This window comes from Misgurnus anguillicaudatus, chromosome 15 (genome assembly GCF_027580225.2).
Source record: "Misgurnus anguillicaudatus chromosome 15, ASM2758022v2, whole genome shotgun sequence".
In the NCBI taxonomy this organism is placed as follows: Eukaryota; Metazoa; Chordata; class Actinopteri; order Cypriniformes; family Cobitidae; genus Misgurnus; species Misgurnus anguillicaudatus.
The window spans coordinates 10,910,076-10,971,023 of NC_073351.2; the positions used below are offsets into that span (position 1 = coordinate 10,910,076).

The 60,948-nt window shown below is 37.3% G+C and overlaps 1 protein-coding gene and 1 long non-coding RNA gene across 2 annotated transcripts; one reads left to right on the forward strand and one right to left on the reverse strand.

Moving 5' to 3' along the window:
- Positions 1-14,449: 14,449 nt before the first annotated feature.
- On the forward strand, positions 14,450-60,397 carry LOC141349777 (uncharacterized). The gene is made up of 3 exons (XR_012357806.1): positions 14,450-14,504; positions 60,036-60,156; positions 60,251-60,397. It is a non-coding gene; the product is annotated as an uncharacterized lncRNA (long non-coding RNA).
- On the reverse strand, positions 24,499-28,963 carry LOC129439891 (uncharacterized). Its single transcript, XM_073853954.1, has 9 exons — positions 28,745-28,963; positions 28,579-28,626; positions 26,937-27,023; positions 26,714-26,854; positions 26,206-26,327; positions 25,983-26,119; positions 25,814-25,907; positions 25,555-25,732; positions 24,499-25,463 (listed from the first exon to the last, which is right to left on the reverse strand). Exons 3-9 carry the CDS (start codon positions 26,944-26,946, stop codon positions 25,276-25,278), a joined length of 870 nt encoding a protein of 289 aa, XP_073710055.1. The 5' UTR covers positions 26,947-27,023; positions 28,579-28,626; positions 28,745-28,963; the 3' UTR covers positions 24,499-25,275.
- Positions 60,398-60,948: the final 551 nt, after the last annotated feature.

Genomic DNA, 60,948 nt, shown 5'->3' on the forward strand with positions numbered 1-60,948 from the left:
ATAAAGGGAAGATTTTGAAGGTAAGTAAATATCCTAAATCGGCACCGCCCGGTTCAGGTAACTAACAACTATATTACAGTTTTATGACTGCTATCAATCATATTATGCTTTGTGTGTGTGCTTAATGGAATCCTGAGAGTCAAAGCTTTCAAACGATGTGCCGCATGACCGTATATTTTGAAGATCTAATGCTTCAAAGTTACAATGAAGTTCATGCAAACTCACGTGCAAGGGAGGGGGTGTACCGTGTACGGCACAGTGGTCCTTATCAGGATAAACCAATACTTAAAGGTGACATCCTAACGCAAACACCAAATCTAAACCTAAGCGAAAATGGTTTGAAAATAGGAAAAAGCAGTTGAGTAACCAATACGTGACAATTAGTGATGCGCGTGTCGGGTTGGGCCGGGTAAAGAAATTGTAATTTTAATGCGGGGCGGGTTGGGGCGGGTCATTAACTCATTCCCCGCCATTGACGAGTTATCTCGTCAATTATGAGTTAATATTTAACTAATAAATATGCGTTTCTGGATGAATTTCAAAGTGAAAGTGTAATACCGCTTTTATCCACTGGATGGCCAAAACCGAATTTATCAAAAACTGAAGTTAAAAAGAAGTAATGATTTATTTTAACTGCCTTTATGTTTGAAAGTCATTCTGAGTCTGATATCTAACATAAATTCCTTTACAAAAACGCAATTTTTAAGCTTTTTCCTCAAAATGTTGAGAAATATCCATATTTCAGTGGTTAAATTAAGTGGAAAAAGTAAATATATAATGAAATGTTTTTTCCCCATTTTCTTGTTTGTTTGTTTATTGTTTGTTTGAAAGCAGAGGGTGTGTTCTTTAATTTGATATAATTTGTATGTTTATATATTTATAGAAGATAATTTTTCCTGCAAGGAATTTTGTGAAACTTTTGTTAAAATCACAAAAATGCAGGTGGGCAGCTTTTCTCAAAAAGGCTGGCGGTGAATGAGTTAAAACAAAATTAAAAAACAGATATGTTGCGTCTAATTCCCTTAGCATATATATTAAATATTTGCGAATATATATTTTTATATTTTATTACATTCTTTGATAAGGTTAAATTACGTAGGTGCCATCGTAACTTCCGCAACGTAACTTGATATCCCCAAACGTCACGGAAGCGGAAAAATAGATACAGTGTTGCGGGGCGGGTTGGGGCGGGCCAAATATTTCATAAAAGCGGGACCCGCGGGTTTGAAAAACGCCAACCCGCGGATCACTAGTGACAATGACACACAAACAGAAATTTGTAATGCGATCACAAAAATGTGGTAATTCGTGACAGTATCACGAAAAAGAATAAAACAATTACATGACTATAGGTACATAATTTTGTGAGACTGGGTAGTTTTAAGAACATTTATGCTATTCACTGTAAAAAAAATTGTTAATTCAACTTAAAAATATTAGTTAATGATGTTTCAACCAATATTTTTAAGGCAACCAGGTAACTTAAATCAATGCATGACCATTAAGTAAGAAAAGAGAAGAATAAAAAATGAACTGGAGAAAAAAAGATAAAACAAAGCAGAAAGAAAAAACATCTCAGTGGAATAACTTGTGTCCCCAGGAAAACACGGACAGAGTTCTGTTATAAATCTCATTGGCTCTTTATACCCGGCGAGCTCTGAATGAAGACGTGTGATGTAACATACTGCTCTCTGCAGTTCTGCTTCTCCTGAGGGCATGAAGCCACTGTCAGAGTAAACTTCTCATTTCCAGCGTCTGCTGAATGATGTCAGGCTTTCCTCTGCTGGACAAAGGTATACGCAGCAGGGTGACAGACAGATAAAAGCAATCATGCTTTGAAATCAACCATGAAATCCAAATAGGAATATTTTGGCCTTTAGTCGTTGTCTCTGAGCTTCTATATGCTAGTGTTCACCTAAAAATGCAAAGTTTAGTTTAAATGCAGAAAAATTGCATTTAAAATGTACTGTTTTTTCTCTTCCAAGAAAATATATCATGAATATTGATAACTCATCTTGCACTCAAGGGCACATATATATTTTTGTCCAATGAACTACTGACTAGGGTGAGAAATACTGTAATACCACCTGCCATCTATAATAGCAAGTAGCAAATCATTGTACATGACATGACATTAAAGGCTATTAGATATTTAATAAAAAAAAGTGGCAAGCCCTTCAATATAAATACCAACACATCTGTTACGCTCAACCTGATTTTGCCAGCTGGTTGATGTCCTCAGGGCATCATGACCCAAGGACAACAGTTTTGCAAATTAAACCTAAACTCAACCGAAACCCTTACACCAGAAATGAGTAAAAAACAATGGTTTAAAAGCAGCTAATCCTGGTTGTAAGCTTAAACTTGAAACAAACTTCTGAAATCTGATTGGCTGATTAAAATGTTGTCCCAGAGTCAACATAATGTTGCCCTGAGGACATCAACCACTTGGCAAAATCAGGAGGGTATATTGCATATCATGCATATTGAAGGCGATGCTATCAACCACTTTTTACTTCCATCTGGCCAGACGTTTGACTTCCGGCATAAAGTCTGGTGACTCTGGTCTGCATATTTTATCTGGCCAGGAACTTAGATATGAAGAATGCTGTGAAGGGCTACAAAAATATATCAGCTCCCCCCCAAAAAAAATGCAAAGGCAAATGTTTCTTAAACAAACCTCACAAAATGCAGCTTTGCCAGACCCAAAATACCCCAAACATTATGCAATAATGTATGCAATGTTGGCTGGGTCACTATTTACACAGTCTATATAAAGTAAATGCATTACTTGACCACATGGACAATAGAAATTAAACTTCTAAATCTTATATTTGAGTTGAACATGGAATAATGGAGCCAATAAAGCATAGCATTAATAAACATTTCTATATACAAACATGTATTCAAATGATATAAACTGCAATAAGAGCTACTAAAAACATAATCTCCTACAGTAGTTAATAAGCCATAATAGTACGGTAATTACAGTATTTCAATACAACTGCTTGAATTCACGTGTAATCCTTTGACAAAAGTAGATCTTAACAAAGAGAAATAATCAAAAGAGGATGAACTTACATAACCTGTTTAACATTACCTGTTGACATTATTATACATACACTCACCTAAAGGAACACCTGTTCAATTTCTCATTAATGCAATTATCTAATCAACCAATCACATGGCAGTTGCTTCAATGCATTTAGGAGTGTGGTCCTGGTCAAGACAATATCTTGAACTCCAAACTGAATGTCAGAATGGGAAAGCAATTTTGAGCGTGGCATGGTTGTTGGTGCCAGATCTGCTCAGTTACTGGGATTTTCACACACAACCATTTCTAGGGTTTACAAAGAATGGTGTGAAAAGGGAAAAACATCCAGTATGTGGAAGTCCTGTGGGTGAAAATGCCTTGTTGATGCTAGAGGTCAGAGGAGAATGGACTGACTGATTCAAGTTGATAGTAGAGCAACTTTGACTGAAATAACCACTCGTTACAACTGAGGTATGCAGCAAAGCATTTGTGAAGCTACAACACGCACAACTTTGAGGCAGATGGGCTACAACAGCAAAAGACCCCACCGGGTACCCCTCATCTCCACTATAAATAGGAAAAAGTGGCTACAATTTGCACGAGCTCACAAAAATTGGACAGTTGAAGACTGGAAAAATGTTGCCTGGTCTGATGAGTCTCGATTTCTGTTGAGACATTCAGATGGTGAGGCAGAATTTGGCGGAAACAGATTGAGAACATGGATCCATCATGCCTTGTTACCACTGTGCAGGCTGTGGTGGTGGTGTAATGTGTGGGGGATGTTTTCTTGGCACACTTTAGGCCTCTTAGTGCCAATTGGGCATTGTTTAAATTCCACAGCCTACCTGAGCATTGTTTCTGACCATGTCCATCCCTTTATGCCCACCATGTACCCATCCTCTGATGGCTACTTCCAGCAGGATAATGCACCATGTCACAAAACTCGAATCATTTCAAATTGGTTTCTTGAACATGACAATGAGTTCACTGTACAAAAATGGCCCCCACAGTCACCAGATCTCAACCCAATAGAGCTTCTTTGGGATGTGGTGGAACGGGAGCTTCTTGCCCTGGATGTGCATCCCACAAATCTCCATCAACTGTAGAATGCTATCCTACATTTTTAAAGAATGCTTTCAGCACCTTGTTGAATCAATGCCACGTAGAATTAAAGCAGTTCTGAAGGTGAAAGGGGGTCAAACACAGTATTAGTATGGTGTTCCTAATAATCCTTTAGGTGAGTGTATATGCATATGAATTTCAACAAAATAAACATTTTCAGTTAAATACTGTTTTATACATAATTTTAGTAAGTATATGTAATACATGTACATCATAAGTACTGTACCTGCAATTAAATTACTTAAAAATAAAGACTAATTCCTTACTTTCTATTGTCATGGGACAAGTAATTTAATAACAGTAATTAGTTACAGCTATCTTTTACATCTATTACAAATGTGTGCCACTTGCAAAGTGCAATGCGCATTCATATTGCATACAGCATGTTTCTGGTCTCCAATTGATGTCCCCCCGTGACCAAAATGCTTCCTGTTCTGTTTTTTAAGCAGCATGCACAGTCACTAATGAAAAGAAATAGTTTGACTGGAGAACGATCACTTCCACATATCCTCTGAGATCCATGCGTCTACCTTTTCAGAAATTTTTTCCTGTTATGCCACAGGCCAAAACAACACTGTGTTGCAGAGTCTTCTCAACGGGAGCATCACAGTTCTTACCTTAAAAGTGCAGAAATGTATTTGTCTTGTGAATAGAAGTACTGCAAGATGCTTGCAAAGTAGAAATCTGGCAGAAACAGCAGTGGATACAATAAGAGAGTGGGGGCTTTTAATCGGTCTTTAGATGCGCCTGTGCGCCGCGAGAGGTCGGCTGATGCGAGAGATGAGATCATTACTATAATTAAACCCTCTGTGGCGTTTATCAAACAGCTTATTTGATTTGACGTTGTGAGATGAGGCGTTATGGGAGGACCAGCTTTTTTGATCAGACTGGCACCCTCACTGCCAGCTGGAAGTAAATACTTTTTGTTCTAATGAAATTTTCCTGAGCGACAGACATCAGTCATCTGCGAAATGAAAAATGTGTCAACGGCTCACCATGAGGAGTGTTTTGGCACAACAATAGTAAAGTGCATAAAGTTGCAAACATGCACAAGGCAAAGCATGCAGAGAACATGGATACACAACTGTGGAAATACAACACTAGTGTCCCAACAAGGGGCTCAAGGTCAGAGGTGGATAGTTAGGGAATGACTTATTGGGATGAAGGCCTCGTTTAAAAGCAGAAATATATAACAAATCCCTCAAGTTGTACAAGGAAAGCCATTAAAGCCTAGGGATTCATCTGTGCCCTCGATCCTTAGCTGCAGCGCGAGCCAAAAACCAACAAAGGCAAACAGAGCAAAACTTTTCGGATTGGCTGTGTTTTAGATTGACTACTAAAATATGAAATACATTTAAATGGAAATTATACTTTAAATATGAAATCAAAACCTCCAGGGTGTGGAAGCAAAATGTATTGAGTAAATAATTCAGGAATGGATTAGTGAATGGTTGAATTTGTACAGTGCTACTAATGCAGACAGGTTTCGCAGCTGTAAACATGACAGATTGTAAGTACCATTAACCAATCTACGAACATCAAGATGACTGACAGTAATTTTGTAAATTAAATCACATTAATGCTTAGAAAGGGGAGGGCTAGTTAGCCATGCTGGACCAATCAATTAGCTTTAAATGACTGTAATACAGTATAACTAGGGTGACCACCCATCCCGCGTAGCGCGTGAGCGCACAGCGTTTTAAGCCCAATTCATGCTTCCCGCAAATTGCTTGTTCAAAAAAAAGTTGGTCGCTTATATACTCGAGCCCCAAGCAGCCAAACGAATGTTACTTGACCGTTCAGGCTTGCTCGCCACTCGCTACTCGCACGCTACTGTTGCTCCTCAGTTGAATTGCTGACTAGGTTGTTGTCAACGTTTTCGTTGTTGTCATGATAGCGCAGTGCCCACACAGCCACGCACATGCATACCTTTTAGATGCGCGCTTTTCAATTAAAAATGAAGAAAGAGGCAGAGTCTGACTTAAAAAGAGAAGGTGTGGGTACAAGAAAGACTTTGAAAAGAAATATTTGTGGCTTAAAGTCCTAAAGGTGTACCCAGAACACAATTTTTTTTTTCCCTGCGCCTGCCTTTACTTACATGCAAGTTTACCATTCTTCCTCCCCCTTCTCGTTCCGTGAACCTCTGGAGTTGTGAGTTAAGACTTTTTTTAACTGTTCCTGTGTTGTTGAGCAACTACAATTCCTATTAATTCTATAATTTTATATTTAAATTTTTTAAAGTCAATAAATTGTAATGAAAAATAAATTAAATTAAATAGCTAAAGTAAATCGAAAGTGGAAGTGCATCTGTCAATTAATTGAATGTTCAAAATATTATGAATCTTTATTTAGAAAAAAATGCACATTGTTTGGCCTATTCATGGGCATACATCAGAATATGGCATTATTTATATACCATGTACACTGCAAAAAAAAAAAATGATTTTCAAAAAAAAATCATTTTTTTTTTTCTTGTTTTCAGTAAAAATATCTAAAAATTCTTTTAGAATTTGCGCATAAAACAAGCAAAAAAGTCTGCCAATGGGGTAAGCTTTTTTTGCTTGTTTTATGCACAAAATCACTTAAATTTGATAGTTTTGGTCTAAAAACTAGACTTATTTTCTTAGGTCGTTTTGCTCATCAAGAAAAAGCATCTTACTGAAAACAAGACAAAAATACTAAGAATTTTTTTTTGAAAAAATTTTTTTGCAGTGTAAGGCGGTATGTGCTAAAAATGGGTAAACCACTATCAATAAGTCTGCCCGTGGGTTGGGTGCACCGCCGTGCCAGGGAGTGTCCCACATTATCCCTCAGAAACATACCCCTTGTCCCCCATTGGGCTTATTAGCAGGTGGCCACCCTAAGTATAACTAACCAAATCTAATGAAGGTAAGCATGGTGCCCCCTACGAGATGGGGTCTATGTTATGTTAATCCAGCGCTGAATGCGGCAGCTATATATTTTACAAGTTGGCTAATTCATACAAAGTTAATCGTGCAAAAACGCACGATTCTCATGAAAAAACAACCACGAAACCCAACCCCTGCACCTAACCCCAACATCCGGGGTCTAGCAAATCATACAAAAACTTACAGACATGGTCAAATTAATTCATATGAATTAGCCAACAACAGTAAAATATGTACGCATTCTCATGAGATAGCGTTGGATAAATGCCAGTGATAAGACAATTTACACAATAGTGAATGCAGTGAACTGGTGTTTAAGTGATTGTTGTTTTACATCTAATTGTTTTGATAATTTTAACCTACTATAATAATGAGCATATTTTTGCTGAAATAAATTATTAAAACACTTCTACTGATTTTTAAGGTACTTAAAGTAATCATGGGCTTAATTATGATGGTGGCATAAGTATTCACTTACAGTACCAAGTACATACTTCAACCAATTAAGATGTCAATGAAACCATATATAGATTAAATCATTTGTATGTGTTTGTTCTATTGCATTTGTACTTGCACCCAAAATTAAGTTGTCCCTCTAAATGTGAATGATCTTATTTTGTAAGAGAAATAAAGAGAAACTGTTGGCTACACGCCTGCTCGCTCTCTCTCTCTCTCTCTCTCTCTCTCTCTCTCTCTCTCTCTCTCTCTCTCTCTCTCTCTCTCTCTCTCTCTCTCTCTCTCTCTCTTTGAGGTCACTGTCTCAATTGGCAGACCAAGCATGCAATTTCTCATTAGTAACTGCTAGAACATAATTTTCAGTGTTGTGTTTTCGATGATAACATGTAAATTTATGGGAAGTTTGGCTTAATGAATCCAGAAGGCCTCTTGCAATTCCATCATCATTATGGAGAAATGTTTGGGTTTAATATAATCGATCAAAGCAGATCGAGATAATATAAGAGAAATAAGTGTCAACAGTGTGAACATCTGAAGTAATGACCTCATGATGTAGGATTACAGAGGAAATAATTCCTTCTGATAGCCACACCGGAGTCCTTCACGGATCAAAGGTGCCAATTGCCCATTGCACCTTTTATTGTCTATGGCGATGGCGGGAATCAAAATGCTCCCCTCATAAGCTTGTGGCAATGTCCAAATATCTCGTTAAACAACGACTGCTTGATATTGATGTAAAAAATCTTCATAACATATTTATCCGTGTATGGTTGTGCTCTTTTGATAAACATTCTGAATATAGCCTTAAAAAAAATCAATCTTCAAACCAACAAACTAAATATAAAAATAGTTTAGAATCTATTTAAATGCTGTGATTGTTAAAATGTATGTGAATCAAACTATTGAGAAAATAACGTTTAAAGTTGTCCAAATTAAGTCATAAGCAACTGCATCCTCTCACAAAAATAAATGTTTTATATATTTGGGTGATTCTCACGAAAACTTGGTTTTAAAAATGTCAAACATGAAAATGTAAAAATTGCTTAAATTTACTTTTTTTCCCACCAGACATTGAAAATCAAAGTCTGGAGTAAATGGGAACATTAATTTAAAAACTTTTACTTATCATTTAACACTTTTTGTAACATAATTTAAAAAATTAGTCCTAAAAAATCTCATTACCGCAACAGTCAGAAAACATCAACACTGACATATTTTCAAAATGACATGACAAACCTGAAAGAACATAATTTGGAGATTCTGCACATGCATTTAAAATCAAAGTATTATGCTTCTATACATTAAATTAACATTTAATAAGCATCTGTTGCGGTAATGATAATCAAAATGTCGTGCAAGCATTCTGACAAGACAATATTTCAAATTAACTGTAAAAAAAAATGATCTTACCTGGTAGCCATCTTGAAGTAACTGGTCCATGTGCTTGGTCACTCAAAATCAAACTTTATTAAAATTCTGTATGTGTGCTTAAACTGTTTTCAAAAAGTGTTGCGGAGGATGAGAACATCAGGCATGGACACATCATTTTCCTAATTTTTCTTCATTATTATTATACATGAATATTCAGTAAATATTTTTTCTGTCATCTAAAGTAGTCTAGCAAAACATCCATTTATTTTTTTTCCTAATATTTTTGTGTTAATTTGATTAAATTATAACATAACGCATGTTCAAACACAGCCGGACACATTGCGGTAATGAGAATTTCAGCAGAAAATGAGATAAAATTTACAATTATAAATTCTTATGTTGAAATCACACATTGTGCAAGGTAGAACACAGTATTGTGTTAATTCTGATGCTTTTTAATATTACTATATTACACATTTTATAGCTAAAATCATTAGTGCCGTGGTGTTTCAATGGTTTCGTGAGAATCACCCATTTACAGTAGTAAATTTACAAAATATCTTCATGGAACATGATCTTTATTTAACTCTTTCCCTGCCATTGACGAGTTAACACGTCAATTAAAAGAAAACATTTGCATAAAAAACGTGTTCCTGATGAATTTTTATGTTATTCTGCAATACCGCTATTATCCACTAGATTAACACGGTCTCACACCCATGGCGTCAATATTTGATGACACTTGACCATGCGTCAATATGTTGACGCGGAGGGTATACCTTTCGCGTCATTTTTTGACGAACTGGGGACTTCAATACTATTAGGTACGTGAAATTAAACAGTTGTCGCCTGGCATTGGGGTTAGGGAAAGGTTTGGGTAGGGATGTCATTATGTAAATCTAACCCTAAACCGACGCGAAAATGGTAGAAAATGGTAAGAAAATAGGAAAGAGAATGCAACGGACTCAATAGTATTGAAGTCCCCAGTTCGTCAAAAAATGACGCGAAAGGCACACCCTCCGCGTCAACATATTGACGCATGGTCAAGTGTCGTCAAATATTGACGCCATGGGGTGAGACTGGGTTGACTAGATTGATATAGAAAAATATAGATAGGGTGAAATGTTTTTTTCTCGTTTTGTTTGTTTGTTTATTGTTTGTTTGATAGCAGAAGGTCTGTTCTTTCATTTGATATATTTGTATGTTTATATATTTTAGAAGAAATATTTCCTGGAAGGCATTTTGTGAAACTTTTGTGAAAATCACAAAAAAAAAAAACAAATGCTGGCGGGCAAATTTAAAAAAATTATTATATTTGGTCATACTATATTTGGCAGGGAATGAGTTAATATCCTAATAATATTTGGCCTAATTTTGAACCATACAACGCATTGTTGGCTATTGCTACAAATATACCTGTGAAACCTATGAATGGTTTTGTGGTCCAGGTTCACAGTTAAGGAACAAATACATAGCAATCATTCATGCATATTTTAATGAATCGTTTGTATTTAGTCGGGTAGGTAACATAAAGTATCTGGATTAACGTTGTGTACAATGTCAAAAACAGTAAAGCGTAACAGTAACCATCTCTGTTGATTGAAATAAGAGATCAAATTTTGCAAACATAATTTTCTATATGCATCTATAGTGTAGACATGATGTAACAACATTATTACATTTTCTGACAATGTGAGTCATGCCTGCCTGTGAAAACTTGCAGTCGTGATGTGTGGTCTTGTGCTATTTTACCAGGCAGGCACATTGTTGGATGGTTTCTTTTCTGGCACAGAGTTTAAAAGTCTCTTACAAACCTTTTACCCAAAGTGTGAGCTATAATTAAAGTGATGCTTGACTTTTCTTATACCGTTAATCAGCAATATTAGAAATCTAGTCGGACATCCTTAATAGTATAAGTGCACAATATTGCATATGTATGTGAGTTTGAGAGCTGGTGTCAAGATTAAGTGAATATAGATGAGTGTGAGTACGGGCTCTCTTATTAAAACCTCCTCGTGGGCTTCAGTACACCTGCTGTGTGAGTTTACAGAGTCAATCTCACTCTCCTCATTAAACTCTGTGCTTTGGATTTCAAGGCTGCTTCACTACTCTATTACAGGAAGTAAGAAGGGAAACACTTGGCAAACGGAGTGACACGCCATCCAAGTCATTCTGCTGAACATTTCTTCTATATGTGACCCTGACTGTAAATCTAGGCTAAAGACTCATAATCTAAGTATGAGATGATGAGCATCAAAATTTGATCAATCTTTGACATGACCTTACTCAGTCAATATTAAAAATTTTACTAGACCTATTGGCAACCTTTGACACAGTCAATCATTAAATCCTACTTGCCACCCTATCATTGCTAGGATCACGGTTACTATTCTCCAATGGTTCAAATCACATCTCTCCGTAATATCCTTCAGGCTGTCGTGGAGGGGTGTGCTGTCCACAGCTCACCAGATGGTCACTGGGGTCCCTCAGGGACCAGTGCTTAGTCCACTCTATTTCTCCATCTACACAACATCATTAGGACCTATTATTTAGCATCTGCTAAATGCCTAAATGTAATTATCAAGGTTATATTTTCACATAATGTTCTTTACATTATGTAAGATGATTTTAGGTAGATGACTGTACAGTAAGTTAAAACCTGAATATAAAATATGAAATGCATTCCACTATGTCAATAAAACTGTTAAATGCTTTATTCTGATTTGTTGAGAAATTTTCCACGGGTATGCATTATATTTTGATAAACGCACACCTGACCTATCAAATGTCTTAAAATAACCACCAGAGCAATGTCTGGTATAATTGACTGCGGTTCATTGAATTACTTGAACATAATGCACACCCTCCGCTTTGCATTATTTTCAGATAATTCAATCGTCAATTATTTCTATATACAGATACAAATAGGCAATATAATAATGTATTATTCTTTGGTTTCACAAGGGAAATCTCTGAACACTGTGACCAGTAATGCACTCCGGTTTTCTCTGTGTGCGCCTTCCATGCTAACAGATGGCACTGCCTATGGTGTTGATTCTGTGCCACGTCACGAAAGCTTCACTGTCTGTTCAAAGTGCACAAAACCATCACTGTATGAAGGGATTATCTTAAAACACACACAAGGCATCCTCTGTCTATTCTTCAACTTCAGGTCTGGTACATACTTGATCACCAGTAGTGCACTGCAACCTAGGCTCTTCCTGAACAATTTTCAGCAGCTAGCCATCTGTAATTAGAGCAACTGTGGTGGATAATATTTTATGTACGTATCTTTGTAGTGGAGAAACTAATGACATGCCACCCGTTGTGCCTTTCAATGTCTGTTCCCTATAGATTTTACAATAATGATGTTGCATGTAACTATGGAGTCATTTTTCCCCATGCTGACATATTAAGCGTGTTATTTACATCATGCATTTTATTAATGTTGGCTTCTGTGTAAAGCACAGTGTGAAATTAGATGAAGCAATTCTGTGACTGGATTTGAGGATTTGAGTAAAAATCTCTGTGCTGTTTGAGCAAGATTAGAAAATAATTTAAGGTTATAATCATTTGGAATCCTTTTATCTGAAGAGAAGAGATTACTAGGGATATTTCACTTTTGTGTTATGCACAGAATAAGCAGTGCCATAAAGCACACTGAAAACCCATTCACACAGCACTTGGTCCCAGAAAAATTTGTAAAATTGGCAGACAGGCTTTTCTGTGTAAACACATACACGTCCCATAAATGTTCTGGGGTCGTTTCCGTGAAGAAGACCTAGTAACATACACGAAAAGCATTCTGTGTGAACAAGGGGCAGAAACAATGATATAAGGGGCATGCCGTATAGGACATGTTATGGTTTAGCTCTTTGACATAGGGATTTAAACGCAGATCAACCTTCATGATGGAAATCCAAACTGGACTGAAGCAGAGATCAGGGAGTCACTATCAGCACTGAAAGCACGGAAAATTTCTGGCGCTGTGGAAAAAACATATCATGTGCAGGACTTTAAATGTGTTACATGTCTTTACAGTATGTGTGATTGCACACACAGATTCCGGAAATATTTTCCGTGTATTTTCCGTAATCTCTATGTGAATAAATTTGTGATTTTTTCCGTGACACTGTCACGTTTTTCCGCATTTGCCATGACCGTATCACGTATTTTTGTTTACATGTCATTGTCACGTTTTTGGTTACTCAACTGTTTTGTACTATTTTCAAACCGTTGTCGCTTCGGCTTAGATTGGTGTTTGCGTTAGGATGTCGATTTATTATTGGTTTATACTATTTTTTCAGATTTATTTTTTTATATTTTCTTTATTTTTTTATATTTTGGCATTTGCAACTATTGAATATAGCCTAATCAATTTAAAGCACTACTAAATGCTTTTATTATAAGCTTCTTTATTAAAGGATTAGTCAATAAAAAAAATCCAGATAATTTACTCACCACCATGTCATCCAAAATGTTGATGTGTTTCTTTGTTCAGTCAAGAAGAAATTATGTTTTTTTTTTTTTTTGAGGAAAACATTTCAGGATTTTTCTCATTTTAATGGACTTTAATGGACTCCAATACTTAACTGTTTTAATGCAGTTTAAAATTGCAGTTTCAAAGCACTCTAAACATTCTCAAACCAGACATAAGGGTCTTATCTAGTGAAACAATTGTCATTTTTGGCAAGAAAAAAAATTCACCTTTAAACTACTCGCCTTTCTCCGGTCCTGTGACACGCCAGCGCGACCTCATGTAATACGTCATCACGTCAAGAGGTCACGGATGATGTATGCGAAACTACGCCCCAGTGTTTACAAGTGTGGAGAAAGAGGACCCTTCCCATCTTGTTGTATGTGGAATGATACTAATTAATGTCTTTGTGTCAGTTTATTTTTTTAAATGGTCCGCAAATGTGCATTTCATACATGTAACACGTGACCTTTCGACGTCATTACGCAATTACGTGAGGTCGCGCTGGCTCGTCACACAGCCGGAAGAAGAAAAGTTGTGGATTATGTAGTATTTTTATGTTTGCACACTGGCTAAACTAATTAATATTCTGGAATAACTAGAACACACACGAGGTATACTGAACTTGTGTTTATTCTGCCATCTTAGAATGAATACACTCTCGCGAGAGTACTGGGATCTTGCAGAGAGTACGGTGTCCCTTTTAGGACATGCAGTAAGGATGTTACAGATTAAAAGTGCATTTTCTTAATTTTTATTGCGAAAAATTACATCGTTTCGCTAGATAAGACACTTATGCCCCGTTTGGAATTTTAAACTGCATTAAAACTGTTAAGTGTTGGGGTCCATTAAAGTCCAATGAGAAAAATCCTGGAATGTTTTCCTTAAAAAACATAATTTCTTCTGGACTGAACAAAGAAAGACATCAACATTTTGAATGACATGGTGGTGAGTAAATTATCTGGATTTTTTTTAATCCTTTAACACAGAGTTTATTTAAATAGAAAATAATGGGAATGAGAAGTTTTATGTTACTTTGCTAAACTTTCTACCATTTCAACCTATTTTTTTTGTCTTTTTAGTATGAACATGTCACATGTCAGAGACCAACCTCTCTTCTGAAATTATCTCCACGGTAAGACATTTTTCTTCACCATTGTAAATCAGTCTCTGTCGCATTTCTTTTGAATATATGTATCATTTAGTTTTACAGACAAACCTTCTGAGACAATTATTTTGTCTTTTACATATAATTGCGTTTTCTTTATCAATGTAAATGTCTTTTCTTTAATGCTACAAAATGAGAGGGGCTTATTATCATCGCATATTCTTGATAGCTGCATTTGGTAAAGTATAGATTACAGTTGAATTTTACTGCACGAATTGACGTCTGAATGAAAAGGATATGTAGGTGGTGTCAGACCTCCGCAGTGAAGAAGAATACTAAATGTGTCTTTTTGTGGACCACATGTATTGTTATTTCCAGTCATCTCCACATTTTTAAAGAGATGCTGATCAGCTCACTTAAACGCACGCTCTTGAATGCTGATAGATTCTCACTCTTGAAAGAAGCTCCTGTGGTTGTTAAATGAAGTCTCTGGTTGATTGACCATGACTTGTTGTTGTGCTCCACCCCACTGTCCACCTTGTTATGATCAAAGACGGGGTTTGAAGAGCGCTTGAAAAACCACCAATTAGGTAGCGCGTGATTCACCAGTCACCCTGTGCATTATTGTAAAGAATAGATATTCCTTTTGTGAACAACATCACTCGAAGCGATACCTTCTAATGCCTCTGTGGTGTTTATAAATTATAATTCAAACAGTTGTTGGATAATAAGGTTTGCTGTGTTCAATGTCATATACAAGCTTCTCATATAAATTCTGTGCTCGGTGATGCATTTGGCTGATTTCATTCGAGACTCTTCATGGAGTAAACTCTTCATGCTGTTTATACAGTGCTTTACCTGTTGAAAATCTTTGTTTACCATTCACATAAGCTGGTGGACTCTTATAAAGAAATATCAACATCATATATTGCATATAAAGTACAATATTAGGCAGGTGGTCATAATGTTATGGCTGATCAGTGTATATAAAGCCATTTTAGTGCCTTCACTGTGTAATATTCATTTCATAACCATTAGGCATTTAAATTTGCATTTAGCAGCTGTATTTATCCAAAGCAACCTACAGTTCATTCCAGGTACATTTTTATCTGTATATGTTTCCTTTGAAGCAAAATCCTGATCTTTGTGCCAAGTACGCTACAGGAACAGGCAAATTTTGACCATGTTAAAGTCATTTTTTTGTGATTTACTGTTTTCTACACAAAATCGTCCTATATAATGTAAAAAGCATGACCTAGATATTTCTCAAGCATTTTTTATTATCCATATATAGTTGAATCTGAGCTACTGGCCTGCTATCTGTCTGGGGTATTTTCTGGGACTCCAGCCCTCCCATGACCGTGCAGAGGACCACTGGCATTGTGTGTGTGGGGGGGGGATTAAGCCCCTTATGTTTTGTTAAAAAAAACTGATCTTTTGAGGATTGAAAACGTTTGAGAGCACAAATTTAATTGATTTTGTTATAATTATTTGTAACAATTTCCCAGTACACAAATTTCAACTGTTAGCAGTAGATCGGCGCTTATTTTATGCACAATTTATTCCGTTAAAGGAATATGTAACAAAGGGCTGCTTCATAAAGCGAGAAAGAGAGTAAGAAAATCCAAACAGGATAGTCCAAAAACATAATCCAAAATACAGGCAAGGGGTCAAACCATAAACATGAATGCAAGAAACAGAAACGATGAAACAAGAACGCTTAGTGATGCAGGTTACACTGACAATACTTCGCAGGGTGTGATGGTGAACGAGCAGGCGTTATAGAGGGTATGCACATGACGTCACCATCTGAAAAAAAGAGACTGCGGTAACGGCCACTGAGTGGCAAAAGACAGAGCGGCAGCATTTGAGTACAGCGTGGAAAACACGCTGAAAACGCCCCGAAATGGGAAAAAGCTGTTGTGCGATAGACTTTTCTAACAGATTAACAAGAATTTGGAGATATTGTTTTACAGACTGCCAAAAAAACACAGAAAGGAGAAGTAAATAGATCGTTCATGCCAACGTCCACAGACCACAGGTGGGTTGATAAGTTGCTAGGGTCACTATTAAAGGGACACAAGGCAAGTCTGAGTATTATTTCTCTACTAGCTCCCCCTAGTGTCTGGGAGTAAATGCTTTCTATATCTAAAACTTTACGAGACTGAAGGACACCGGGTCGGATACAGCGAACTTGCAAGTGGGGTATTCTTCCTACAGACGGTAGGGGCGGGCGAGAGAGTCTTCATTCGTCATGTAATGAGTCATTTAACCATATACAGACTTACGAAGATGATTTATTAACATAAAAATGCTGCCTTGTGTCCCTTTAAGCAGAGGTTTTACTTTCTACTTAAACGTATTTTTCAAGTATTTGTATTTTATCTGTGTTTTTTTTTGTTTGGAAAACATACATTCCAAAGCATATTATCATAATTTTTACTCTATTACATTTCATAAATACACGTGTTTGTTTTACATTTAATATTTAAGTACATTAACATACTTTTACTCAGTTAAAAGTACACAATTTTAATGTAATTAGGTATTAAATAAATTTTAACATGCAATATAAAAGAATACACAGTATGATTATATGCTTTAGAATTGTAGTGAAGTAAAAATTTTTCCAATACAAACACCCTAATAAAGCACTCGATGCTTGGAAAATGTAACTAATGTCACTAGGCATCGTCCACCTCTGCTATCAAGTCCAACTAAATTCAAGTTAAGCTAATAATAGTCCGTTTTACTGGCGTTTTTCGCAGCAGCCGCTATGAAAACCAGCCATTTTGTTGAATCATTTGCCACTCAAAGGCTGAATCCCAAACCGCCTACTTCCATACTATATAGTATGTAAAAAGCGCTACTTTGCGTACTATATAGTATGGAAGCAGGCTGTTTGGGATTCAGCCAAAATGTGGAATAATTGACGTCAATGCATACCCTCTATACAATACAAACAGGAAGTGAATGGTGAAGTGAGACCTGGCATGATATCAAAATAAAAGACCAGAAACAAGACTTCAAAATAAAAGACCCAAACAACAAAACACAAGACGAAACCATTACAGAATAGTTTACCCAAAAATGAAAACTACCCCATGATTTACTCACTCTCAAGCCATCCTCAATGTACAGTATTGTGGTGTAGTGACAAACGTAAAAGCGCAGAGAACAAATCAAATGGCAATCAGGAAATAGAAATCTAAAACGGATTTAAAAGAAAATTTTGGAGGATTTCGATATTAGACGCAAGAGCAGTGTTTTTTAACTCCAGTCCTTGCGACCCACCTCCCAGATTGTTTTTGTTGTCTATCTACACTCTTAAAACTACTGGGTTATTTTCAACCCAACTGTTGGGTTTGTCCTTTTTTGACCCAACATTGGGTTGAAAATAACCCAGTAGTTTTAAGAGTAATTGAAACTATACTGGGTTGTTTTAACCCATTGCGTGGTCAATTACAAACATTTTTATTTAACCAAAAGACTGGCCATATGGCCTGGGCTTATGGAGTAAGTGTCATTTGGAGAAATAATTTGGTGTTACAGGTGCGGCCTAGCTTTGTTATTCATTCACTGCATTTATTTTACTGTCAGGTTGGTAGCATACCAAGTTGTGCTTAAAGGGACTCTGAAACGGGAAAAACTTGAAATAGGAAAGTTCTTCCCTCCTGTGTTGTTCACGTCATATGGGACAGGGTTCCCACTGGTCCTTGAAATCCTTGAAAGTTTGTCAATCTGGGGAAAAAAATTGAAGGCCCTGTGAAGTTTTTGAAAATATACATACATAGATACAGATCATTGAAAGTGCTTGAATCTATTTTATGCAAAAAGTTTTCTGGAAAAAATTCATATCATTCCCTGTGTAGTGTAGGATAATATCATAAAACTCTAGACTTTTTAAGCACAAATGCTAAACTGTTAGTTTTAAATGTTTATAATCTTCTGTATGTGAATGTTGATTCATAACAAAATGCTTTTTTGCATAGTTGTGTTTAACACATGAAAACATCTCGGGTTATGTATGTAACTGTTGTTCCCTGAGAAGGAAACGATACACTGCGTCTCCCTTGCCATATTTCTGCGTCCCTGTAACGCCCTCTGTGGCAATATTTTAGACAGATATACTTCCTGGATCCCGCGTCATCCTGTCTTTGTCGTTAAGCCTCACCATTGGTTAAATTTGATATACACATTCAGACGCACTTACCCCTGGAGGCGTCCCTAAAGTGTCACCGCAGTGACGCAGCACGAGTTCTCTCGAAAGGGAACTGTAACAATGAATCTTACACGATGTAACCTTGCTCTCACTTGAAATGTGTCCCCATATTTAGTCATTGAATTTGAGGGTATTGGACCTGGAAAGTCCTTGAAAGGTCCTTGAATTTGAAGTTAACTAAGGTGTGGGAACCCTGCATTTTCGTGAAGGAATTTTGTTAGAGATCAGATTCAAAATGATTATCAACACATACACAGATGTCACAGGTCGGGGAAGCGGACCGCCCCTGTCGCGGGTCACGCTCCTCCTATTTCCACCCCGAGGAGGTCCCAAAACACCCCAATGACCATGGGGGGGGGGACGTTTAGGAGGCTCTGGGCCCTTGGCTGTGGGAAAGGCAGGTATTACACCGGTGACTGGGACTTTTACTTCTCGCTTCCCGAGGAGGTCCCAAAACACCCCAATGACCATGGGGGGGGGGGGCGTTTAGCAGGCTCTGGGCCCTTGGCTGTGGGAAAGGCAGGTATTACACCGGTGACTGGGACTTTTACTTCTCGCTTCCCTAGCCTCAACGTGCTGTGATCTCCTCACGACTCCTCTTGTGTTTCTCCAGATCTATTTATCTGTCTCATCTTCAGCCCATCCTCCAATCACAAATCGCCACATTAATTCTTCTCACCATAAAGCCCTGATTATGTTGCCACAGAAACCAGGAAGCACTGGTGTTTGAACAATTCGGCCTGGGTGGAAACCATCTTCGGGCGGAACCAATCTTTGGTTCCAATTTTTGGTTGCGCCCTATAATAGTCACCCTGTGACACAGAGGCTGCGTCCGAAACCGCATACTGTATAGTAGGTACTGAATTAGATGAAGTACCTACTTACTTGGCGTTAAAACAGTAGGTACTGTATAGTATGAATCCTGGTAGTATGATTGAGATTCGGACGTACTACATCCGCCATGTTGCTACATCACGTGACATACGTCGTCATCACGTCATGTCATTTCAGCGCGAAAACAGCCGCGTGCCTCTTCTTCTTCGTTGGACAACTCCTCGTCTGGGGCATCATGGGATAGTGAAGCGTCCATCGTATGCACACTGCAAAATCTAACCGGAAGTAGTAGGTCATCCGGGTACTTTTCGCATACTGTTTTTCGAATACTATGTATTCGGACATACTACTCGCCTCGCCTACTGCTTTTCGCCTATTATATAGTATGTAGTAGGCTGTTTCGGACGCAGCAAGAGTTTAATAAAAAGTTTTCATAAATTGGGAATCCATCTAGTGGATAATCACGGTATTACAGATTAACATAAAATTTCATCAGGAACGTGTTTTTTATGAAACGTTTTCTCTTAATTCTCTAAGGTGTGGGAACCCTGATTGGAAATCAATCTGGATCCTACAGTATGTGGGCTTCAAAGAGGCAGATGACGCTTTTGCCATGATATATTGTAAAGTATTACAATGTTGGTGTTTAGTAAATAAAGATATTTCATATACTTTAAGAGATTTCTCAAATGTTTAATGCAACATTTACATTGTTTAAACCACTTTTCTATTTGTCTGTAACATACAGTGCAGCCCATTCAGCAATGTCAGTATACATAGCTTCATTTAAAAAAAGGACATTTGCTGACACTAGAAGATTGGTTAAAGGGACTCCCCGAACATCTGCGCAACAGCTCCAATGCCCCTGATGTTAATTCTCACATTCCCACTGCACTTTTGATAAGGCTCCCCAAGGCTTTATTTCAGTAATTAGTGCTCCACATTCCTGACATCTTCTAAGCAACTCCAGCACATTGGATTCATTATAATCCATTTTCTTTCTTTCCAGATCTCATCTTATCTCTCCTCCTCTGTGTTTGGAGTTGACATTAACCTGGCAGGAACAAAACTTGTGTCCTTGTCTAAAGGACAATCTAATGACAGCATGCCGCCATCTATGATTATATTCTTTAGAATGTAGTGGAGTCTGTGCTGGGCCTGACTCATCATGATACAGATATGAATTGTAATGATGACCTTTAATTATAAGAATAGTATGTAAAGTTATGCTTTTATATATATTGTACGCATTGATATTTTTCAAATTTTTTTGTTAGATCCTGCAAACAACACAACAACTGGCCAAAATATTGCATGATCATTAAAATATTGCATGATCATATGGGTCAGAAGGCGAATTTTGGTCCACTAGGTTAGGATCATGTTTACAAAAGTTCAGTCTGGTTAACTTGTCCTCCAGATTTTCATAGCAGTTCATCCATCACTTTGGCATAAGTGATCAGTTTATTGTATTACAGGAAACCAAAGCATCAGTTTGCTTGTTAAGCTATATACTGTAACAAATGATGGACTAGAGGCAATTTTCTACTGTAATATTGTTTGCATATAATTGTTTTCTCTACTTAATGCTACACTAAAGATGAACTGTCAAGAATAATCATATTTTCCATTACAGACTGACCCAAGACAGCAATGAGATTTAATGGAGAGCATATTGAGACCTCTCTTCTGCCTCACTATTTTGTAAATGTTTTTCCTACACTGTGAAAAGTAAAAAGTTGGATCAACTTGACATGAATTGGTAACACTTCAAAACTTCACTTTAAAATTTAAATTGAATAAACTTATTTTTTTTAGGTGTTACCAACTGAAAGTAATTTTGATCCAACTTTTTACAAACAGAGTTGACTCCTCTAGAGTTTTAGAAGAGACCCACAATGCATTTCAAACTCTCTGTAAATTATCTATTAGCAATATGCTTTTTACATTCATTTTAATCGATCTGTACTCATAGCCTACTACGTGTCAACAACTTGTTTCTTCATTTTGGCTCTGATTTTATTTAAAGTAAAGGTTAAAGGTTGATACCTGAATGAATCTTGTAAATAGCTCAATGGTAGAGCATAACGTCAGCAGTGCAAAATGTCATGGGTTCAAACCCAGGGAACACACATGCTGATAAAAGTTGTGTACCTTGTAATGCACTATAAGTAGCTTTGGATAAGTAGCTTTTGTCTGCCAAATGCGTAATGAAATAAAAATGAAATCTTATAATATAGATTTTAAATGACTAAGAAATAAATGTTTCTCTAGGTTCTGCATAAATATAATAGTGCAATCCATCTTTAAGTTTGGTTGTTTGCCATGCATTAATAAATATTTTATTTTAAATATATGCAATTATATTTGAAAAAAAGTTACCAATGAAAAATGTCTATGAATACGAATATCTACATATATCTTTGCATAAGAACTAACTTGCAAGAAAGGACTGTACTGATATTCCCCAAGCATCCAACAAGACTCCTACAATTCATTCAACTCTTTTAAAAACCTTGTTTTGTGGTGAATATCAGCTTTAGATATGCTATTTTTAAGAAATGTAATAATTTTTCAAGAATTTCTTTATATTTTAAATAATACATTGATGAAAATCTTAAAGGGGACGTTCCATGAAAATCAGACTTTTTCCATGTTTAAGTGCTATAATCGAGTCCCCAGTGCTTCTACCAACCCAAAAAACATGAAAAATAGCAACCTTGTAACTTTGTTTTGGTAAGGCTCTCTCTGCAAGCATGTGAATATATATGTCATTCGTATTTCGCTCCCCCCATGACGTATTAAGGGGATCTTATTATAATGATACCGCCCCTTCAACTGCGCTATTCAACCATGAACGGCCTCATGAGTACGATAGACAGAGAGAAAGAATGACTGACAGCACGACGCGTTTGTATTCCCTCAAACACAAACAGTAGCCTACAATCTTATAACTTGTAGTTTTAATGGTCTTTCTAAAGGTTGAAGATAAGGATTATTTACCTTAGTGCAAGAGAGAGAGAGCGAGTGAGAGAGAGAGAGAGAGAGAGAGAGAGAGAGAGAGAGAGAGAGAGAGAGAGCAACGCGATGGTTCACTTTCATCAATAGAAGTATGTTGTTTAATATGTTTCTCTGAAGTTTATATGAATGAACACGAGGATTAATGCACGAGACAGAGTGAGTGAACAACGCGTATTCACTATCATACACAATAAGCATTAATATGTTGTTTAATGTTTCTCTGAAGTTTCAAATGAATACGAGGAGTTACAAGACAGAGAGTGAGAGACTTACAGAAACGCGAATGTGTTCAATCACAATAAACTTAAACATGTCATTTGATATGTTTCTCTAAAGTTTAAGCATTAAACGTGTTGTTTTATTACAGATCATTTAAATGTGCTCGTGTGGTTTGGTCAAAAGTAAACTTCTGAGTGTTTGTGGAAGTGTATTTTATTGTAACATGCTGAAAATCATTGTGCCTGTTTAAAACACGGGCAGCATGAGACCTAAAAGTCTTTATTTTTATTCCACAATGTTCCCCATCTGCTGATAAACATGTATTTAGTATGCATAAAACAGATTACTTTTTAAACTTGAACTTTTTAACAGCTGAACATCGCTTTCTAACTTCTTTTGTGAGAGAATCTCCCCCTTGATGCTCTGTCATGTCTACAGCGCGAGCGCTTGAGACTCCGCCCACCTGAGCAGCTCATTTGGATTTAAAGGAATACACACAAAAACGGTGCATTTTTGCTCAGACCCATAAAGTGCCTATTTTAACATGCCACAATAAATTACCTATAGGGTATTTTGAGCTAAAACTTCACATATCTACTCTGGCGATATCAAAGATTTATTTAATATCTTAAAAACGTCTTGTGGAATGTTCCCTTTAAAGGGGACATATCATGGAAATCTGTATTTTTCCACATTTAAGTGCTAGAATTGGGTCCCCAGAGTTACGTCCCGGCTTGTCTAGGGATGTGGGACTAACAAACCAATAAATACCCAGGATGGAAAAACCAAGGATGACTCAAAACCTGTGTCAAGTTCATATATTTATTTATTTCAGCCTCATGTTAAATAAACTAATTAGCACCACATACTCAATAAAAAATGTGCAGCACAATATACAGTCTCCACAGCTCCCACCGCGCTAGTGAAAACCCACACGGAGGTTGCCCGCCGCTCACCATGCCCACTTCCCGCTGAACGATTCGGGAACACTGCCTCCACAGAGTCACCAGACATTCAGTGTGGAGAAGTTAAGATCAGCAACAAGCAGATCGTGCTTCAAACCACACAGTAGTTTACACAGTAAGTCACTCAGTAGTTCACAGAATCTAGCGCAAGCCGTCCAGAAAAAAATGAGAGACCTGCACAGCAAAAACGCCAGTGTACATTTTACTCAAATTGAGTCAAATTTAACACTTCAAAAATGTATATATGACTCCCTCCATTTTGGAGTTAAAATAACACTTTTGAAAGTGTTAAATATGTACACTACTCCAAAAGTAAATTTGTACACCTAGAGTGTTTATTTATACATCTAACAGCATTCTGTTGATAACCCTTTAAAGTGTTATCTTCTCCGACTAGTGTTAAAATGTACACCCATTTAAGATTAAATACACACCAACAGTGAGAGTTCTTTCACCCAAAAGTAGTGTATGTATATCCCGTCGGTGTTATCTTCTCTGACTAGTGTTAAAATGTACACCATTGTAAGATTAAATACACACCAATAGTGATATTTCTGCATCCAAAAATAGTGTATTTATATCCCATTAAAGTGTTTTCTTCTCCCACTAGTGTTAAAATGTACACCCTTGTAAGATTAAACACACACCAGCAATATTAATTACTCATGCAGTAATATTAATTGTTTGTGTTAATTAAGTGATTGATTACTTTTACTGTACTAATTTTACGTGATTAGCACACAATGATGAAACAAACATATATAAAATTATTTTTTATTTCTGAAAGTTTCTGTGTTTTTGTCGTTGTTAAAAGAACAGGAATCATTTCAGAGACATGTATTGAATACATTTAAGACAAGTATTGAATGCAAAAATAACTTCCTTTTCAGAATAATCAACAATAAGTGCAAGAACATAAAACAATATGTAAAACTGGCATTATCTCCATTTGTTCATCATCTCTGTCACTTTAATTTTCAGTAACAATTTGGTCTATAAAGTCATTTCTATGTACACTACTGAAGTGTTTTCTAAAACCAGCATAGGTCATAAAGCTATATTTACAATTGCTTTGTGCACATTTTAAGTTCAGTTTTTTCCCTGTATAGTAAGCATGAATAGATTTCAAGTGACGAATTAGGTCATTGACTTTGACAGTACCAGTTTGCAAACAAAGCAGCGAAACATTTTTGCAACTAGAAACTAGTTCAAAAGTTTAGCTCGTAGGTCCTTAACTCTAGGGGTTTCACGAACTGTACCAACATCTATCTTGTAGATTGTTGTCTGGATGAATGTGTACATTGCATTCAAGCAGTGGGGATATGACACACCAAAGACAAAGTAGGCTTTAAAAAGTTCATCAAAAGCAGAAAGGGAAGACTTTGCCTGACATGGAAGAAGTTTTCCACCCAGAACGATGTAGCAATCATGGATGACATTCTTCGCTGAGCCAACTGCAAGGAGATTTGGTTGGAGGCCTTCAGCCTTCTTAATGTGTTCAGTTAGACAACGGCAAGACTGAAATGAGAGAAAAAAATCAGAACACACATAACACAACATATGATCCATAACAGTTCACACGCCTGTCCATGCCAACCTTGTGGAACTGCGAAATATGGTCCATTGCCTCTCTGGTGCTTATTTTTCTGGATTTGTTCCTACCACCAGCAGAAGGTGGCAAAAGGTAGGCCAGAAGTAAAACAGAGGACATGTCATTGTCCCATCCTGCAAAAAATTTTTTTTTTGAATTAACAGAAATTAACAAAATGCAAGTAGCAGACAAAGTTTTGTCATCATCTTTACAAAAAAAACTTACCTTGGCATTCGGAATCATCTTGTCCTTTACACTCCGCAGCTGAAATCAGGCTGTTCAGATGCAAGGTCGAAGTAAGCGTTTTTGCTTCAGCTATAATCTTGGGCTTTAGACTATCCCATTGTTCAAGAAGTCTGGAAGCAGTTTCTGTTCCAAATTTGATATCAAAATCTTGAAGTATCTGTAACAAATTGAAGTAAAACCTATAAACAAGAGCGATCCTAGACACCACAGTTTTATCATGAGATTTTTAAGTACTTACATATCCAGTTCTTGAGTATGGATCCTTTAGTGATGGGAACAGTGTTACAATTCCTAAAGCACAGCGGGTTTTTGTTTCTTTGGATGGGACACGTCTTGGAAAAAAACAATAAAAATGTTGAACAATCTACTAAACCAGTCTTTTCACTAAAGTTTAAATTATGACTTACCCTTCTTTGCCTGTAATGTGTGCAACCACAACGTTGACTAAGTGCCGTCGAGTTGAGTCTGTGAATTTTCCTTGTTCTGAATATTGAGCCAAAATGGCAGGTCCTCCTGCATTTTCTTCTAAAATGCCTCTAATAAACTAAAAAAAACAAAAAACTTTTGCTGTAATGTGTTCATAATATAAAAATGCAAAAAAAGCTAAACAATCTAGCTAGTAAATTTTACCTGTTTTGCCTCAAAAGCCTCATCAAAACGAGGTCTCTTGGAGCTTGGTCCGGCGCTGTCGTCAGTCTCAGATGACAGTGAAAGTGTGTCAGTTTGTGAGGACGAATCGAGGACTTGGCATTCTGGAAGCAAAATAAATTGACACTTCAACAAAAATATACAAAATAATTACATTAAGTTAATGAAATGCTAGTTTTAAATAAATTGAATGAGCCATTTTAAAATGTTTGGTTAATTAAATTGTGTTTAATAACAACAAAACTATATTTACTTTACAATAGGATTGTATGTGTTATCATTAGCTAATGCTAAAGCTAACATAAACTAACAACGATCAATACTTTTACAGCATTTATTAATTTTTGTTCATGTTAATTTAAGAATTTACTAATATTATTAAAATCAAACATTTAAACTGTTAACATTAGTTAATGCACCATGAACTAACATTTTTCTCAATTAAATCAAATGGCTAAGGGATGTGTTTGTATATCACAGACACACTTACCTGAATCCTTGTCAACAACTTTCCATAGTATATTATTTGATCTCTCCTCCAGCAGGTCAGTGAATACATCCTCATCCACCTCCACGCCAGTATCATCTTGTAGTATCAGATCTTTGTCACTGATTGAAAATTTCCTCTTGGCTTTATGGATAAGAGGAGAGAGACAAATGAGCAACAAAACAACCATGAGAATAAAATATTTAAATTAATTTAAAATGAATACCTTCAGTCATTAAACTGGTGTAATCTGCCCCATCAACTTTAATCTATTTCTTCTTTCCTTCATATAAAACTTTGAAGAGCATTGTTACTGAAAACAAAAACGTAAATTAAAATAACATATTTGAAAGTTTAAGGTTCAAATAATATATTACACATGGTTTCCTAAGGTTTGTTTGATGAAGCAATAGGCCTACTTTTTGTTAACTATTTCTACGCCAGCGTTATTAAAAAAAGTTGCCAGCCCCAGCATGTTTTGCAAGAAAAAATGGCTAGCAAGTGTTAACGTTTGATACAAAAGCTGACATGTATTCCATAAGCTATTCATATGCTTACAAGACGCAAAGGTTTTCAGTGAGAACAACGTCTGTTCACCTCAGAGAAGGCGCGTAATTTTAGCCAAAGACTGAAAATGGCTGCATGATACTATACCTCAATGTATTTAAATACGTTTACAAAACTCCCGTTATGATACTAAAACTGTAAAAGTAAAACTGTATCAACGGGTAATATCGTTTGATCAAACACATAACTAAACCCCTTGTCAGAGCCTGACTCCACCCACTGGCAATATCTGAAAAATCCAAGAAAAGTGAGCAGATTCCAACGGAGATAGAGGGGACAAACTAAGCTCGTGCCAAGTGTGTGGTGAGATCGTAACAAGGGCGTGGTGAGCTTGAACCTGCTTACATCACGAGTTATTTTTTGGACCCAACAATAGGAAAATTCAACTGCAGTAGCCACCGTTCAACCTGAAGAGGGCAGCACTCAGACGGTTTTACACAGTAGTATTGAAAACACATTATATCCAAATGTCAAAAAACTTACTAAAATCAATAAAAAGCCCCATTCTTACAGATCAATAACTAAAAAAAAAGTTGGTTTAGGGTTTAGTTACTTTACTCCTTATACTCCTTTACTCCAATCCTTTGCAAATGTTTGCAACCTGTGTTTCATTGATGCGTGTATAAACGTGTATAAATATAATGTAATTTTTTAAACTAATCCACGTGCCAATTCATTTAGGCTTACCTTGCGCATGTGGTGGTCACACAAACAAGTTCGTGTATATAAATACATTAATAATACGCGTTTTCCTCAGGATTAGTGTGGTGAACCGATCTAAATAAAGAGCTCTCCTTTTACGTGCACATGATACGCAGTTGTGGCGTGCATATGATACGCGGTCACCACTAAACTCAAGAGGTAAACAGTGTGTTTTATATGCACGAAAAATGTAACTACTGCGGATAAATATCACGGCAAATACAAACAAAGTCTGTTGTGCCGTTAACGCGATTTGACAGACTTTTAAACATAGTACTTACAGGTTAATGATTTTCTGTTTGAACAACGTAATTTCACTACGCGGCTTGTTCGAACAAAACCCCGCCTTGTCACCCACGATACGTTTAAACACATTTACAAAACTCCCACTGAGAGACTGAAACTATAAAATTAAAACTATTAAGGGAAAATGCTGCTGGATTAAACAAATATACCGTGATTTACAAAAACTATCTTCCCCAAATGCTTGCAACCAATGTCTAACATATCACAAATAAGTGCTAATACATCCACAACAATTATTTAAAAGATAATGACTTATGTATAATGTAATGTTTGAAGGTAATTCACGTGCTTACCTGAGATGCACGTGGTGATTCATCAAGCGAACTCAGAATCAGCAGCCACTTTATTAAAATATGTGAAACAAATTCAGATTGTTTGCATATAATCATATATAAACAATTATATGTTAAAAAATTATTTAATTTTTAACCACACAACTCATTAAAAGACAACACTTACCGTTGAACAGCGCGCTCATCTCCTCGTGGCTTCCCAACTGAAAATAGCCGTAAAGGATTCTGGGAATTGCGCTGCTTATAGAGTTAAATGTTTAACACTGAAAAGGAACTCCTTTTCTAGATGCAGTTTTACACTTGCAGATAAAAATGTACTCCGGTTTTAACACTGGGCAACACCAAAAAAATAACACCAGAAATTTAACACCAGAAAATTTGCTGTGTGGAGACACTTCTGTTTTGGTAAACAATTCTCTGCAAGCAAGTGGAAAAATAGATCATTGAAATTTGGATCCCCTTGTGATGTCATAAGGGGATAAGTCTGCCTCTTAATCGGCACTATCCAACCACAGCATTGCCATTTAGTGCAGAGATCAGCTTATTTGCATTTTAAAGGACAAACACAAAACAGCACATTTTTGCTCAAATTATAAATTATCTATATGATATTTTGAGCTAAAACGTCACATATGTACTCTGGGGCCACCAAAGATTTAGTTTACATCTTGAAAAAGTCTTGTGAAATGACCTCTTTAAAGGAATAGTTCACCCCCCCCCCCCACAAAAAAAAAATAATTCTGTCATCATTTACTCATATAAGTAGGAAAACAATACTATATTCTAGACATTACTATACAAAAGCTGTCACTGGGATGGGTCCTTTTAAAAGGTCCTACTATGTACCATTTAGGTACCGATGTTTCTTTCATGTACTTTTGAGGAACTAAAATGCCCTCTTTACAGTATGTACAAAGGTGCATTTTGAAAGGGTACTGACCTTTATGTCTAAAGGTGTATTTTTTACTTTTTTAATTTACTTTTATTATACTGTAGATGTTAATATCAGTCTCTTTCCACCTCTGTCTGCATTAGGCTTTACAACTTTTCAAACTGTCATTTCAAAGTTTAACACTATTCTTTTCGCTGCTGTGCAAGCCCTGGTTTTCCCTCTGGGAAATGTGAATCTACATCATTTATACAATTATTACATGCATATTTCAAAGGGCTGCTGTAATTTCCTCCTGAAGCACCACAGAGTCATTCTCGACCACAGTTGTCATGGATATCTGACTGCCGAGATGGCACCCGATCGGGGCTTTGTTCCCTGCAGCTCTGCGACAAGCCCAAATGACATCGTATGAGCTTCAAAGCACGGTAAGCCGCTTCCAGGAAACCAAAAGAGTGACATTAGTATTCAGTGTCTGACCTCCCCCTCATATGTACGATGACTTCAAACACAACTCCCATCTGACTGAGAACTACCTCTGTAAATAAGTCACACATTAGATCGCTTCAATAATGAAATGTTAGCCCGTGCCTCCCTCTCTAGATAGGAAAGATAAATAGTTCTTGAGCTTTTTCAGAAGAAAAGTGACGTTCCCATCCCTGTAGTTTTCTCTTGGTGCCAGACTGCAACAATTTATAAAATCATTTGACTTTTGTAAGTCAATGGCTCGAAGGTCTTGAATACCAGAGCGCTGATACAGACAAGGACATTTTTAATTGGTTTGATCTTCTAATGTCTGACTAATATGATCATTAATTAATTGCTTGCTTGTTGGCCTCTATTGACTTTGAAGTGAGCGTACAGCAGATAAACACGGCAAACACAGAACAATCAAACGATCAGAGGCAGCAAAGATCCAAAATGAGCAATGTATTACCAGTGGCGAAGCCAGAAATGTTTAAGTGGGTGGGCCTATATAAAACAGGGTGGGCAAAGCATAGAATGTACATAAACTGGGGGCATGCACAACAAAGTGTTTAAGCCCGTAACTGGCGTATGTTTTTTTCCCAATGGAAGCGCGGCTTTCCGTTTTTTTCCGCGCTGTGGTCGAAAAATATTCAACTTTGGGTGAAAAGCTCAGCTCGTCAATGTAAGTTCTCACACGCCCATCCAATCACAGTGGTCAAGGGGCGGGACAAATATCACAACAACCAACCGGCTCACAGCTCAAGTATCACAGCAACCAAAGTGCTCAGCTGAAAAAACAGCGTCATCCAGGCGTTTTCAGCCGTGTTTAAAAGCTTTGGTGTGCTCGCTACCTAAGCCAAGTTACCTTGATGCCATGCAGGCAACACAATGTTTCATACAGTCTATGGGCAGTGCCCCACCAAATTATTAATCCACTTGAAAACACAGAACTCAATATAAACTGAATTAGTAACGGAATTAGTTTTTAGATCCGAACAATGATATGTCATTCCTCCTGAGCAAAATGCATGACGTGAAAGCGTCATAGGCTACGACAGATTCAACAGGTAGTGATTTTACTAAAGAACTTGTTTGAGAGATTGCTATTTAATGAGAAAATGGCCATCAAACAACATGGCGCAATACAAAATTGTTGTCATTTAAGTGTAAATATTCCAACAACAGTAAATCATACAGCCTATGACACGACACAGAGTCTGCCCCCCTAAATAGTTGACTGGAGTAATACTCCTGACTATAAACTGTAAATAATAATGACACCATTATAAACATTAAGAAAATGTCTAAACTCACCGTTACATGTATTAGGCCGCTTCTGGTTAAAGATGGAGAAAGTCTCGATCATAATAAAAAAGTCGAATATCTTTGATCATAATATGTCCCTTCGCGCAAATAAAAGCAGAAACACATTTCTCAGACGAGCATTTATCATCGATGAGCGTAACGTTACATGTTTTTTATACATTATGTGGTGAAGAACAGTCTTTCAACACAGCATGAAGTCATTATCAAAGTAATAAGTGCTCGTTTCATTTTGTTGACGTTTGAAAAGATGTCCTCAGTAATCCAACATTTACATGAGTGATGTATAGTCTCTGTCTCCAAAAGTAAACAGACAACAGCAGATGTCATTGTGGAAAGGCTGTTAAACTCGATGATTTGCGACTCGCTATTTTCAAATCCAGTTCAATCGCGCGTAGGCGGAACTAACAATGACTGACGAATCATATTCAACGTTTCATATTGACAAGCGTGTGCACCTATAGGGTAAAAGAAAACTGCGAAACTGCCTGAACATGCAAACTTGCACTTATATTTTATATTTTAATTATACTTATAATTTTATTACATATATGAAATCATAGTGTGATAAGACGTCTATTCGTAGTACTATTATTTATTTTTGTTAAATTATTTACACATTTGTCTGGAATGGCCTTCTGATTGGGTGGGCCACAACTCAAAGTGGGCGGGCCCTGGCCCGGCCCACCCGTAGCTTCGCCACTGTGTATTACGTTGGAAAAAAAACTTAATGGTGATAAATTGTTATGTAGGCTTACTCACTCTCATGTCTCTTTGTAAAACTTTCAAGATTTTTAAGGCCATCAAATCTTGAGAACCAGGAAAGGACAGGTGACGCATTTACTTTAAAATGTCTGCTTTTAAAGATTTGAAAACATTCCCTTTTGTCTTAATCTGTCAGAGGATTTTGTGGTATTTCAAAAAAATAATATTTACAGCTTTTTAGACATAAAATGTGTACAAAGATGTATTTTTTCCACTGATGTGTTGCTGGAAGACATTTCACACTTCTTAGTTCTGAACACAATTAAAGTTACTGTAATTGATTTTTTTAATATTAATACAACATTTGACATCAGGATGTCAGGAAAACCTGTCAGGTGCCTAAGAAAGCGTACCTGTCGCTTTTGTTGACAGCCTCTGGGAACATCAAATATTCAGTGGATGTTTTATCAGAAACACTCTCCACCTGTCAATTATTTTGTGTGGCTGATGAACGGGTTGGCTAATGTAGCATCAAAGGCCAAAATTTTGAAAAAGGGAATGAGTGGTTGCAGTGTTAGTGGGAGAATTTCCCAAAAGTTGTACACTGTAAAAAAAAATCTGTATAAATTACAGTATTAGGGGTCGATCACACCAAAAGCATTTATGGCAGTTGCAGGCGCCTTTTTTGAATGATATTCTATGGGCAGGGAGCGTTTGCGCTAGGGTTGCCACCTGTCCCGGTTTTACCGGGATTGTCCTTCTTTTTAATAACCTGTCCCGGGAAATTTGTCAACTCTCCCGGGACACTGAATGTCCCGGTTTTCGAAAAGCTATGTGAATGTTATTTAGCGCGCGCGCGGCAGAGACGGAGATCTTGCGTCTTTGTGTGTGCCTCAGTAAGCGCATGTAAGACAAAGAGCATCCTGATTGGCCTCTTTCGGTAAATCAACCAATCAATTGTCAGTGTGGGCGGGCTTTTATCTCTTCTCAGAAACAGGAGCGCCCCAAAAGCGAAAATATAAGACACGTGTACGAAAGTGTACCCCTGTCTTATAAGCGTTAAAAATAATGACAATCTTGCAGAGTGAACAGTTTGTAACAGTGACTTCAAGCATTGCCAATGTGGGTTAAATGAGCGTAAAAGACATGTTGAGGTGAGTTCAACAAGTTTAATTTCATGTGCATTATTCAGGCCGGCTAGTTGCTATTTAGACCTGTTTAAATGGAATATAAATAAAACAGTTTACATAAATGGCATAAGCAGCTTATAAATTGTAAAAGTAATTTACCTATTTAAACTTAATTAACAAATAATTGGGTAACACTTTACAAGGTTCATTAGTTTACTACATTAGTTAACATAACTAATAATGAACTGCACTTATAAAGCAATTTTTTAAACCTTTGTTAATGTTAATAATACATTATTTAAATGTTGTTAACATTAGTTAATGCACTGTGAATTAACATGAAAAAACCATGAAAAGTAATGTTAACAAAGATTAACAAATACAGTAACAAACATACTGCTTACGGTTAGTTCATCTAAGTTAATACATTAACTAATGTTGACAAATAAGAATTGTAAAGTGTTGCCAATATTTGCATAGGTCTATAGAAATAGTATGCTATTTGGGGGGGGGGGGGGGTTAGGGGGCTTGTGAGCAAAACAATTGGTCAGGCCATTGATATGTCCAGGATTTTTATCAGACCTGGGTGATAACCCTAGTTTGCGCGCTGTTTATGCGCGCCGAGCGCCTTGCGGTTTTTGCCGCCAGCCACAGCAAGCGCTTAAAGGAGCGCTGAGAGCGGAGAAGCGCCCGACGTCATTCGCGTCTTTCCATTGTCCAATCGAATCAGGGGAGAGGCGGGTCTTACGTTCTGGTGAGGGAAGTTTACAGTTGCTTTGAAGAACCGGACTCCACTCGCTCACTCTCTCCTGCGTGTTTGTGCACCTCATCTTCAAACAAGGTCAGAGCAAGTGCCCTCTTTTTAAAGTTTCTGCTAATATGACAGTTAACAGCAAAAGATACTCACTCTCAATATATGATTGACAAGACAGCTGACTCGGTGGTTGCTTAGCAATATAAAAAGTCGCGTCGCACTGCTCTTTTTTTAAAAAAGGCAGTGCGTCGCGCCTTGCGTTTCCAAGCGTTTAAAGCGCTTTTGGTGTGATTAGCCCCTTACTGGGTATTACTGGCAACTAGCTGCCAGTAACTTACTGCAGATTTTACATTTATGTTATTTATTGGCAACAGTTTGGTCAAAGTTAAGTGAACATGAAAAATGTTCAGTCTTTTACGGATGAAAATATACACTGCGAGATAAAATGGTCCAAAAATGGTCACTGGGACAGTACCCAGTCCTAATATGTTTATTATGTTTAGGTAAAGATATGTACCGTTTGGTACTAATTCGTGACTTTAACTCTTTCCCCGCCACTGCCAAGTTATCTCGTCAATTAAGAGACAACGTTTGCATTACAAAAACGTGTTCCTGATGAATTTTTATGTTAATCTGTAATATCACTATTATCCACTAGATGACGCACTTACCCAATTAATGAAAAAAATGAAGCCAAAACGTTATTTACTAATTTTAAACTCTGTGTATGTTCTGATAATTATTCTGAATCTGATCTCTAACAAAATTCCTTCACAAAAATGCAATTATTTCAGCTTTTTGCTATTTTTTTTATTTTTAAACAAATAATACCCATATTTAAGAGTTTATAAGCAGAGAAAAAATATAGATAGGATGAAACTTTTTTTCACAAAAAATGCTGGCGGGCAACTTTTCAATAAATGGCTGGCAGGGAATGAGTTAATGTACTAATATGAACTCTTTAGGTAAAAGATGTACTTTAAAAAGGGTCTCACTCCAGTGACAGCTAGAGACCATTTTTTGACCACTTTTCTGACAGTGTAGGTCCCAGTGCCGGTCCTAGATGCTGGGGGGCCCTAAGCAAACCTTTGTGACGGGCCCTCTTGTCAGTGCATTTTTAAAAACCATTTAATGTTGCTGTTAGTTATTTGTTAACTAACCACATAGTGTATTATCTTACAGCTGTATAGTTTTCCATATGCACATTACTTAGAAACCCTTACTGATAAACTTGCTGATTATAACAAGAAACATGTATTTGCTGTAAAGTTTTGATTTAAAATGTGTTGTGAGAAGCACAAAAAATAACCTGATTTAAATTTAAACTAATTTAATGAATCAAATTAAATATAAATACATACTCTTAATACAGTAAAAAAAATAACCATTTAAAACGTTACCCATTTACCAAACCTAAACAAACTGAAGGACAAACACATTAAAATGCAAAATGTGGATAACTTTATTTACTGACAAAATATTAATTACTGAAAATGACCTAGCCTATAAAGTGCAAACAAAACAATTTGGAAATTTTAATTAAGAAATCTGTTCTGGAGTAGGCTATTATTTTGAAAAGATTACCCTGCTTTGTTTGACAAAAGTAACAAGACTTTAAAGTATTACAAACACCTCTTGTTCCCTTGCTTTACCTGTTTTCCTTATTTCTGCTCCAGGCGGATAGTTGCGTTTTAAAGCAATGGTAGGCATAATTATATGTGCATCATTATCACATAACTCTCCTGCATAATGCACGCGGCCGTTTCTAAATGCGAAGGCTGCAATCTCTGGTGGTCGCATGCGCTCCACGTCATCAAGCTTGGTTTATTTAAAGGCGGAGTGTCAGGAACTCTGACTGATGAACCCAAGAGCAGACGATGGGGGGTTTAAACAAAGACACTTTAATAACAGAAGAAACAAAATGACAAGAGACAAGACACCAGAGGCACATGACTCAATACACAAAGCCATGAACCTCCACATAGAACTGCCAGAATCCTACAATCATGACTTAGACAAATACAAAACATAACTCAAAAGCAGGACCCTGTCAGTACCCTCCCCTTAAGGGACGCCACCTGGCGTCCCCAAGGGAGCACACAAAACAAAGAGTACATGACAGATAAATGACAGGACTAGACAATGAACGCATCAAAAATGTAAAATAACAAAATCAATCAAGTGCTAGAAAAACTATGCAAAATCAAAATCAGACAAACAAGAGTCCACTGATTGTACAAGACAAAACAGTCCAAGGTGGTGCAGGACGAGGACGCAGCCGGAGCAGCACAAGCTGCGCAGGTTTTGGCTGCGCAGGCTCGGTCGGTGGTGCGGACTGCGCGGGCTTGGTCGGCGGCGTGGGCTTGGTTGACTGCGCCGCTGCCAACAGGGCTTCCATCTTCCTAAGTCCCTGGCTTGTGAGGGTGTAGAAGATTATCATCCTCTGACATGGAACGGACCCCACTGGAAAAAACATTGTCGCTGGGTTCAGTGTAGGCAGGATCATTCTGTCAGGAACTCTGACTGATGAACCCAAGAGCAGACGATGGGGGGTTTAAACAAAGACACTTTAATAACAGAAGAAACAAAATGCCCACGTGGGGGCAAACAACATTAAACAAGGCAACACAACAAGACCAAGACAGTAAAACTACTTGACTTGACACAATTTAGAACACTAGATTAAACCACACAACAGCACTAACATGACGGTACAAAATGATCCTGCACAGGGCCAAAGAAACAATGACATTAAATAAGAGAACCAAACAAAATAACGAGGAGGGAACAGGTGATGGGAATAAACTAATGATTAACAATAAGCAGGAGAACGAGGGGGCGGGGACAAGAGACAAGACACCGGAGTGCACAATGTTTGAAAGCCAATGTTGATATTTGAAATCACCTAAACAAATACGCCCCTACCCCTAAAGAATCTGGACCTTTTTTTAAAAGACCCGCCCCACACATACGCAACCCCAGCAAGGATGTCGGTTAGTAGACACGCCCCTTACTGCTGATTGGCTACAAGTGTGTTTTGGTAGTCGGCCCGTCTCTTTTTCCAAAGCATTTTTCAAACATTGTGCACTCCGGCTTTAAGTGAAATAACCATTTCATTTGCAAGTTTTAAGCATAATATAACAATTAACCGTTAACTAAGAATAATAGTCAACTTTATAATTTTATATAATATTCTGAAATACGTCTTTATGACGCATGCAGCCTTCAGATTAAGAAACGGCCTGCATGTTGTCCGAGTGCATGTCAGTGAATAAAGAAATCATTGAGTATTTTTTAAAAACGCGCATAAATATGCATGTTTGCAAATTATTTAAATTATAGCATCTTGTTTTCATTAAACATAATAATAATTTTGATTTGGTATAATGGTTTTAAATTATCTTGAGATCAAGGGGGTACTGGTAGGTCCATGGATTGTGTTAAGGGATTATTGAGATTATACTGTGATATATCAATCATTTTGCTAATGTGCAAACGAAAATTTGATTTTCAGAATGTTCCAAAAATTAACTGCTGTTGAAATAAGTCTAATGTAAGGTTATTTAACCCTTATAATTAAGTTCATTGTGGATCTGGACCAGGCAGGTGAGCTAACGGCATGAAAACAGTGCACATTTGATAGCATGGAATAACTGTATATTTCCCTCTGTCTGCTGTCTGACATGACACAGCTCAGGAAAGTAGCTAGTAAGTTATCCTTGACCGGTGCTTGCTGCCAACCAATAATAAAATAAATGAAAATCCTTGCACATAGCCAGAGCCGGCCCTAGACCTTTGGGGGCCCTAAGCAAAATTTGGTCCGTTTTAAGTAAGGCCTAAAGAAAAGCAACGACTACCTTATGACTATACTGCACATATTATATCTACTATGTTATTTTTTTTTAAATGTGTCTATTAAATTATGTTTTAATTATTCTATGTATACTGTATGTTAATGATCTTTTTTACATTGCTGGTCCTGAGTACATATTTTGTTCTTATGTGGCAACTTGTAGCCTACAGAATGACAATAAAAGACCTTGGGGTGGTCCCGGACAGGGAATATCTTAAGACAGGACTCGGCCTTAGTTTAATTAGAAAACATAACTAATTTTAACAAAAATGCCTTACTAAAAACATTATTTCTGTGGATATTGAGGCAAAACAAAGGGCACTGGTGTATTTTAAGTTATGTCAGTGCAAGCTTTTTTCAGTTTGGACAGCTCTTAGCCTACTTTTATTTTAGTCTAGGTCTAGTTTCATTCCTGTCAGGGAAACTGCCCCCTTGAGTTCTTGATTTGAGTTCCATGTTTGATGTCTAACAGGAAAAATATGATGCCACTGACTGAACTGAATGGCAGTGCAGTGCAACAAATACACACGGATGAACTTGCTGAATAAAAAGACTGATAAAGTCATTTTCACTGACCATTAAAGAAACATTTATAATTGACAGCAGAGTTTAAGAGGCACATAGGTTTGTGAATAATAACAATTAACTTGCAAATAATATTAATAATTGAAGATTAACAATTAACATTGCATTCATATTAATCTAACAAAGCTGGCTACTGTATGTCATATGCATTGCTATAGTTTAAATATTAAACACTGAACAGTGACATTATACACTTTTGCAAAGGCTAGCAGGTGGTTTAACAACGGTGCGCTGTCTGGACATGTTACCACGCATATGCACATGAGTTTGTTTACTCTTACACATAAAACACTTTAAATTCAGACGTTTAACAATATAATTACACTAATGACATAAATATGTAGAAATGACAATGGCATACGTGAAATATAAGCGTAACAGAATTAATTTACTATGTTAAACCGTTTAAATATTAATTATTAAGCTTAATAAACCACTTCACGTTATGATGGCAAATATAAGAAAGAGAAGTCAAACAGAACACAGGTTTGGTCATTACCAAAGTCAAATAAGATCCACTTACTTCGCATTTATGCACAAACACACATAACATTAAAGAAATTGTCCTTAAAGCAACAGCAAAAGTTCGCGTCTGTATCAGCGATCCGGCTCAACTCAACTTTGCGTTCTGTGGGCGGGATGCTCGCCTGCACATAGATCGCGGGCACTGATTGGCTGCTGTGCTGGATGCTGTGTGTCAATCAATCTCGGCAAGAAAGAGATCTTATTAGCGAACTTTCATAATAACTATAATAACAAGTAACAGCCTTTTTAACATTGCCATAATAATAAATAATTAATATTTATATTTATTTTATGTAACTTTTGATGAATGATTTTTTCAACCACTAGCTAAGTGACTTTAGGGGGCCCTCTGCTGGCCACGAGGCCCTTTGCAATCGCAATGGTCGTTTAGTGGCTGGGCCGGCTCTGCACATAGCTTTTCTGGGTATTACAGCACCCCTTGCATCACATATTCAGGCAAGCATGCCATGACAGGACATGTGAAGGATCAAAAAGCATCACACAAGACTGCAAGCATTGTTATCAACTGTTATAAACACTTAAATCTGCTCAAAGGCTGTCCAGACTGCATCTCTAGCACTACACATAGGGTTGCCACTTATAATATGTGGGAGAAAAAGAGACCATTACAGGTTTACATTCAGCAATGACGTAAAACTGTAAGCATCTGTAGACAAAGATAAACTGACAGATAATGCATACGTCAATTCGTTAAGGTTCACTTTTATTACGGAAATAGTCCATCTTCTCTGCTGAACATGTTTCCGAAATGGTAACTCCACTGTCAGCTCACATCAATCACAGATATTCATTTCTGAAATGAACTGTAAAGGGAGTTATCGGCCTACTGGTCAGGAACAGCGGGGTGACAGTATGGCTGTGGGGTTTTCAAGCATGCACAGAAGGCACAGCAGCTTGAATCTTGGGAGTTTTTGAATACAGATATTAGAATTTACAGATTTTAGAAATGTTAAAAAATTTGAAAACGTGTGTCGTTTTTCTTGTTATCCCAGAATAGTGGCTTATTCATGTACATACTGTACTTTGATGGTAATTTTTTTCCCAGTTGTCCTCTGAGAAATCAACCAGTCAACTGTTTTAAAGCATAGTTAAAATTTGTCTCAAAATGTAAATAAAGATTTTAATAAGATCTTTGGTTACTGTCTCTCTTCTGACAGTTATCTGGTCTCAGTGCAACACATTCAGCTTCAGCAATCTCTTAAATCAGAAAGCTGCTTGACCACTAGTGGCCGCTATCACATCATATTTACAGTCAATGTATGGCAATGTGTAGGACTTTAATTTACCTCAACAGTTTCAACATCAGATTCTTTAACGACTAGTGTACTACCATACTCTCTTGCATACTATTTTTGCAGTTTGCAACAGTGTGTGCACTTTATGCACAGTTACTGTATGCATGAAATACTCCAATTATTGTGCATTGTACTGAATCCCACAATGCGCTCACCTTGACGCTCCTTTTAAATAAACTGGAAATACTGTATTTCAGCCATGATTTTAAACACATTTTACTCTTTATTTCAGAGTCACTGAAATACCCCAGTCACTGGGATGGTACCCTTTCAAAAAGTACACATTTGCACCTAAAGAGTTCATAGAAGTACATATTGGTACCAAAAAGTGAATATTAGTAAGGTACACATTGGTACAAAATGTATACATATCTTTACCTAAATGGTACATGTCAGGACCTTTTTAAGGGCACTGCCCCACTGACAGGTTGGGACCGTTATTTGACCACTTTTTTCTGACAGTGTAGACTAAGGCTGCTGTTTAAAATAAAATAATATTGCCTAATGCATGCTCTGATACTATTAGGCAATTATGCTAGTAGGCAATATTTAGTCTAGGCTATATGTAATTTTTACATGGCACTCTAAAATGCTTGATTTTGATTGGCCAGTCACATTCACAGATGATACATATAGCTTTGGTATGTTCCTTAAAGCAACACTATGTAGTTTTTTAACCTTTAAATAATGTCTCTAAAATTATTTCAGTGATAGAACAACTTTTAACTGGACAAATTGTACTGTTGCTGCAACCTGTGCAGCCTCCTAGCTGCTACAAGCACTCTCTGTAAGTTGAAGTGGAGGGTGGAGCACACAGCCCCGCCCCTCCCCCTGCCTGCAGAAGAGTGTCTGATACCAGGCACTGTTGCGCTTTTCAACCACATGGGGGAGCTGTAAGTCATTTTTACATGGAAACTACATGTTGGAGCTCAGACTAGAGGTCTTCTCTAGAGTCCAAATGTACCCAACCCGAAATTACCCCAATCACGTTTTACCCAAACCCGTCGTGCATAAATATATTTTTTTAATGACCTGACACGAACATGAAAAACTTAGATCCGACCAAACCAGTGGCCTGAACCATTTTTTTCAACCTGAATGTAACGGCACCGATGTGTGAGCAGTCTGCAGCCCCAAATGTCCATGGTGAAATTAGTTAAAGGTAGGGTATCACATTTTGAAAAATGCTAACGGTAGCCGACTAGCAATGAAATCATGATCCCATCCTCCATTCAAATCGCCATCCAAAGTCACGCCTCTTTCAAAACACATGAACACGCACAGATCAGACGGTCACATCTCATGTCTCATTTACCAGTGAGAAAACTTTGCAGTACAAAGTGAATAACACTTCCAAAATAACCAACATAAACAACTGGTTCACATCAGAATTAGTTAAAGCACACTTTCGGTTGTGTATAGGTAGTAACTATATCGTTACGCTAATCCATAAACGAACACAAATTTCATAAGCAACACAATGTTTCGTCAAAGTACAATATCTGAAACCATCTCAATTCAAACATATCGCGTACCCACCTTACCAAAATAAACAGTGCAACAACCCTTTCAGACCCTTTGCCTCCTGCAGCTGTTTGCATCTCGTGGTAAAGCAGTAAAGTTACCGATGTTCATTTGGTTTTTTGCTCTTTGCTGATCCAGGCAGTTTTTGCTGTTGTTGTTATAAAAGATGCCTTTAGTTTTGTGGCTCCTGTGTAGGTTGTCAATTCAGCAGAAAAGTTTGCCATTCTCGCTGTTTACAGACAGGAGGTGAACGCACGTGAACGCGCCGATGACGTATGGTGTCTGCATGGACTCGCTGCGCGGTGGGCATTCAAATTACGCTTACGCAGAGATGTATTAAGTACTAGCGACCCAGACTTGAGTAAAAGTACAAGTGCTCTATCAAAAAAGTGACTTGAGTAGAAGTTGAAGTGCTCTTTAAGCACAGCACTTAAGTGGAAGTACTAAAGTATTAAACATGTTTTGTACTTAAGTATTGCAAGTAGTTTATTTTAAAATATACTACTCAAGTACTGAAAGTAAAAGTACAAGTATTGTGTAATGTAGTTATTAAAGAAAACAGTCAAAAGTTTGAATATAATATTGTTTATATTATTTCAAATGTTTAAGCTAAAGGACACTCACAATTCCTTTGGCTGTAGCAGGAGTACAAGGACATGAATGTTCAGATAATTCTGATTAATTTAACTGATATGGCGATGGAGAATTCAGAATTAATGAAATATTAGTCGATAAAATGGTAATAGGTAAAGGTACAAGGTGTTTCATTGAATTTAGGTTTCCTTCTTTCGCGCACACTCGCCCTTTCTCGGCATTCTCTCTCTCTCTCTGTCTTTCTCGCGCACTTTGGTTCTCTCTTCGCTTCACATTTGTCCACAACCCCGGCTCATATTTGTGAGTGAGAGGGAGGGAGGGATGGGTCGCCCTTCACTATCTCCAATATTGGTTCAGACCACCATGTGACCATGATTCGTAACATTTGAGAGTAACGAGTAACTATGCAGCACATAAAAAATGTATTGGAGTAAAAGTATTAAAATCAAAGAAAAAATGTACTGAAGTAAAAGTGGAAGTAGGAGAAAAAATATATACTTCAGTAGAGTACAGATTCTGTCTTTTAGTACTTAAGTACAGTAGTGAAGTAGTTCTACTTCGTTACTATACATCTCTGCGCTTACGTATAAGGGACAAAAAAGGAAACGTCCGTTCAGACCGAAATCTATGATTGGTTGAAAATATTTTGGTCCTACGCCTTTCACAGATGACATAAATTTCTACAAATACATTTAAACAACTTAACACAGTGATTGCTATCAGGATGTGAGGAATCTTTTAACCAGCATAACTAAAAATTTTTCTGGATCAAATGAGATACCCTGCCTTTAATGCAATATACAACCTTGAAATTATGGAATGTTCAAAGCCTTCGTGTTTGCTTTCTGTAGTGCAAGAAATCTTTAGTGCAAGCAACCATTAAAATTCGGCCTTGCCTCTCAGACCATAAAATAGTGCTATTTTATTTTATTATTCACTCTAGGAAGAGTGAATAAGGCAAATGTGATTTTTTAATAGCACGCTTTATCATGAAAATCCCATTTAACATTAATGGTGATCTTAGGGGGCGGGATAGTGCCAGTGAGGGGGTGACGCCCCTCACGCCCCGTGGCGCCAGCCCTGTGTATAAAAGAGAGTTTTAAGTTAAACTAATGTCAGCGGACTCCCAATGGGTTGAAAAAAACTCCTAGGAGAAAAACCTTGTTGGAAAAAAGACCCTGGAAGATATGATAATTAATTTTTTTTAATGTAAATTAAAAGTTAAAGAAAGCGGTTGGTTGTTGCTGGGCAGACTTAGAAAAAATACTAAATATAAAGTACTATATATTAAAAAATACTATACTATAAGATTAAATGAGAATTAAAACGTTCAGAAATTAAAGGGAAGCAGTTAGAAACACTGTCGGGGCTTATTTCTACGATAACAACTAAACTTTATACTTTTAATTCAACTTGTTTCTCCTAAATTATTGTAAAAAACATTCTTCTTTGTTTCTGTTGTGACTGTAGAGAGTGTGGGAGAGAGTTTCGAGAGAATAAAAAACGACTATGCCAAAAAAGTTTTTCAAACAAACACATCAGCAGTAGCTGCAGATGAAAAATGACCAGACTATGAAAAACAGATTTGTAATAGAACCCAAATCACATTCCACATACCACTTCATTAATATTTAGCTATTTATTATGCCGAGTTTCAGTTTACTTGCATCCCCACTTTGAATTTTTATATTAATGAACTTATTTACCAACACAACAAACATTTAATTAATCAATCTTTTTCCAGCAAAGTGTCAAGCTTCACTTTAATTGTTTCCACAGGAAAATGCCTGAAGGCACAGGTTAGGAAGAACGCCAACATTTCAGAGCAATTAACCGCTTTTCTTCTGTAGAAAATTAATGTGTTTGATGTGGGAATTTTAGTGTGATAAGAAACACAATATTCTGACTCCATCACTGTGCAGACCAGACATTTTGGAAAGCAAACGTTTAAAAACTTCACATCTCTGATATACTTTGATCATTTTGAGACTTTCATAATTTTTCTCAAATATCCGGTTCTCTCTCTAGCTAAAATATACTGAGATATAAGTATAGTTATATATAAATATAGTTAAATATTTAATTTAGTCAGACTTCAATCAAGTCAAGCCAGCAGCAGTTTGCTTATAGTATGTAGCCTACTTTTAGGGGATAGGTCAGTCAAAAATAACTAAAAATAAATGTTCATCTAAAAGGTTCGCTTTATGGTTCCATAAAGAACATTTAACATCCACACAAGCTTTATCAAAGATATTGGATATAACAAGATTAAACACTCCTATTACTAAAAATAGGAGACAATGCAATGCTCAATATGGCCTCTCTGGTAACAGAAGTCCAGTTAAAAAGAACCAATCATCAATCAATAAAGACTGACAATACTCTGGGAAGGGGATCTGTACAAAGAGAAAAGTTTAGAGAAAAAAAGTTAAGTCTGATCAGTCTGGGTTGCGTTTCCCAAAAGCATCGTTGATAACTAAGTTAGATGCAATACAATTTCCCATTGCCAACCAATTAAGTTGCTAACAGCTTAGCAACGAGGCTTTTGGGAAACGCACCCCTGATTGGAAACATCTGTACTTTTTTCAGGTTGTTTTACACCACAGTAGGTACTGTACAGTAATAACAGAGTATCCATGCAGATAAAGATCTCTTCATTTCCATATGAGAGTCTTTAGGCCTGTGTTGGCATCGCAGCGGCAGTCAGAGGTCAGTGGGCATTATATTGAGTTTCATCCGCAGGAGCAGGATCCATTTAGCAAATTGGCTGTCAGTGATGATCTTTACTAAAAAGGCGCCCTCATACAGCGAGGGCCTTGGCAGGACACTCTCATGCTGCTGTTGGCTGCGGAGCGAATGCATGTGTAAATTCTCCAACTCATTTATCACATCATAAGACTGGTTTTATAGCCATATGGCTCTGGTGTCAGAAACAGAGGGTTATTTGTATAGCTATATATTTAACAAGCTCGGGGTGCAAATGTCCCTCAAATATGTTAGATACACAACACATTGCTGCTGCGATTGTAATGGATATCGTTGGATACATTTTTCATTATGCATATATTCTGCTGGGTTGTTTTTAACCCAGGGCTGGGTCACTACTGGACAGAACATTGCTGGGTTAAAATGAGGTTGTTTTAACTCAACTGCTGTGTTATTGTTAATCAACCATGTTGAAACAACACAGCAGTTGAGTTAAAACAACCCATTATTTGCGACATTTTATCCCAGCAATGTGTTATTTTCAATAGTGACCCAGCCCTGGGTTAAAAACAACCCAACATTTTTTAGACTAATTGTTTTTTTTCTTTCTCATTCTTTAAAAGACAGGGTATTTTTTACTACTAAGCAACATACTGCCATATATGAACACACGTGAATGATCAGACTGCAGAATTGGCACTAAACCACTAGCATTAAAACCTGCATGTTCATCATAATATGCAAATAACAATAATGTAAACAACAACAGAAACAAAAACACATTTCACATCCAAACTGTTATACAATGTATTAAAGGGAAGTTATTGTCAAGTATGGTAGCCCATACTAGTTTTGTAGTCAAGACCACCTAAACCGAGACAAAGTCAAGACCAAGACAGGCTGAGACCGAGACAAAACCAAGACTTTGAAGGGTTGAGACCAAGACCTTTAAAAAGTGGTCTTAAGACCTGTCTCGAGACCAAGACCGACCTCGAGTACTACAACCTATAATTAAAATGTGACCAAAACGTTCATTTAACACATACCAGTGAGAAGTGGACACACACCCATGCAAGCACACACGCACATGCGCGCGCATACACACACACACACGGCACAGTGGGCATGCAGGTATCACTCCAGCACCCGGAGAGCAAAAAGGGGAAACGTGCCTTGCTCAATGGCACCCCAGTTGCATCCTGCCAGCTGTGAGACTTAAATCAGGGACATTCAGATTACAAGCCCCCTTTTTAACCCTTAAACCACGACCGCCTCTTGTTTGGTGCAGGTGTAAAATGATGTCCAATCAGCTTAGGACCGGACCCGCCTGTTCTACACAAAAGTAAGTCACAAAAGATCAAGTGTTACAGCTGGATTTGTCTGTATTTTACCCAACCATATGCTAAATGCTAAAGATTTAAAGGTAGTGTGTGCAATTTTAAAAAATGCTAACTTTAGCCTACTAGCACTCCCACCCTCCATTCAAAACGCCGTCCATAGCCACTCCTCCTCCGAAACACATGAATACGCACAGATCAGGGGTCTTATTTATAAAACTGTGCATAGGATACTTACTAAAGGTCTATGTATGCACAATAGCCAAAAATGGCATAAGCCCAAAAAAATGTAAGACTTATAGAACAAAGCAATGTTCCCTTTATAAATCACAGATCACCTGCAAGTGTGCGCACATGAATCCTTAGATCCCACCTTTCAAGCCCATTCTCCCGTCAAGTTTGTTTTTTATAGATCACAACATTTGCGTGGGAACTTGCATGCTTTATAAATGAGACACCAGAAGCCCACATTTTATGTCTCATTCACTAGTGAGAAAACTTTCCAGTAAAGTGAATAACATATAAATAAAATGAATAAATGAACAATATAAGTATTGAGTATTTACAGGCAAGTTAGGGTAAATGACAGGTATTTATAGTGTACATATATGATAACTAATATCAAACACTACTGTACTTACAAATGTTATATCCATGATAAGTGTGTGGTACCTGTAGGCAAGTGAAAGTTAATGAAAAGCACATATGGTGTATGTATACTGTAACTAACGAGAAACACTACTGTACTCACAAATTGTATATACACAATAAGTGTGTGGTACCTGTAGGCCAGTGTAAGTTATACTTATACCATAAGTATATGATAACTAAGAACAAACATTACTGATGTGCCATTTTGGTACTCAGTATCTTTGTCCTTTAAACCAAGCATTAAATAACCGTATGCATTAACTACTGGGTACATTCTCTAGTGCGTCTATGATAACTGCATGGAAACAGGACTGTAAAATAAAGTGTTGCTTTTTACACAGTTATTATATAGGACCTACCACCTAAGATAAAGCAACATATACATGTCACTGTGAGGCAAACCCAACCATTGACTAGCATATGCATTAACTACTAGGTACATTCTCTAGTACGTCTATGATAACTGCATGGAAATAGGACTGTAAAATAAAGTGTTGCTTTTTACACAGTTATTACATAGGACCTAACACATAAGATATAGCCTCATGTAAATGTCACTGTGAGGCAAATCCCAACCATTGACTATCATATGCATTAACTTCTGGGTACATTCACTAGTACACACTTATTGTGTATATACAATTTGTAAGTACAGTAGTGTTTGATTATAGTGTACATATATATATACATATAATAATCCCTGTCATTTACCCTAACTTGCATGTAAATACTCAATACTTATATTGTTCATTTATTTGTAAGTACAGTAATGTTTCTCATTAGTTATACCTACATTATAAGTATGTATCTTTTATTACCCAGTACTTATCTAGAGTTACATAATAACTACCAAGTATGTTCCACTGGTAAGTACAGTAATGATATCAATTAATTACCATGTAGATACCTAAAAGTAAGTACCACACATTTGTCGGTAAGTGCAACTTATTTACCATATATGTACAAGGTAAGTACACGTTCTGTAAAATAAAGTGCTACCCCATATAGTGATTGTGAATGTGAGGAAACTTTTAACCAACATGACTAAAAATGTTTCTGGATCAAATTAGCTACACTGCCTTGAACTCTAAAACTAAATTTAGGTCTTTATATCATTACAAAAACAACTAATGTAATGGGGTAGGCATAGTTATGTGAGACTTTTGCTGTACTGTATACAGTATGTTTAGTATAGTTTAGTATAAAAATGTGTTAATCAGTCATAGTGCACAATGTTTGTACCTCTTGTTTGTACCAAATGTTCCTGTAGCACAACCAGTAGATACAACTGTACCAATGCCAAAGTGCTGCATAAAAGGTACAACTTGACATCTGCCAGATGCATTCTTTTAAATTATGTTGCCTCATAAAAGCTATACATTTAAATGCTTTTGTTTTATAATATCTTTCATCCATGCAAGGGAAACGTCTTTGCCTAGAACTGCTAATTAGTAAAATTTCTATTTATTAGCTGTTTTATTTTTATTGTGCTTAATGTTTGAATATCTTTACGTATTGCAGAATGAAAAATGCAAAGCATGCATACATTTCATATAGGCACTGGACTTTTAAACAGCTTCGATGAAGATGCAGGTTGGTATGATATACAGCGATAAAAACCAACAGTGTTTTAATACACGTCCTCGTAATCGTGTCGCAGGTAATTGAGTCATCAGTCTTCCAGTGTTTAGTGGCTTGCTTGTCCCTGAACTTGTGTTTATGATATACAGATTCACCATGTAGGGAACCAAACCAAAAAGATAAACATACAAAGACAGATTTTTTTTGCGTTTTCATTGTGAATGCTGACTGTGCAATACATTTATGTGGGCCAATTCCATAATGAGAAAATACATAGTACAGGTGAAGAATCAATTACATGAATCCTTACATCCTATATTTACTATACATGTACACTGCATATGAAGGCACTATTGTCAACAAGCTTCAAAATAAAGGTTTCAATGTGTTCCAACTTTCAACCAAAATCTTTTTTTTAACAAACTCTCAGTCTTTGTCAACTTCTAAACTCTTACAGTAAAAAGAAACTTCACAGATGACTCAAGGGCAGTGTATTTCTTGCTTTTGTGCCATTGTATAATTTATTGTTGATTTAACTTCAACGTGAAAAAGTTTTAAAAACACTGATGAACCTTTGGCTTAACAGAGAGCAATCTATGCTCCAAAACAATATAATAAATTATTCATGAAGATGCCACAACCACAAACACAAAGGCTGAACAGATAGAAACAGGGAAAAGATGTTAAGGTGAAAAAGTATAAGAGAAAAGGTGAGATGAAGTTCAAGACCTTTCACTGAACTTGCATTAAGAGCTAATGATGCGTCAGCATGAATAAATCTGCAGTGTGCACGCGCATACACACTGTTTTATGGTAGGAGAAGTACATTATCAAAACGGCAGGTTGATCAGATTAGTCATTGTGGGCCAATGTGGTTAGGGTTATTGGTAGGTAAAAGGCAAGGTAACTGTCCCTACCATCCCAAAACCCGGTAAAGGTTTGTCACTTGAACTTCCCTCAAATAGGACCTATTGAAATCCTAACTATTACGACCCCTACCACAGGCAATGCTGCAGAAACATAACCTTAGGGGCGAGGTTTACACCTGGTATTAAGATGTGTTTTGGTCGATCGGATCACAAGTGAAGGAGAAGGAAAGACACATTCACGTTTACACCTGGTATTTTAATTTTGATCTGTGGGCGAGTCCCTCTGCTTTCGTTCAAATGTGAGCAGGAGAAACAAGAGTACACTTTAAATGTGCTGTAAGTTGCTTCGGAAAAAAGCCTCTGTCAAATGCACAAATGTAAATTTGGATATTGGAAAAATGTATAGGGACTATGTAAAACAAACCCACATTTTGATTGGTAGCCCCTCAAACGTCATTTCATGATGACATGTAAAATAAGCGCCATTTACACATCTTGCCATTGAGTAAGGAATGTCGGGATTTACTAAAGACGTGCAGTGGATAATTAGCGCTGAAAATGTGTAGTCTAGTTATTTTTGCCACTGACCTTATTGCATATGCATTTCTAGGAGTTTCTCTTTCAGATGCAAAATTTATGGGAGGAGAAAATATGAATGATTCACGCAACACAATACGTGATTTGCGTGTGTGATATTATTGGTATTTGCGCCATTATTTAACACCGAAAAAAATCATGTCTTAAACCATTCGGCGCTTGAAATGGTTGCAATTTTTGCTGATAGGAGGAGGCATCACAGAGATCAGAGAGCGCATGGTTCAAGGGAGAGCATTTTTATCCACACATAACAGTTTATTTGGAATGCCAGAGGAACATATTATTCAAAAATATTGTTTGCGAAGCCATGTTATTTTTTATTTGCGGAGACAATAAAAAAGGAGTCACTAGTAGAAATCACACTCATTTATCAACAGTGCGTAGAAAATGTTCTATATTTTGACCTACGAATGAAATTTAGTATGTGCGTAAGTCCAAAAAAATCTGGATTTATCAAACGTGCGCAGGTGGTTCGTACGCACATCAGTAAATAATCCTTGATAAATCCCATGTGTTCTTAAGCACAGTGATGCTCGTGCGCGTTCATGGTCATTTGCATTCCGAAACGCCTCTAATGAACCATATATGGTGACAACACCTCCCTTTATAAATCATGTGGTTGTGCTTTTCCCCTCACTGCAATAATGGCAAAGAGAGCAAAAAGGAAGAACTTTACAGACAAAGAAATTGAGTTACTGGTGGACGAGGTTGAATCCAAATAACACATAGGCTGTTTGGTTCACTTATTGTGGGAGGAATGACTAAAAAAAAAAAAATCTGCATGGGAACATGTTACCAGTGTGGTTAATTCCATTGGGTATGAGGAGAGAACACTTTCAGAAATAAAAAAGTGGTTTGACATTAAATTATCAGCAAAAAAAAAAAGCGTCACAGAAATCAGTGCAACTGGAGGAGGACAGACAACGGCAGAACTTTCCACCGTGGACAGCCACATATAAGCAACATCATCGCGTGATCTTTGAAAACGCACTCCCGGCCAAATGGATGATTTGCCAAGTCTTCCAATAACGCAAGATAAGCCATTGCACTGAATACAGCATTTGACAGAGTTTACTTTTATAGGGGAAGACACCAATTTGACGACAAATCACAAAATAAATAAATAACTTTACCTATGGTTTGCTGTTACTATATTGATACAAATCATTTTTAACACCTGTTTGTGGATAATAAATACACACTTCTTTACACAATGGGAATGATCCTGTGTGGTAATGCTATTCTACCACTAGATTCTGTGCGCAAGCATGCTCCGAGGTGTGCGTATATTTACACACATTTCTACGTATAAGTGCAATTTGATAAATTTCACACTTTGCGTAAAACTGTTCCTACGCACACTTTACGCACACTTCTGTTCGTACACACGCTTGATAAATGTTTTAAAACTTCTTTAAAACCTTAATTTTTTTGCAGAAGTCTTCGTTAGCTGGGATTTCACACCTTGCATTTTCAGCTGAGATGCCCGATGGTGCTAAACTCAAGCACATCAGGCGTTAGTGGTTCACCTGCACCTGAGGACCATCAGCTCTGCTTTTTTGCAACTTTGAACTAATTTGCTCTGCTCTTAGTAGATTGCGTTGATCATTATGGAAATCAGCTGTTGCGCCTGTGTTATCTCATTCTTTTTGGTAAATACCAAGTAGATATTACCACTCCCATCTGAGCTTTTTTAGAATTGCACTGTCTAGCTATTTGACCGTTTAGTAAATCTGGCCCTAAAACTGTTGCACAGATGATCTATGGCGTAATTTTTTGGAGGAGGACAGGCTCTTTTAATTTTTACGGGGGCATTGCTAAATGGCCAATAACTGTTCATTTATACATGGATACAGGGAAATTACTCACATTGCATTTACAGCTCAGATGATTGGCTCAGCCAAACAGCCGAACAAATGCGATTGAGATAAAAGGGAACTAATAGGTTTCTTCAGGCATCATAGACCTCCTTGACAAGCGTGTATTTACACTCAATTATAAGGACTGTCCTTTTTATGAGAACAAGTAAAGATGCAATAATCTCTATTGCCACGCCACAGCGTTTTAATATTTAAAGTCATAACACTTAGACAGATATGTAATTTCAGAGCTGGCCTTTTCTATTGACTATCTCTGAGATACAGACATCTGACCTCACAAACACGATAGCTCAGAAAAGTCGCAGGATTAAATTAGCTTAAAACTAATTTCAATTACGTCAAATGAGGAATAGTTAATGTAGGATAACTGTATTGGAGTCTGTGTTCACTGCGTGTGTGAAATAGAGAATCTCTTTGGGTGACTTTTTAATGATTTATTGATTAAGTGAGCTGAAGCCTCTAAGTCTTTTTAGAACAGGCACACAAAGGCAAACAAGAAAATGTTTTTGTGTAAAAGTGAAACGACAGCTGAATTTGAAAATGTATTTATTATAAACAGAACCTAGAGAATTGTCAAACCATAGCACAAAAGCAATTGCCTTTATGCATGGAAATGAGCATTATAATGTGCTTTGGCATAGCAGAAATGGCTTATTTCGACTTTACACTTATCCATTTACAAATAATTTCATTTTTTTTCTGCTGTCGTTTTGTCCTTTTAAAGCTTCTGCACTTTGTATGCCTATTTTGTACAAAGCATCATTCTCCATTTACCATGCAATGATGTTTATGCATTAAAGTATGTATTATGTAATTAACACCATTTTCAAACCTCGTGGCATCATGATAATGCTTTTGCACAAATTGGCACATATAACATTTGACATAAAAATGACTTGGAAAAGCATATTGGAAGGTAAGACAATCAGGTGGTTTATGACATAATGGGCCCTATTTTAACGATCTGAAACGCAAGTGTCAAGCGCAAAGCGCATGTGACTTTGTGGGCGGATCTTGGGCGCTGTTGCTATTTTCCCGGCGGGAGAAATAACTCTTGCGCCAGGCGCAAATCTATAAGGGGTTGGTCTGAAGTAGGTTCATTATTCATAGGTGTGGTTTGGGTGTAACGTCAAATAAACCAATCAGAATGTCATCCAACATTCCCTTTAAACGCAAGTGTGCAAGTTCCATGGCGGGTTGCTATTATTATGACGGATTTACCAGGCGCACGCCAGGAGCGGTTCACAGCTAAGGAGAACGACGCTCTTGTAAGAGCAGTCAAAGACAGAGAAGTTGTTTTGTATGGGGATGGCTGAAACCCGCCCAAATCAGCGTCGGTTAAACAGGCGTGGGAGGAAATAGCCACAATTGTCTCATCAGCTGGTATCCCCAGGACGTTGCGCTGCAAGCGCTACAATGATGTCAGGAGACGGGGGAATCCCAAGTTTGCCAGCATAAATCGGGCACGCCATGTAACGGGAGGTGGATCTGCCTCTACACAGGACCTGACGCCAGCGGGGACATCGCTGCGTCCACCCTCACCACTGAAAGTGTTGAAGGGTTTGGGGGCTTTGAAATCGGACCCAAGAAACGCAAGCAAGGTCCAGACCCAAAGTACACTTACAAATCAAGTTCATAAACATTAAGGTTTTTTATGAAACATTTTAATTATTATTTACATAAAATAAACGTAATACAGCCACATAACAAACTTATGAAAATATTTTAATCGTTATTTGGATGAGAATTTTTTAACGCAGCCACACAATAAATAAAAACCACAATGCTCACCGCAATGATTTCCCTTATCTCATGTGTTAATATTTTTTTATTGTAACAATTTATGATTTGCAAAAATAACTGTTGCGTGTAGATTAGATAAGCAAAGTGTGTGCAGGTTGTGCACGCTATAATGGTCAAGCATGCGCCCTTAAAATAGTATAATGAACAACCTAGCACTGACTTTAGACCATTTTTTTTCTGGTCAGTGGCGCAATTGTTGGTTGAAACTGCAAAATAGCATCAGGGATGGTTTGCGCCGGAACACGCCTCCTTTTTTGCGCTGAACCACCCAGGGAGCGCAAGTTCATTCCCTAGTTTGCCGACGTGCGTCTGTTAAGGGGAAAACACGCTGTGCGCTGGTGCAAAATACGAATGATACATGCGTCACTGACAAAGTCAATTGCGCTGGGTGCATAGGGCCCATAGTAGTAGAAGTGTAATGCAACATACAGAAAACTGCAGCAATAATTTATAATAGTAAAACAGTGACAATGATAGTTTTTCTGCAAAATACACACCATTTGACTAAGGTCATGTTTATTTTAAAAATATATACAGCAGTCACAGGTGCACAATGAATCTTAGTATAGCCAAGGTTGATCCACTTTGATCCTTCATTTTACAGGAAAGGACGCATTTGAATGCTGGATTTGAAGGCAAATGAATGACCCTTCGATTGGGACAGCCTTTGTCGTGCCCCACTGATGTAAAAGCGGCCTCTGGAGGATGCATGCATGCTTTGAACTGGGATACAGCCTAGTGATAAGAAACAGTTACATGCTAAGAACTGCATCGTTGCTCTTAATGGTTACCGGTGTATATGTGACAGCAGTAAAAGATAACATGATAGCTGTTTAATATAAAGGGGTTGTGGTTAGCTGAAAAAGAAAGTCATGTACATCTGAGATGGAATGAGGGTAAATAAAAGAGAGAATTTTCATATTTTGGTAAACTAATTCTTTAACACAGCAAATGTAAAACACCTGAGGCCAGTCAGAGACATATTGTCATGTTAACAGCTGTGTTGTTGGCCTTGATGCTTACTTGCTGTATGAGAGCAATAAAAAACCTCACTGAAATGCATGTAAATAACATCACAGAAATCCCCCAGACTTTAAAGTTCAAACAAAGAAAAACTAAGAAAATAAAATTCTCCTTCTGCTAATTAAAACGGTTGTGGGCATTTCTCTTTATTTTCTCAATGCATGTTGCGGATAACACTCTAACCTGCATTAAGTGGAAGATAATCACTACAAATCACTTTATCTTAGCCAGTGAAGTGGAAACTCACACACAGAGCACAGGAGAAACTTCACAATGTGCAAAAATAATCCTAACGCTCTTCACAGTCATTATGCGAGTCCTGAAGGAGATCATCTGGCAGGCTTCTGAAGGTACAACTGCTGCTGACTGATACAATCATACGTCTGATGTCTGACAGGCACGTTTTCTACAAGGCAAATGATTGAGTCAAACAAGATGGGAATTTCATTAAATATGTAAAGATTCATGAACTAAAGAAGGAAAGACATATTCAGATTATACACGAAGACTGTTATCTGATCGTGTGCGTTTTAGTTACTGAAACTGTCTGGGGTTTGGCTCTCTCATCATGTTAATATAGCTGGAAACATCAGCCAATAAAAACCAAATAAAAAATGGTACGACCATTGCCGTAGATAAGGGTAAATTTGTATATTTTTGTATAAATCATTGCTAAGGTGAAACTGTATGCAGACGCAGCAAAAACATGCAAAGTTATGAAAGACTAGTGAAGAAACTGTGTGACAATTGTGTGAGGAGCTACTGTACTGTCTGAAGAAACTGCCGTGTGTTGCCATGGGAACAGAGTAACGTAGTAGTCTAATATATTACAAATATATAAATCTTTCATGAATCCACATCATGTGACAGTTAGCTAATGAATAATTCACTTTACAAGGGCTTCAATAAAATAGCATAATTCATTCATTTATTGTGTTAAGCAGGCTGGTTTTTAGAGTGGTTTTGACCACTTTTTAGCTGGTCAGACTGGAAACCCAGCTGGTCCCACCAGCTAAAACCAGGCTGGAAGCTTAATTTGCTTGTCTTAGCTGGTTAAAATAGCAGTGGTGGCGAAAATTCTAAATTTGTGTTCGGAGTGTCATTGCTCGTGTTTTCAAAATATATAATTCGGTAATTAGTTAAAACTACATGGGATTTATTTTTACTGTCTTTAAGAATTTGATTCAAATTAAAGTTAAAGAGCTCATAAAATGACTAGTAAGTGACAGTGACCTTTTCATTCTAGAGAGCATTTTATTAGACAGAAATTTCAACTAAAGGGGTTTATTTTGTCATAAATGGGGGAAAAAGGAGAAAAAAGGTGAGAGATCCATTATGCAGAAAATCTGGTCGTCTAATGTTTGACCAATCACGATCAAATATTTCAGAGAAGCATTTTAAAATTCTCATGTGAACCATGTGCATCACGTGTTTTGTCAAAATGTGCCTGCAAAACCGTTTATGATAAAAAGAGACGCTCACGTTCACAAAATACACGCAAGACACTCCCTTAACAGTAAACTCTGATTATGCATGAGATTATGCAGGTATCTGGCAAACGCGAGCGTCTCTTTTATCATAAACCCTTTAGACACATCTGCAGCAGGCACTTATTTTGACAAGACACGTGATGCACATAGGTTCACTAGACGCGCCGAATAAATATTTTGAAATTACAAACCACACACATGACGGCCTATATACATGTTGTGATCAACTTCACATCGAGCACCCTCGGAAAAAGAAGTCATCGGCCCCCACTGTTAAATAGCCTGACCAGATAAGACCAACTAAAAAAGTCCCTCTAAAACCATCCAGCTACACCAGCTAAAATCAGGATGGGTTAGGGGCCGATCACACAGAACACGTTTTTAATGGTTAACGTGAGGTGGACAGCACCGCCTTTATTTAAGTAAATTCAGAAAAGAGCAGTGCAGGGCTTTTTTATATTGCTAGGCAACCACCGAGGCAGCTGTCCTGTCAATCAAATGTTGAAGCGTGAGCGTTCTTTTGCAGTTAACAGTCATATTAGCAAAAACTTGCTCTGACCTTGATCGAGGGTGAGAGATGCACAAACACGCAGGAGACAGTAGCCTCTTTCAAACAGTAATTTCGGTCAAACGGAACCTGCGTCTTAAACAACAGTACTGTTTGCACATTACGCTTCACAGAGAGTGTGCTAACGACGTCGGTAAATAGATGGTAAGCGATTTTAAACAACTTCGGTAAAGAGATGTTGATGTTAACCTTAGGTGTGCTCGACTTTTAAGCAGCGAGTGTGTGGAAACGTCCGTAAACATGGTGGGGGTAAACGTCTCATCTGTATAAAAGCATTTTGATTGGCCCGAAGCTGTCAGCGTGGTCTGACGTTGTCCATTCTAAATGCTGATAATCTATATTTTTTGTTCACACATAGCGCTTACCGGTAAATGACTGGTAATCTTACAACCTCTCTTAATGGTAAATTGGCAGCACTGATTTTCCAGAAAGGTTCTGTTCACACATGACCTGTTAACTGCAATTTACCAGCAAAGACTATTTACCAGTACTAATGGGACTAATGAGTGACTGCAGTCTCCGGTTGTTCCAAGAAACTCTAAACTTCTGTTAGCACAACGAAAGGCCCGCCTCTCCCCTCATTCGATTGGACAATGGAAAAACGTGAATGAAGTCTGCCACTTTTTTGCTCACGGTACGTTCACACGGAGCGTAAGCGTTAACGCTTTCCATTCACTTTCAGTCTCACTGCCATTGCTTGCGGCAGAAGTTGAACATTTCTCAACTTTTCAAAGCAGGAATGTGTGCATCAGCCAGTCAGATTGCCTTATGCAAATAACCTAGGCAAAGCCAGCCAATTACATTTATGGAAGACCGAAGCATGTGTAGCGGCCACTGTGATTGGCTGTTGGCCACACTCCAGACAAGCCTTCCATCAAGCGTTAACGTTTTCGCCCTGTGTGAACGTACCGTCGGATCACTCCTGGAAAAACGCGTGGGATGGGAGGCGGACAAAACGTTAGGTGGGATGCTCGCATAACGCTCACTGCCCATAGAAAAACATTTTAATAAGTCGCCAGCCACTGCCATAAAGTGTTGCAGAATGTTAAAAGGCATATTTTTCAGCATACAAAACAAAGACTTTATCTGAAGCAAATATGAACACTTTTGAATGAATGATTATTCAAGTAAATAAACCAGCAAAGGCACTTAAATAGTTTCCAGGATGTTTAAAGTCAAAATACAAAGGCCTAACTATTTATAAATGTCACATTACAGTCAAACAACTGCAGATTAACTTCATACTTATTCAGGAGATTTGTGTTTCTTTTCCTTCAGGTCCAACAGATATGAAAGTGCTGCCTTGATTTCTTATTTGCACAAGCTTTTGTAATCTTTCAAGTTCAATACATTACTTTCATGTCATTACCACATTACTAAGCTAACTTTATAACATTTAATTTGGTTTTAATTTGGTTAATCACATCAGCTGTGTTTATTGTTCAGGCTCAGGCTTGTGGAAATCAGTTTTACAGTGAGTGTTTAACTGAGATCATCATTCGGTAATTAGTTAAAACTACATGGGATTTATTTTTACTGTCTTTAAGAATTTGATTCAAATTAAAGTTAAAGGGCTCATAAAATGGTTTGATGATACAAATAAACCCTATTTCCTATTGAAACACACATCGAAGGGCTTGTCCTTTTTGTTAAATAGCCAGGCTTTAGTTAATGTTACAGTAAATATTAAGACTTGCCATTGCTAGTAAGTGACAGTGACATTTTCATACGAAAGAGCATTTTTTGGACAGAAACGGGCTTTATATTTTCATAAATAGGGGAAAATGAGAAAAAGGTGAGAGATCCATTATGCAGAAAATTTGGTCATCTAATGTTATGACTTGACCAATCAGGATCAAATATTTCAGAGAGGCATTTTAAAATTCTCTGTTTTGACAATATGCAACATCCTGCTGTTTGTGAATTTGAATAAGCTTGCACACCGCTGCCTTCTTTCTGATCTAAAAAAGCACCACTGTGCCGAAATATCTCAAAATCAACCACCTGCATTCTGACACCACTATCTGGAGTATCTCCTATCGATAACAAGAGAGGCAATTCAGAGAAGATGAATGCAACATTTTCTCCTGGAATGATAAAGCACATCCTGGCTCTGAAACACGAGCAGCGATATCTACATGCATCTGCTGCGGTACTCCAAAGATATGACTCTAATATGATGCCATTTTACAGATTCAAGATAAATGATTGTGTGCTTATAATCTACATTTTCTCATTTTTCTATCTCTCTCTCATCTCTACGCTGCAGTGATTCAGTCTGTGAAACCTTCTGCTGTGATGAGGAAAGATAAGAATTAGAGGGAATGATGGGGAAGGTGACCCATTTAAATGAGACTGAACATTCTGGGTTTAAATGAAAGTTTGTATACTGAGTTTGGAACAGTTGCTGGCATTTAGAAAAGTCAACATGAGATGACGTTCATAATCCATTATGCTTGCATAATCGGATCGTTTCTAAATAAAACAGGATTTTATTGCCAATGAAAAGTGTTTCTTATATGACAGATGGTTGTAGGGAAGGAGCTAAAAATGTAAGAGAGATTTATAACATCATCTGCAAAGGACGTTTTAAAGGGGACATATCATGAAAATAAGACTTTTTCCATGTTTAAGTGCTATAATTGGGTCCCAGTGCTTCTATCAACCCAGTAATTTTGTTTTGGTAAACCATTCTCTGCAAGCATGTGAAAAAATAGGTCATTGAAATTTTGCTCCCCTGTGATGTCAGAAGGAAATAATACCGCCCCTTAAATCTGCACTATGCTGCCATTTAGTACAGAGATCAGCTCATTTGCATTTAAAAGGACACACCCAAAACGCCACATTTTTGCACACACCTACAAAGTTGCAATTTTAACATGCTATAATAAATCATCTATATAAAACTTCACATACTGTGGAGACATCAAATACTTATTTTACATCTTACACCTAAAAGCTGCTGTGTGCTTTCATAGTACTACCATTAGTAGAATTGCGCCCACTAGAGGGAAACGTAGTCGGCGATCCACTTTTTTCTGTTTAAAGGCTGGGTTTTACGGCTCGACAGCTTATAAAAACTTATTTCTGGGTTTTTTGGCTTGTTAGCTGTACATCTTGACGCACAGCAGCTTTTAGGCATTATTCTATTTTTGTTATAAGCCAGAAATGACAAGGAGGCGGCCTCTTGCAATACAAAGTCAATGGAGACGGTTGGATTGTTTTCCCCACCGGTGGGCGTGGTTTTTAAATTTGCATAACTGTGTCTGTCTCTATTCGTGAACAGCGGAGCTGCCAGCTTGATCAGCTGAACATAAGTGGCTGAACTTGAGCAAGTGACGAGACAGAGAAAGCAACGGTTAATGTACATTACAGACGGGAAGACGTCGAGCAGACAAAAAAAAACGGTAAAGCTGTCAAATGATTACTGCTACAGTTTTCTTGCATTTATCTGTTGATATATTGATATGTTGGTTTGACAAAAATCCTGGATTTTTATAGTGCATCACATCCATAAAACAATGGTGCCATGTCCGCCGAAAACAAAAGTTGGTTGTTAAAAATGTGTCGCAGCAATTGCCAATTCTGGAGGAACTTTACTGATGCTTGATTGTAACACCGTACGACAGTCAAAATGAGCCAAGTATCTGCAAGGTAGTCTTATGCAAATGTATTTTTGAATAAACATATTTCACTGCACTTGAGGTACTGGCATAAATAATGGATTCCAGCCCACATTCAACACACGCTGGCAATTAATCACCAATTGTATTTTTTTCAACCCCAACCTCCATATGCCGTGATGGATAACTCATGTTAGCCCCATCTATAGGCCATAAATCCACCTTATCAGCAAATTCACATCTACTTGTATTTTCCTTTACTGTCATGTTTACAAATTCAATATAAAGTCATGTTTGTTCTGCAGTTCCTCTTCGACAGATGTCGGCTGTGTTCACTGATGTTGATGCAATTATAGGCAAGCTGCTTGAAATGAAGAATTCAAACATGGTTCAGAAAAGCGATTTAGCACTTATGTGTACAAATCTCTGCGCTTGCCGAAGAGCCAACGCAGTGCTGAAATATCTCATCACTGAAATGGTGAAGATGAGAGAGTTGCTTAAAAAATACAAATGAATAATATTGTACTAAAATAAAATTAAATCAGTAATCAGTAAATAATCCATAAATCATTGTCC

Excerpts from the sequence above, each read along its gene's own strand:
- LOC129439891 (XM_073853954.1), bottom strand. Across the intron at positions 26,328-26,713 it reads AGTTGTTGACAAGGATTCAG|AATGCCAAGTCCTCGATTCG; the intron begins GTAAGTGTGTCT and ends TTTTGCTTCCAG. Across the intron at positions 26,120-26,205 it reads AGGCTTTTGAGGCAAAACAG|TTTATTAGAGGCATTTTAGA; the intron begins GTAAAATTTACT and ends TGTTTTTTTTAG.